The sequence below is a fragment of the Necator americanus genome, chromosome X (genome assembly GCF_031761385.1).
Source record: "Necator americanus strain Aroian chromosome X, whole genome shotgun sequence".
Classification (NCBI taxonomy): Eukaryota; Metazoa; Nematoda; class Chromadorea; order Rhabditida; family Ancylostomatidae; genus Necator; species Necator americanus.
In genome coordinates, this window is record NC_087376.1 from 29774770 (window position 1) to 29845904 (window position 71135).

Here is a 71135-nt window from a genome sequence, read left to right on the forward strand (position 1 = left end):
AAAAACAATCGAAACGAATGGAAAAGAACGTTAGGTAAATGCGAAATTGTATGTTTTTGAGCATAGTGTCAAATATGTTACTTACATTTCAGGATGCTTATGCTGCATGGACTACGATATGGGCAAGCAGTATGATGTTATTGGAAATTCTCTTTAAAATGCTTCGACTACTCCTAATATGCCTGATTAGAGAACAAAACCGCACGAGACCATTGTTCTTTGAAGAGGACACTCGGTCTAAAAGAGATGAGGAAAGACTCAGAGAAGCCACAATATGAGAAAAAAGAAACGTTTGCGACAAGAAATCGAATTAGAGGATAATAGAAGATAAAATGTCTGGCATCGATCAATCCTCTTGAAATGGCCCAAGGCGTTCACTTCAACACAGAATCGTTTAAGGTTTACGAACACGAATCTGCTCTAAGACAATAATTTGCGGAGGTGAGCCGATGTATCAAATCAGTGTTTTTATCCTCTCAAACAGGTCTGGCATCAATTTATCGACCCCGAACGAGCGAAAGGCTTGGTTGGCACCACGGCGTTTTCGAACCGCGCCCTCGCTGCGGAACCTTCCCAGCAACTGCGCTACACTCACCCAAGAAATCAGAAATAAATCTAATTCTGGAGCAAATAAGAAACTTTTCGTCGTCAAAAGCTCCAGAGTTCTGCATTATCTACTTGTCGCCAAATGTGTTCAACTCTTTTAGTGATATTGAACACATCAACATCGACAGTAGGTGTAGTCGGGTCAAAACAACACGTAGCACGGTGCAGTTGCGTAAGCGGTTGCGCTCGAATTGTTGCGGTGGAGATGGTGGTTGGAATCGAGGTGGGACCATCGCGAATTGCAGCAATGAACGGTGGTAGCAGCGGTCTTTACCCGATCCCAACCGTTGCGCTCCACCGCTTCGTGCGCAACCAAATACGCAACTGAACCGTGCTTCATGTCGTTTTGACCCTACTATAAACGGACTGAAATCCTAGGGTGTCCGTTACTTTAGTTCTGGTAACTAATTTGTGCTTTAGTCAACCGCTTTCGAATGACTTGATAGATCGCTTAGGTTTTCTGAGCCCTATTCGGAATACATTACTTCATGTCGTAGTGACTCTACATGCTATAGTTATCAGGAGTTTTGTGAGTTGTAAGTAACGTTCTATGCTAAATACAGTACCCAAACCGCTTTTTACATTCAGACAAGTACAACTCAAAATAAGTTCTTAACTATCACGTCGTCTCGTAAAAACCGTAAATGCTACATCAGGCTTTAAAAAAGTTTGTATTCATCTTAGAGAGTGGTTTTTTTTTATGTTACTACACTTACGTTGCTACGTAATCATCAAATCTCTTTTAAGGTTCAGTCTAATGCTGTTCTTTAGGATTCTTATAGAATGGAGGGAATGTTTCTTGATCGGCTGAGCAATTCTTCTTCTTTCTGAACCAATTTAGTGGTTATCTCAGGAAAGTCATGGAATAATAATAGCTCATACGAAGTGAGGTGAAACTAAGCTAAGTAACACAAAAGAAATTTATAACCTATTAAATGATAACGCTAACGGGAATGAGATTGTTACTCGATCATGAGTTAATATTTATTACCTTACAATTGCAACAAAGTACTACAACGCTATTGTAGTATACAGTCCTCACGAAGAAATATGCTAAAGTAGATCCATGTAGGAAGAATGAGAATATCTCATCTCCGAACCTTCCATACGACGAGAAAAAATCGGTTGAAACTCTTACTGTGTCAAAGTCAGCTGGAAATATTACTCCTGAATGTGACATATTTAAAATAGGCAGTGTCTCGTTATCTGCGAGTTTTTTAAAAACATTTCTATGATTGGCTTTCTTTCACAACCGTTTCGATTTTCCTTAATATTCATGAACGTATACAGACACCGGTACCTACATCTTCAGCTGGAAAAGCAATGAGAAATTTTAAATTGCATTACTTGATGGCGGTTGCTAAATACATGAACTTTTTCATTTATTAAACAAACGAAAATAACTAGCATCAACGAAAGCGTCTGAGATTGAAATACTAAGAGAGAGATCGATAAAAAAAAAACCAAAAAGAATACGGGGATTTTTCATCAGCACACCGAAGAGATATATAAGGAATAGATTTGCATTGGAATGACAAGAATACAAGTAAAGCAAAGCGGTCTCAAAGACAAAAGATTATGCAGTAAATATTTAAAAAGACACTAAAACTAAGGAAAAACTAAGGTAAACCGGTCGGAATCCTAGGCAAATCATGATATTTACAAAAATGAATGGAATATTCAAAAAAAAAGGCTAAACAGTAAACAGAAAATACTACGCCCAACTATGATGTTTAAACGAAAAATATTTGTTGAGAAACATTCAAGAAAACAATGGCGCAATCGAAACAAGGAACATCATAGTGACTCCGACTATGTACAATGACCACCATCCGAACAGCAGCCATGTGGAGGCAGAAAAACTGCAAAAACATGTTATGATTTAGGTATCATGGACCACGCCGATTGGACGCTCGAATATGCGAACTTCAAATCCAGTTAAGGTTTCAATTAGTTTCCGCCAAAAGTGACATGTTTCAGTATTCTCAAAGAAAACATTCGAATTTGAAAGTGTAAATGAATTAGATTCACATAAGCATAGGATAGATAGCTTTGAAGCAAGAATTCACAAGATACGAAAAGAACAGTGGAATCTCGTGCAGGTCCGAGGACGGAAGCGTCGTTCTCGGTTCTTTTGCATAATTACTATGCAAGATATAGGGATTTCTTCCCAGGGTCCGTTACTATAACAAAACCAAACGAATAGCTGACCTCAAAAATTTTGCCTCGAAATCACTTCAATATGTGAGCTGATCGAAATAACAGGTAACATTCCGGTTTGGTTTAGTACACTTGAAAACAATATGTTACTCCGGTCCTGGTTTATTCAGAAACCCACCACATGAATCTACCAAATTTTGGAATTATTTGCTGTAACAACACAATTTCCGATAATAGTTTGTACACGGTGCAAAAACTGGCCCATGTATAAAAGTAAGCCTTTGGAGAACATATCTGTAATCGAAATTCGTTTCGCTCCTGCAATTTGATCGACGTGAACTGTCAAAAAAAAAACCCAGTTATCTTAAGCTTTCAAACAAATAAATAGAAGAGGTAGGGTTAAGCCAACGAGCTACAAGCAGCTTTCTTAATCACTATACTTGTTCCTTTGGAGAATGAATTCTAACAAATCAAGCTTTGACATGAACTGGACTAAAGGATGACCTAACATTTTCTCGTCTCTTTTCTGATCTGAATAAAAGTTAGTCAATTTATATCTGTTGCTCTTTACACAGTGTAGAATTTTAAAAAGTTCAAGAAGGCGCAAATGTGGAACTGCACTACTGCTGTAGTTCTGATTTTCCTGGTCGCTTGCTCATCTAATTTGCTTGAAAGAAAATTTAAGTTCTATTTCTCAGCCGAGAGCATTCGATATTAACAAACCTGACAACACCACCAACAAAAGCGATCCATGCAAGAGTGAAAATGTAAGGGCTAAGAAGACGCCAGCGGGTGATAGAACGATATTTCCAATACATCCACAAGCCACACGAGCAGAAAATAGAAAAGCAGCCAATGGACAACGTCACAAGAGACCTTAAGAAGAAGTATACACGTTTGAAAAAATATCATAAAAGAAGACTGAACCGAATCATGAAAAAATATCATAAAAGAAGACTGAACCGAATCACACCTACCAATCGACTTTTTTGCTAAACCATATGGACATCGGGAGTCGAAAAAACCAAACTGTCAAAGCAAATACGATCGCCCAAAGAATGGTGTCCACCTGAAATGAAAATCCTCATTGTATGCGCGTGTTTTTCGCATGAAAATCAAACGAAAACCATCGCAATAAAAAATAATCTGCAAATAGTATGGTTACAGCACTATAAGCTTTTCAATTGTGGTCTTTCCTGCATATGTTCGTGCTATTCTTACAGTATTAACTAACATTAAACTGTCGGTAAAAATTAGAAACTTAATCTAAAAATTAGAGCACTAACTTCCAAAGTCAGGTAACTAAAGTTTATGTCATAATTTACATAGAAGACTGCCAGCGCATAACAAACCAACAAAAGGACGTCAGGATTTGTGCTGATTGCACAAAATGAAATTGTTCTAAAAAAGCAACTGAACATTATCTCGGAAGCCACGCAAAACGGAACATACCACACAAAACCCTGAAGTGAAAACAGCTCTAACTCAAAGAAGAAACGCCGAGCAAACCGAAGCTACGCGGTTGTAGAGAAGAAAAAGTACTCCTGATCAAGATAAGAACAAACTACATGTTTACTTTGCTTCATGTTGAAATCTTAGCTGAACAAACTTTTTTTGTCATTTTCGAATAATCAGGTCACTGGTCGTCAAAATAAAATATAGTTAAAATGAAAGAAATGAAATGAAAAAACCGATCCCGTATAACAAGATTTTTTTAAAAATCAAATGGGAATTACTGCTGCAGATAGAGTAGTCGGAGTTCTATTGACTACTCATAAATTTTCCTACACCCAATTGAAATGAAGGTTTTCACTTTAACAGTGTAAACAGTATGGAACGAGGTAAAATTAGGATTAGAAGGACCAGCCGACGAGAGGTGAGGATAGTTCCTCGCGGGGAACTTGCAAAAAAAACGCGACCGCAAGAAACAATTTGTATTAAAAGAAAAGATTGTCCAAGCATAAACTGCAGATTTTATGCCGAAAGATGAGAAGATGCAAGCGAATGTGTTGAATATAAACTTCGTCATCGAGAGAAAGACTTCAAAACTTCCGTGCGTAGGCGGTTTTATCTATTATTCGAAGACGAAACTAGTTAAATATATTAATAATATGCTGAACCACTATAATAATAGCATGTTATAGTAGTAACATGTCGCTGAATAATAACATAATATATTGAACCTAACCAACAAAAATAACTGACAAAGGCAAGAATGAGAGCTAGGCCGTCAGCTAGACTCTGACTTACTGCTCACAGATTATCAGACTTCAAAACTAACAGAACGGGATTCATCGGAAAAAAAGTGCTATGTAATACTCAGAATTTCAAACAAACAAAAACAGTTATCCATCATAAAACATGCAAAATTCTGACGTCCATGAACAGCAACTTACATCCCACTTTGGGTCCTCTCCATCTTCCATGACTGGCTTGAGAGACTCACGACAAAGTGCCCGCTTTGGAAAATTGTGAGAACGTGAACGCACGTCTATCCCGGAGTCCTTAAAGCAATATTGATTCTGTGCGTTTTGCACTAAGTTGATGAGTCAATTTTTGAAGAGCGCGGAGATTTTGAGTCATCTACTTCAAGCATCGTGAAGGAAGAATATAACCAATAAAAGCTTTTTATCGACAACCTTGCTGTCCACAGTACAGCCAGTATTCACACGCATACGGAATTGGTCGTCCAACATTACTGAATTAACCTGAAAATCTGCATTATATAAAAGTTAAACTTAAGAAGAAGTGAAAGTTAGGAGACATAAGGGATTCGACTACTTTAGAAGCAGTAACTCCAGAAAGTTTTCATCTCTTTCAGATGGTAGCCCAAACACTTACATATAATACACATGTAGGTGAATATAGATAGAACTGTCTTTGGAAAAAATCAAACCAAAACTAAACCGCAAAATAAGAATTCTTGAGTTGGCCATGATCTTAACCAAGAAATAAAATCCCAATGACATTATAAGGCAATCAACCGGTGGATATATTCAAATGATTATAAGAAATTCGACTTAAGACCAAGAGATCTTCGATCCACCACATTTAAAGTCCTCAAGAGACTTACATTTGCAAAAAGTCACCTCCCTCCTTCCGATTCGAAAACGCCGGTGGGTGCGCAGTGTGCCAAGAGGCAGAATGTGCCGAGTTGCAAAACACAAGTTCTATAGGATCGGGGATGCCGTTCCGGCAGCCACTGTATCGACGCGTGACGACCGAGCTCGCGTCGCGGTCGAACCTTTAATAGACTTGGCTGGTTGCCAACGTTGAGGGCGAGTGTGACTTGTGATAGAATAATCTGCTATTGGAAGTAAAATCAGAGAAGTTATGTGTTGTGTATGTTTTGGACCACTAGATAACTACACCAGTGTTTGTCTAATTATCCAAGCGTTGGGGAGCTATCGATCGGTCCGTCCGCCGCATAACAACGAAAACACCACATAGAAAGTTCATTAACTCTGAGAAACTAAAGGCGAGCACGGTATGTAAATACTGCGGTAAGTACGAGGTACACAAGCAGAAGCACAGCAAGTATACTGTACTGGTGTTTTGTGAGCGCGTAGCACTCTAATTCCGGAATGACTTTATGGTGTACTGTCGACGTATCTCCTTGTATTTATTTCAGATGAACGTTGGAAGCAGCTGACTGTAATTTCAGTGTTGAATTTGTTCTCGAAAGGTCACAGGGTCCCACAATTTGAAAAAACATCTTAGACTTCATGCGGGAGAGGAGCTGCTCACATTCAACGTGTGCGGTCTGGAATTCGCCGGCAGGGGCGCAGTTAAACAACTTACTACGGTAGATAGTATTGTAATAGTCCGCAACTTCTTCCCCCCTTTTAGCTTCTCTTCTGATATTATCTAAATTCAAGCGAAATCAAAATCACGTCGACCTGGTTCTATATGAACTCCTCGGAATGCACAACTTTGAAAAAGGGCAAAATTTGCAAAAGCACGTGAATGATGGGGTAAAATGTAGTTGGGGGGGGGGGCACTCAGTGGCGCCCTTATTTCTCGAAGTAAATAATCAAATCAATCGGGGCCGTAAGGCCTAAGCATTAGTCTTAGAGGATCTATGAGATGTGAACTAAAGTTACCAAGAGAAAAAGGAAGTTAGAGAGTCGGGAAATAAGGGCGCCAATGAGTGTCCCCCCAACAACATTTTACCTTGAAAGATGTTCATAATTTCTTTGATGAAGGAATGAAGGATAATCAGCACTCATCGAAAAACTATTTGATGAAAATAACGATCGAGAAAAGCAGGCACAAACTGCACTCTAAATGGACCATCAACTCCAGCAGAGATGTTTCGTCGGTGGAAGAAACCCGAAGGGAAATGGTGGGACGACGTGTTTTAGGTAAGCTGCAGGAACAATGTACAGTGCAAAGCTTTGACACATACTTCCTACTCATTTGTGGTACATTTCTTATGTCACATTTAAAATGTGGACAACGACGACATGTCGGCCAAGTCTACACTCTGGACGTTCTTAACATAGGTCCACTTACTCTTAGCGTGTTATCAATGTTTAGAATATCCACAATTCCTTTGAGAATCAAAGAATCACATATTCCACTAGGCGTCGAATATATGGTGGATCGTGCAGGCAACACACATCACCCACGAGCTTACGGCGTATAAAATAATGTTTTGTGATTTCGGTTACTACGTGTTCTCAGTCTTCCGGAATCAGCCAGGTCTGTTTTCTTTTTTTATTATTTCTTTCGTTTATGGGTTCATGCTGACTGCTTTGTATACATTGGTGCTGTACGATTGCGTACTCACTCTTATTGCAAGCTTTTTTTCCCCACATGGACAATATGTCCGTCAATGCATGCCACCATGCTAAGGTATTCCATCTTCAATGTTTTTCCTCTTTTTCATGTTACTTTTGGCATCGTATGCTGTACCTATTGCCATCATTCGCTCAACTGTGCTCTTATTTCTGGAAGCTCTATCTTCCTTTTTTCTCTTAGTAACTTTAGCTTACATGTTATAGATCCTCAAAGACTAATGCTTAGGTCTTAGGGCTCCGATTGATCTAGTCATTCACTTCCAGAAAGAGCGACTAAGAGTGCGACTATGATGCCCCCTGCTCCCAACTATATTTTACCCCGCCTGATGTACACTTATAACATTCCTACCTGATATCTCCCAAACAGGACATGTAAGAAGCAAGAAAATAGAACATAACAACATGTAACATATTTGACGTCTAATCTTAATGGAACTTTCGCAAAGTGCGTGTTTTATATGCTTGTCAATGCCTTGTCCTAGCTTCCTCTTTGTTGTTGTTGTGAAGAACATTTATCATTTTCCATGAATATGTACATATCTCCATTGCTTCGTTTCATTTCTGTTCCATATTACTGGTAGAACAATTGCTCTCCTTCAAAAGTTCCTCCAGTTGTTGACCTTTGAAGTAATGCTGCATTGCCGTGTAAGCTGCAATCGAAAGTCATTTGGATATGCGTCAATTCTATTTCGTTTCTATGACTTTATATTAACACCGCTTAAAGTGACGTGGGTTGAGCTCTTATCCATATATAGAGCAATTACGCGCTCCAGCAATGGTACTGCTTAGTCAGGCGCCGTGCCGCGAACGCGCCGCCTTTTGAGGTATCGTCAGGTACGGATACTGGCACCCGATGGGGTCGATCTCAGCTCATTTGTGCTGTGTTTTTCTACAGGGTTACCAATGATATATTGAAGTATATATGTGCAGTTTAATGCCATTCAGGATGTAGGCAGGTTGTAGTGTTTATTTTATCGGATTACCCATAGATTTTCTGAACGTTTCCTAGGAATTCCCAAGAAACGCTGGTTTTAACAATTACTTTGTGTCAGTGTCACAGAAAATAGATATGAACGAGTGGCAGATAAAAGTACATTCTTTACAACAATCGTTCTGACCGAACGAACTCGACGTGAACGGTGAAGTATGAAAGAAGTATTCTTTAGACTTTAGCGATCTGTGATGATCGACACAAATCCCACCTATATGTGCAGTCTGTTCTTTTTGAAGGAATTTTTGTTCATTTAATTATTTCCGGTTTTCTTAGTTATACTTACTTTCATTTCCCAAATAAAATTCCCTGAGCTTAGTTAAAGGCATCACCGCACGAATCTGAGATGGTACGGATTTCAAGTGGAGCATTCGTATACGGGATCGGAGATTATGGGGAGCAGGGTGATTCCATCCACTTCTTCTTAATTGCCGTAAAAAACGGCCCGGAAGATACGGCTTCGAGCGTTCCGTTCTATTCAATTTCGCTTATTATCATTTTATTATTATTTTTAAGATATAAAAATGTAAAATTTTATTATATTTTTTAAATTTTTATTCGCTTCTTTTTATTATTTGGCGTTCTATTTTCTACAAAGAGTTCGATTGGAGCGCGCCAGCCGTGTGCACACACCACATCTTCCGGGCCGTTTTTTACGCCAATTAGCAAGAAATAGACAGAATCACCCACTTCTCCATAATATACGATGCCGTATACGAGTGCTCCACCTAAAATCCGTACCACCTCAGATTCGTTGGGTGATGCCTTCAGTTGCACATCTCATTAACACAGATTCCGATTAGAATAGCTTTTTTTCATCATTTGCTTAGGAACTACTTGCTCTTCGTTCTTGCTTTGGTCTCTTTTTAATTGAAACATCCTCGTGAATCGATTGATATCAATCCTCTTTGCATGTGTACGAGTTGGTCTTGCTTTCGCTGGCAATTTGTAACCCTCTCTGTTATCCTGCTGTCGGTTAGCATAGTTCATTTTCACGACGAGATTTACACTTTCGGTAAAAATTCTGGGATTTTCCTGTGTGAGTTATAATTCTTTGGGATAATGTCTGACTAGAAGTTACCGAATGGTTTACGACACCTATGCATCTTGAACTGGACTCGCACTACGATGAGAAGTCCATATTCCTTGCTGTTGTGCTGTTGGTATGCGTCATTTTACCACTTTCCTCCATTGTTCTACAGAGAACCCGTACAGAGAAAACGAGTATTAAGTGCTCTTCAGTCATAATATTGTCCATCATTGTCGTTTTTCGTCCCCTTTCAGCTTATTCCATGTGTAAAATTACTGTTCGTTTGAGGAAATTAAGGAAGTCAGCTGGAATTCTGTTACTGGTGAGGTTTTCCCGCTTTTAGATAGTGTCACAATTAGATATCCACATTTGTGTGCAGTGGTTAAGAGGGCGGCATAGCAATTGATTTTCTACGCGCATATTTCTTTTGCATCTCCTCATATTGTGCGCTCCCTTTCTATTCTTATTCGACTAGTATTACCTTACGGGTAAAACATCTCCAGGTCAAACACAGTGATCTACGTTTTTTATGCGAAAAAAAAACCGTACAAATGCATATCACCAGATAATAGGATCGACTCGCGCGATTATAAGACTTGACAAGATGGGCGGAAAACGCCTGCGTATTTGTGGATGTGGGATCATCGAACCTTCCCGAACTCTTTTACTTAGTAAGACTAGTAGTGTGTTTTGAGTTTGACCCTATTCATGTCTGTGTTCGGGTTTTTGCTTTCCATTCAGCCTGGTTTGGAAAAAAAACTTTGCCCTCAGATACCTTGGGCTAGAATGCTGGTTATAGTATACTTTTCCAATGGAACTATTGACCCTATTATTGACTACATCGATTTCGCCTTCTTCTGTCGCCCTTTACGCAAGAGGGACTTCTCAACTGGAGTTTTAGCCTCCGCTGATTGCAAGTATGGTGACTTCCTCAAATATCGATTTTTGAACATTTTCTTTCTAGGTTCAAACAAGGCTTGGGAACTGAGGTTTTAACATCAGTTTGGTCATTTGACAGAATTATAACAGATAGTTGCTCTATATCTTATACTTTTTGGGGATGCAGACTAGCAGTGAAATAGTCTTTTCTCTAGCTGAACTGCTTACTCTTACTTCGATCCAGTTTCCTAATCAACCAACAAGGCGCAAGTACGTTACATGAAAACTGCGGGTTGTGTGTTGTGATTGGAATGGGCAGTGAGTTTCCTTTGAAATCTTCCGTGGTTATGTAGGTACCTGAGAAATAACGAGTGCTTATCTATTACTTCTTCACTTTGTTCATTTTTTAACGAGATCTCTTTGTCCTAAAATCGTGAATTCGACTGAGATTTTACTAAGCTGCTTTTCCGTGTTCCTAAGAAATGTTGGATGACGTGAAGGAAAATATCGAAGTTCAGACTATTTCTAGTCTAAGTGGACCGGAGTGGATGTAAAAGTATGTAAGACTTGATGTTATAGATATATAAATGGAGATGCGAACATTTTGAGTTTTTTTTACTCCCGTGTACACTTTTTTCTTCTTCTTGTATGAATCACGCTTTGGTATTGTTCCATTTCTTGTTTTCCTCAATAGAAGAGCCTTCGTTTCTCGGTAGAGTTTTTCAGTTCTGTGTTCCTATGCAACATGAAATTGTTTTCTAACTAAAAAATCATTTCGAAAACAAATATTTTGAGTTACCATAAGCAACATAAACAACTTCTGGATGATTTTTTTTGACAGTTGTTGTTAGTACTATCCCACTTATTACTAAATAACGGTTACTTCACTAATTGCGTGTGCAAAGCTGTTGTAATTTAAGGAAAAATAACATCTTCAGTGTGAAGTGGGAATTCTTAAATTTTTTGGATTGAAATTAATTTTTTGAACATGTTTGACTCATTGATAATTCCGTTGGTTTTTCTAATATTCTCTTTTTGTTGCAATTTTCTGATATGGCGGAATATACCTTTATTGCTTTGCAACTACTCTAGGTAATCTTCGTCATGCCAACTGGTAATGTTATGCGCAGTTTAAGCCTTTCTTTTTTTCTCATTCAAGTCTTTGGTTGGGATTGTATAACGCCTGTTGGGCTCTTTATTTGGGTAATGGAAGTTCGTGGTTTGATGAAGGTATACGCGATGGAATTTTAACTCAACATCTTATTGTACTTAACTGTTTACTAGATTTTATTGTACGTCTTAGCTGAGACACCATGAAGTATCTTACGCTTCTCCAGGGAGGCAAGATTTTCCGTGTGTATCTTTCACTGTTCTTCAGAGATTGCTTGGCCGTAAATTTGAATGCGCGAGGAGATGATGTAGTTGATTCTTTCGAAGAGATTTTGAATAAACTGTGTTCTTTTCACTTGTTCCACTTCAACGAATTGTGGCTCCATCAGCATCCATCAGTCATCGCATGTTTATAAAGTTATATGCCGCTCGAAACCTTATTTGATGTTTCTTCGCTTCTCTTTATTGTACCAAAAATGTATGCGCGTGCACAATTTCAAACTTGTAATTTGTGATGCTATCCAGTGACCATGTTCGTGTACTGAGCTTCACAGGTTCAAATTTGACCGCAAAGCACCGAAGTTCACAAAAAAAAATCATCGTTTTATTGTAAAGTACACTGGTTTGGTCTCTGAAGTAAGTAGTTGTAATGCACGGAAAACCCTCTACTACGCAGTATATTTCGAAACAACCAAATTCCTCGAGCAAAGTCCTCAAAAAAAAAACTCACGTTCGTGCTAAACGGCTTCATTCCTACTGTTTCGCTAACGCCAGCGGTTGCACAATGTCGACAAGAAGCAGCATGAGTTGTCGGGAAAACGCTATGTCCTAAATCGGAGGTCTTGTCCTGGCAGCTGCCGTATCGATGCGTAGCGGTCGAGCGCGCGCTGCTGCCGTACCTTTAATAGATCTGGCCGATAGCCAACGTTGAGATCGAGCTCGACTCATTTGTGTCGTGGATCTCTGCCTCTTGCCAAATGGTGGTCTCCTTAAGTGCGTGTACTCGTTACGTACTATCAAAAAAGATGTGGATAAATTGTAGTGTTCTTGTCTTTTTTTGTGGAATTTTCTCTGCAATTTTCTCAAATTTTCGCTTCAAAATGCGGTCAACAGCTACTTTTAACTATTTTGGTGTGCTAACTTCACATGAAATAGATCTGACTAAGTGGCAAATGAAAGTAAATTCTTTACAACAATCGATTCGACCGGACGCTCCCGCCGTGAACGGCGCCAGTTTAAGTGAAGTATTCTTTGAACTGTTGCAATGTGTGTTGTTCGGTACAGACCCAGCTTAAATGTCCAGTCTGTTCTGTTTGTGGGAATTCTCCTTCGATCATTTCAAGTTCCCCTGCTTTCTTGTTTCTCTTTCATTCATTTCATAGTTACTTCGATGTCCGAAATGGAATCCATTGAGTATACTAAATTCAACACCTCGTTTGCCACATGTTCCGACTAAACTTGCATACTTCAATCAAATGCTGAGAAACATTTCGCTCTTCATTCTGCACGTGTGCAAGTTGGTCTTGCACTCGCTGACAGAAAAAAAAGTTTGCAACCCTCGCTGATGATTTGATGTTGGTTACTGTATCACATTCTTACTGCGGTATCCACAATTTCGATTGAGATTCCTGATATTGATATTTTCTTGTGTTGTGCAATATTCTTTGAGATAATGCTAGAAGGTACCGAATGATTAACGACACATATGCATCCAGGACTGGACTCGCACCGCGATGTGAAGTCCATATTCCTTATTGTTGTGCTGTTGATATGCCTCATTTTACCACTTTCCTCCATTGTTCTACAGAAAACCGTACAGAGAGAAAGAGTCTAACTGCTCATCAGTCACAATATTGTCCACCATTGACGTTTTTCGTCCCCTTTCTGCTTATTCCATGTGTAAAATTACTGTTCGTTTGAGCAAATTAAAGAAGTCAGCTGGAATTCAGTTACTGGTGAGGTTTTCCCGCTTTTGGATAGTGTCACAACTAGATATCCACATTTGTGTGCAGTGGTTAAGAGGGCGGCATAGCAATTGATTTTCTACGCGCATATTTCTTTTGCATCTCCTCATATTGTGCGCTCGCTTTCTATTGTCATTCCATTAGTATTACCTTACTGGTAGAACATCTATGAGGTAAACACACTGATCAACGGTTTTCATGGGAAAAACCCTCGTACATATGCATATCACCGGACGGACGTCAGCGCGCTGATGATAGGATCGACTGGTGCGATTACGAGGCTAGACGAGGTGGAGAGTAGGCGGGGAGCGTCTGCGTACATGTGAACATAGAGTCCTCAAACTCTCTAGGACTCAAACACTTTCCCGCTTAATAATCTCGATTACTAGGTGGTGAAGTTCGTATATTTCTTTCTGATGAGTAATTTAGATTTCCGTGCGTGTCGAAGAGTTCCTTTTGATCTTTCATCGGTGCTTCCTAGTTCTTTTAGATCGGAGATCAGTCACTATTCCTATACAATGCGGATTTTTGGTGTTATATAGGGTGATGGACCTGCACCACCTGCTCAGATGTCCTCCTTGTTTTGGAGTATAGCTGATTGGCAAGAAAGCTCTCGGCCACATTTCTTTTTCCAAAAGTAATTTCCGAAAAGATGAATGTTAACCGTTAGTTGTCTGAAATGTGTTAAGCCATCACGTTTCGGATGTTGGGTGTTGCTAAAAAACAGAGAGGGCTAGGCTTTGCGCACTGATGTGATCTGCGAGACTTTTGGTCTTATACTTATTAACGTCGCTTGCAAATTCTTAGAATTTGAACTCATTTTCTACTGTGTTTTGATAACAATCGCTGCTTTCCAGCTGTTGCTGTTCAGTAATTTTTAAAACACTTGATTTTTTTTTCACTCAAGTTTGTGAATGTTTCCTCAAAACCGAGTGCAAAGTTGCGCTTTTTTGAGTGTCCTTGACTTTCTTCTAGTGATCCTATCTTTCTCATCTCATTATTTAAAAGAAATGTGATGACTGTCTGCTCATCTGTTATTCCAGAGAAACGGTTCCTATTCATTTTTTCGTTTATAACTGAATATTATCGCCAAAAGATTGTGAGAATTTGTACAGTAGTTGTTTAGTTTTGATCTAGACCGTTAAACTTCATCATAGTCTAGATCAAAATTGGCGCCTGATACTTTCCTTGTACACATTTCTCAAAATCCAGTGGTTTCCCCTCAAAGAGTATCATCACAAGTTCATCCCGTTATTACATGTACATTTGTACAGTAGTTGTTTAGTTTTGATCTAGACCGTTAAACTTCATCATCATCATCCTTTGTTGTTTTTCCGTAATTTTCCTTCTCTTGGTGAGATTCGAAGGGCAATACTTCTTTGTTTTAATCGGTGTTTGCCATTGCAATTTTGTCTAATTGCAGTTACTGGGATATTTTTTTCGTATTTTTAGGCCATAATTTTTGAGTTCTGACCTCTCGGAGGCTTTTGTTTTTCCGTCTTTTTTTCTTGTTCTTTTATACTACTTCTCCATTTTGGGAGTTGTAAAGGATCGCGACCTTCCTTCTTTTAAAATTTGTGGACTGTAGCGCAGTTTATTAGATGTTTCGCTGCGACTGCGCGGTCAGTCGATGTCTTAAAGGCATCACCCCACGAATCTGAGGTGGTGCAGATTTCAGGTGGAGCATTCGTATACGGGATGGGAGACTATGGAGAGGGGGGTGATTGCGTCCATTTCTTTCTAATTGCCGTAAAAAACGGCCCGGAAGATACGGCTTCAGGCGTTCTGGCGCACTATTTTCCACAAGGAGTTCGACTAGAGCGTGCCAGCCTTGTGCGGCGCCGCATCATCCGGGCCGTTTTTTACGGCAATTGGGGAGAAATGGACGGAATCACCCCCCTCTTCATAGTCTCCCATCGCGTATACGAATATTCCACCTGAAATCCGTACCACCTCAGATTCGTGGTGTGCTGCCTTTAAATCACCTAGAGCCAACTGATCCTTCCATCTTTCCGAGATCGATAAGTTGGTACCAGACTTGTCCCGGAGGACAAAAACCGTGATTTGACGCATCGGGTCACCTCCGCAAGTCATTATATAAGCTAGATACGCTCTCGTAAGCTCTAACGATTCTAAATTGAAGTAAACGCGTTGGCGCATCTCAAGCGGATTGATTGCCGCCGGACACTGTCGTTTTTATCTTTTATCTGCGGACTGTGAAGTTTGTGTTTTGCGGAACTTGTGTATCAACAGCCGTATAGAAAGTCCATATCGAAACTCCGTTACTCCGAAGTCTAGCGCCGCAACCCGCAAACATTAGGTGAGAGATACATCGTTGTATATATATATATATATATATATATATCTATATATATATATATACATATATATATATATATATATATATATATATATATATATATATATATCGGCGCACAACAAGCAGCACTTTTGACTAATTTGGTTAGGAATAACCGCAGTTAATGACTTGGTTGTGTACTTATATGCTGGTTACTACTTGCTCCTGCAGGTACGTCGAGGTACACAGGGGGCTCCTTATGCCACCATCTGGCATGTGATGTATACCCTCGAATTCCGAGAGGAATAGGCGTCTACGCGTTCGACTTCAACTCACTTCGTTCATTCGTTTGAGGTTTGTGAACGCTTGTGCAACCTTACAATGACTTGCGGAGGTGACTCGATGTGTCAAGTCAGTGTTTTTATCCTCCGGGACAGGTGTGGTACCAATTTATCGATCTTGGAAAGATGAAAGACATGGTTGGTTTTAGGCGGTTTCGAACCACCGATTGTGCGGTCACAGTCGGACCTCTTAGCGATTGCGCCACATCCGTCCTATGTCAATGTAAACTTCGGGGAAAGGAAAAAAAAGTTGAAGTTACGATCTCGCACGTAATCCTATGCAAAAGAAAGCAAAGCGCAAGCAAAACAACTACTCTGGGTCATTGTTGAAAGTAAAAGAAATACTAAAAATAAAGTCGGAAACTATTATTTTTGATGTCTTTCCCTTGTGCTGTGCCCAGATGCACGCATTTAGCAGTATATCTTACGCCGAAGACTCAATGGCGACCGTAATATGCATCGGAGTTTTGGATTTCTACAGTTCTTTTGTGAGTCATCTTGAAGTGCGTAACACCTTACGTCTATTGGTGTCGTAAAACAAAAAAAGCTGCAGTTACTGTCAAACAAACTCTTCACTAAGCATATGAACTATTTTTTTAGGAGGATTGGTCATATTTGCTGCGCACATATGGTAGTCACCTTAAATGTTCTTCGCGTTTTCCGTTAATCACTGGGCCATCCTTTTATGTTCCAGGAATTTTTACTTTCCTAGATTTAGCGAGTCGCATTAGGATCGGAACTCTCATTCTTAGTCCCCATCATTGTGTTGCTCCCTCTTATAATATATATGCTTTGCACAAGGAAGTGAGAATATGACGTGCGTTAGTTTAGCTCAAGAATTGAGGTGTATACGGGGGCTGGAACATAGAGACAAAACCCATCGGTGCCACACATCACGCACAACTACTGCTTTGTCGTGAAAGCCCCATAGTATCAGTGTATCGTTTGTGATGACGCCGATAACGGTAACGGCGAAGTTCGCCGAGCTCAATGAGTGACCTGTCTTTCTAATCGGACCACATTTTATCAGCAGTGATACTGCAATCTTGAGAATTCATCAAGTTAGAGCGAACAAATGTTGCTTTCCAATTAAAAATTCTCTGATTCTTTCGTTGCACATTGGCAGCAAAATTTCGATACTCCTTTTTCCTGGCAAACTCAGCTGGTTTGACTGCTTTTTATCGGTTTGTTTGATTGTTTGTTCAACCAAGCTTATGAATGTGGATTGCTTACTTAGTAGGGGACGCGAAATTATGCCAAGTGTCTAAAATTTCTGATTGGTTCTGTAGAATATGTGAAACAGGCCTGCTAGGCCAATTAAATCTGCAAAGTTTTTTTTTTTACTTCTAGAGACTGATAGTATCAACAACATTCGTGTCGGACGATTTTTTTTTCTCAAACTCCAAAATACTTTTGAACATGCTTCTCGAGCCCAGTAACTTTAAAGTTTCGGGTAAAAACTCTCCACAGTTAGCTTAGGTCGAATTGCTCAACCAGCTATGTCTGTACATCCGTCCACCGACTGAATTATGGTTTAAGCGTACGGTTGTTCTTTTATGAACATGTGGTTTTTAGAATATTTTTTTAACCTCTAGAGTCCTTCCAAATCAATTTGGTCGTTCAACTTTTGTACATTTTTAGTATTGGAATCAGCAGTTCGTGATCATGTTACTTTCGTACACATCTAAACCTCCTGGAATGTTTCTTTTAAAGCATTTTTTCTCCATGATTTTGTTCACTATCTTACTTATTAGTGAGTCAACAATCAACACACTACCACAGGTGGTCTGGAACTGTTATAATTTTGAGAAAAATACGTTTCACCCTTTTTTCATGCAAATTTTTTGTGTTGAAATTGAAGTCTTGAATAAATTATTTCACTCAATTTTGTTACCACTTCCTAACATATGGCGATATAAACAATTATTGTTTCGTTATTATTCCAGATAATCTTCATCGTAGTCTCCTGTAAGGCTGCCTCAATTTTCCCAGTTTCTTCTTTACCTCTCATCCAACTCCTTAGCTGGATTTATGTATTATGGCGGTTCTCTGAGTGATGAAGGCTGAAGGAAATATATGTGATCTAATTTTGACTCCACGTATTGTAATTGATCTTGCTTGAGACTGTTATCTTAGGATTTAATTGAGTGGTAAAGTGTTTGTTGTAAGGTCATACCCGGGGCGTGCTGCAGCAGGTTATACTAGTTTCCATCGTATTTTTCACAATATTACTACTGCTCTAAGGGATTACATGGGGGATATGAGTACACTAGGAACATGATTTGGATACTCCCAGAGAGATGTGCTAAGCAGTTCCGTGGCAGATAGATATTCGGATTATGACTCAATTTATCGGGATATCAGGTCATTCACTAGGACTTCAAGTGACCAAGAATAACCAAAAGGTATTTGCGTTGCCTTCTTAATAATCTCAAGCAGTGAAAAGTGTATAGTAAAAGGCAGTAAAGCACGCAGACCCTTATCTATGTAACAATCTGAGGTAGAAACTTCGTCATCACTTCTGGAACCTGTAATTGAGAAAAATTTGGCCTTTCTGCTGAGAAATGAAGAAGAATAAATTCATTCTTTAAAAATTTGTAAATGCAGCTGAAGTAATAATAATCGAAGAAGTAAATATCATTGTCAATAATTGTGCTTGTTTTTGTAGTTATGCACTCTGAATTGATCGAATCCAGTACTTGAAGCAGTAGACTTGCACTTCTACTCTTCAAGATGACTTTGTTCTTCGCATTGCGTGAAGAAAAGTGCTGAAAAGTGGAGTAATATTGTAGACAAAGCACTCCAGCAAAGGGAACGTTAATTTCTGCAACCAGAATGTAATAAAATCATACAATAGCAGCTTGGGAAAGGATTGAAAAATCCTTTCCCAAGCTGCTATTGTATGATTATCGGATTTCTACAAGGTACTTTCTTGTCACGAACAGGAATGCGTTATTTTCAGATCGAAACTGCCCTTTTTTGGGTGTTTATGCAATGTGACGTGGTAATGAATGCAGGTGTAGCTCGTTGCCCACAAACTTTAGCTGACAACCCGAAAAAAAAAAACAAAACTTATTCTGGGTGTCTCACGTGGTTAGAGATGGTTGACGTCGATAGGGAGAGGGATGTGCAGTGCGTGAGTTTCTGAGACGATTCGTTTGTGAGGCAGTTATTCGATGACTGTGCTTTGAAGCTGCATCATCAGTCACTTCTCAGTTGGCTTGCTTCACAAATCAGTTGTCGGAAGTCATATTTTCCTTCATTTATTATTTCAAATTTGAATAGTATGAAGCAAAGCATCTGTCCAACTTTCTGACTGCAGTTTCAGGAATAGCTAAAGAATCCGAAAAAAGAAAAGGTCCTTATGTAAATTCTAGATCGAAGATCCTGCTTCAGTGCTCTTAGAACTATTCGGTCCTTCGTTTTGATCGTCATGTAAATGATTGGTTTTCCGTTCTCTTCCTCTTTACTTTATCACTGTTGAACAATTAAATACTGTAATACTTTGCAGGTGTATATGACAACTATCACATGGTCATCACAATGTCTGGAAGTGAGTTTCTTTTAAATTTGTTTGGGTCGATACTGTAAAACTACTCATTTACTTGAGTACCAGTAAATGAAAGAAAGGGGGATTACACTTTATTCTACGTTTTTCCAGCGTTAGTTTAAGACTAGTGCAGGTAAATATGTATTTGCACACCACAACAAATATATTGGAAGTATTTTATACGAACTATTTGTTAATGATCTGTTTTGTTTTCTATTTGTTTTCTTTGTTTTGTTTTGTTGACACTGATCGTTCCTATAGAAATTGATCTGAGAGTTTTTGGATATAACATCTTAAGGAGTAGGATTATATCAGCATACAAAAAAGGAATAGTCCCAATCACAATGAATCTTGGTGATTTCTGTTGAATTCGAGGACAGAATAAGTCCCCCTCCTGTGTGGAAGCCTTACGACTTTGGAAAATATCACAGCGCGTACACCACAAAATTCAAATAAATTGTCTTCAGGCTCCTATAAAGGCTATGTGAGTAATACTTCAATGCCTAGGTGTCACATGCTGCTGACGCTCTATATAACATCACCCATCTGAAGGATCACAGACGGTCCGCACCACTTTTTATTACCGCCATGAGTCATGAGTCATCCAGTGGCTTCGTTTTCTATTTGACATGGAACTGATATTTTCGACATGAGATAGCAGTACCATAAAATATTTTTGAAGTAGTTGATTACGAACTAAGTAAACGTGTTTATGACGACATTTGCTGTTTCTTCGTAATCTGTCCACCAGGAAATTTGTTGGAAAAAATCCATATCTGGTCCTGTCAACTCGATGACGCAACATCCAGGCATCCATTTGAATGGAAGAAGTTCAATTTTACGTCTGCATTTCGGTTCACAGTCACTTGATTTACTCACAAAAGTTGTGCGGTGGAGCGTAGAAGCTAGGATCGAGAGGGTATCCTTGCTAGCACCACTCATCGCCGCACTTCGCGATGGTGCTACCTCGATCTCACCCGCTAGCTGTACTGTGTCGCTTCGAGCGCAGCTGTTTAGGCAACTGCACAGAGCTTCACGTCGTTCTGACCCGGCTGTAACAACAATTATTGTGGTTCTACTGATTGCAGAAGCCTCGAATAATCACCTTTCCAGAACCTCCAGTAAAGGGACGATTCAAAATTGAAATGCCAAAGCCGCAAGAAACACCGAATCTGAATTTGGACGACAAATGCAAGATCAAGTAAGGTTTTAACCTGCTTTCGGTGGGTCACCGATGTCTACTGGTTGTTTTCGACTCACTGGTGAGTACACTTCTGAGAATGTATGATTGTGAGAGGAAGAATAGAATGCGAAAGAGGATTTTGTGACGATTCACAATGGTAGAAATAATTATTCAATCTAGTAAAGTTATTCACTGAGCGTGGCTTATTGGATGTAACGGGAAAATTTGTGTTCCTCTTGTAGCGGATCACCTCCGCGAATTCCGTGATTTTCTTGGACCCTCATATGGGGCATGCAACTACGAGAAAGTACATAAAGAATATTTCCTTTTTGTTTAAAGAAGAAAGGAGAAATAAAGAATATTTCCTTGTAGTTTCTCAGCTAGTTGGTTTTAAATCTCGACGAATTGCATCTCCACTATGCGTGCAACGATTGATGATGCTGTATCCTAGATTCCTGTTCGCTTTTGGCTCTTTTGAAAATAAAAAGAGGGCGTATTTGTAATTTTCTTCTCTTCAGGTTGACAAATGATTCGGAAGAGATAGAGATCGCGGCTAAGGATTTGGAGGTATTATTTTCTTTCATTTTTTGACTATTCCTCCGATTTCTTTATTGTAAAAGTATGAGGATGTAGTCATGAAATTATCATCGGTTCGTACCTTTGAAAAGGTCATGGATACTGTTGAGGTCCTCGAGGAGTTGGGTAAAGGCGGCTACGGAGTAGTGGAAAAGATGAGACATCGACAATCCGGTATCATCATGGCGGTTAAGGTGGGACTTGTATTTTCTCCATGTTCTTAATGATCATTCTTTGAATTGTGGGTATTTTGAACTGGAACAACGGAATAAGAGGTTTCCGTTTTTGAATGTTGTAAACAAGTGCCAGTGTGCAAAGCGGTGGTGTTTCTTTCTAGCGGATCTCATCTTCTATCAACGACGAATCTCAGAAGCGTATGCTAACTGAACTAGATGCGTGTAAAAGGAGTGACTGTTGTCCACAGGTATTACGGGCTTTCTGCGTTTAAGTCGATGTTCAAGTAAATCAGCTAAATTAATTCTTGCGGTTGGATCTTTGGCTCCAGTATATGTTCTTATTCGTTTTCGAGGAATTCGGGGATATTTCTGCACTTTAGTTCTTAAAAGGGGGATTTTTTTTCATCTCAACTGACTGCATACAACAAAAACCAACAGTGAGAAAGGATAGAGTCGAACCTTATTTGTCTTCACTTCTGCTTTCCTATGATTGTAGATGGTGCGATTCTACGGTGCAATGTTCCGAGAAGGCGATGTGTGGATCTGCATGGAAGTGATGGATACATCGCTGGACAAGTTCTACAAGAAATGCAATGCGCTTGGCCGGAAACTTCCAGAGCCTTTTATTGCAAAAGTTACACTATCCGTAAGTACATACTTAATCACTCTTGTTAATGAGCAGTAATGTGGATCTCGTTTTGCGTCGTACCAGGTTGTAGAAGGGTTGAACTTCATGAAGGAGTACATGAATCTCATTCATCGCGACGTAAAACCCTCGAATATACTGTTAAATCGGCACGGGCAAGTGAAGATTTGTGACTTTGGGATTTCTGGACACCTCACTAACAGTCTTGCCAAGGTGAAGGGAATTTAGTTAGTCGTTCCAAGATGTTTGTATGTGTTTGACTGATTTAGACAGTTGCGGTTGGCTGCAAATTTTACATGTCACCGGAACGAATAGACGGAGTCATGAAAGGTTCTTACGATGTTAGAGCGGATGTGTGGAGCTTGGGCATCACATTGGTAAGCGGCATCTACTTGTATCTTATTAACAGTACTGTAAAGAATTGTATAGAGGCAACTTGTTCGACATACTTGTCAGATCCATGGTTTTCCAGGTTGAGATTGCTACTGGTAACTATCCTTATGACATTTGGGTGACTCCTTTCCAGCAGCTTAATCAGGTGCGGTGATTTTTCCATTTCTGTTTTTTTTTGGTCTTTTTGGGTTTTCCGTTTTTGAATTTCTAGAACTCTTTTTCTAGAATGCTGTGATATTAGAATATTACAATGTTTTCCTGGCGATTCTAGACTATTCAAGGGTAAAATCTGTAACAATCGCATTTTCTGAATTGTTTCGAATTGCTGAATTGTGATCACAATATTTCTCTTCTAAATTCGCTGAGTTCAATAATTGCTGTAAAATACCGACGAAACATAACAAACAAACAACTTGTGGATCTACCAAGAACAAGTTGTGTTGTTTGTGTTCCCGTTGTTCTTTGCTCGAATAGTTCGCAAAAAAAGGTTCTCTAAAAAATGTCTGAAAGTAACTTCGCTACCAAGAAGAATTTGTGGTTGATTCAAACATCAAAAGAATGTCGTTTTGCCGATTTTTTTTTCTTGGCGTATTCCTCTTTCATGATGAACTTCTCAGGTGTTCGAGGAGCCAGCTCCCCGATTGCCATCAGATGGTTCCTTCTCGGCTGACTGCCAATATTTCGTCCAACGCTGGTTCGGTTTTACTTTTTCTTACGACATTCCTACCTAAAAGAAGTAACTAACGTTTTTTAACAGCTAATTCATTTTGGATGTTACCTACTTACGGATTTGCATGGTAATTGTATACTTAAGTCTGGAGAAGGACCCTCTCGAGCGTCCTAAATACCCCGAACTTTTGGCCATGCCATTCCTCAATAGCGCTAGGAACGAGAAGCAATTCAGTATGGCCAAATTTGTTGTCGAGGTGAGTTGATGTGCATGTGCCGGTGATGTCGTCCTCAAACAAGTTTATGGAAATGAAGTCATCCAAACTGCTAGGTTAGATCTCAGACATGTTATTAGAGAAAACAAGTAAAACAAAGAGAGCTTTTTTTTCGCAAGATTTCATGTTATAATCACGACAATCTTGCGTGGAAATGAACACTCGATCTCGTTGTGTAGAGATGACAATATGGAAAGGAATTGATACTAATACCAATACTAAGAACTATTTTCTCCTGATGTAAAGGAATAAGTTCACTTATTTTGTTTTCTCAGCTTGTGTGCATACCTTAGTGTACAGTGCAATAAATTATGTTTAAAATTGTAAACATGTAACTAATCTCGATCCCGTTGTATTTATTTCCGAAAGGTTTAAGTATAATGTGGTATCAAAGCTTTTGCAAACAAAGCGTAAAGCAGTGCAACTGACCGAGGCATGTTCAGTAGTTTACTATGCTATGCGGTCTATCAACTGAAGAAATCCGATCAATGGGTTGGACAGCGGTGAATGAAGCAATGAAGAATTCGAATTGTTGGGGCTTAATACTTAGATTTAGGATTATTAAATATGTTGCATGTTAAGTGAAATGAGCGGTGACATTTGCGAAATCCTAATGCGTGCTGGAAAAGGTTTATCGGAGCTGGTTTGCTTTATTGAAGAATGTGTACAAATATGTTCTTGCGGATATCCACAAAAGAGTTCATAAGCTTTTTATTTGAAGCGCTCTTTCGATTTCTTTTATATTAGGAATGAGAATGATAAAGACATTCTTGTTGTTTTTTTTTTTTGAAAAATGTAAATTTGTAAACATGTGTGCTGTTTTTAAATAGCATATAGTACAAAGTATTCACAATACCAGTGATCAGAAGAGACGATATTTGAATTTTCTCAGATTCTTAGATCTAGACTAGGTGGAAATTGGATGAAGCACAAGAATATTAGAAATATGAATTAGATTCTTCCTCTAGAAACCTAAGGTGGTTAATTTAGAAATCATTTATTGTAATGAACTAGCAGAGATTCGTTCGATGATTTACAAGATTCTACGGAACTCGGGGCATCAGTCCGGAAAACGCAGTCAGAAATCGCTTCTTTTTTTTTGAAAAAAAAATAGTAACGTTACATGATGTTTGACGAAGTCTGATGAGGAATAAACAAATTAGCGGTTTTTTCTTTTTGCTTTTGGTTATTTTTTATCGTATATTTGACTTAGCAAATAGATCCATACATGTATGTTTTCTATGCTCTTATCGCTATTGGTAAATTGGTTTTGTACGTTTGAGGTGGGTGTAGTGTAGCGGTTAGAGGTTCCGCTTCCTTCCCGATCGATCGGAGGTTGTAATCCCCCCCAGTGCTCACCAAGCCTTTCATCACTCCGGGGTCTCACCAAGCCTTTCTTCTGGGAGGATAAAAACACTGACTAGACACATCGGCTGGCCACCACAAGTCATTGTTTAAGCCAGTTACACGTTCGTGAACCTCACACGATTCTGAATTGAAGTGAACGTGGGGGCGCATCCTAAGCGGATTGATTAACGCCAGAAACTTTATCCTTTATCCACATTCGTCCGTTTATCTGGATTGAAATCAGGACTTACCATTCAATAGACATTCAGCGCACCCATTCCAGATCCTAGATGCTCCGCAACCTCCTCAACCCCCGACGAAGAAACGCGTGTGAACTGGAGCTTTCAAGATTATCTCATCGTTTATGGCATTAATACTAAACTGTAACGTTGCAATTGTCAGCTTAGGATTAGAAAATCAATCAGTATTTTTTTTCAATTGATATCGTTTGTTATGTGCACAAACTCGATTGTAACAAAGCTATTTCCGCTTACATTTCTTTTAATTTGTTTTCCACTAACGTTGTCTTGTGTTTTATTTCGAAGTGTCTATTTCTTGTATCTGTAGCATGTTCGTAGTAGAGTTTCGAGTGTTTAACAGAAGATGAACGCGGCGAATAGACGCGATGTTCATTATACCGTTGCTCATTAGGAGTTCATCTTATGGATGACATCACTACTGTGTCACCTGAAAGCGAATCTTTTTCATATACACAGCCCATTGCTTCCTTTTCTGTGATCAACGCAAAACACCGAGCATCAGATCGGTGTCCGCATATATACGCTTTCACCTTAGGCTACAGATGATGTGTTAATTCTTGGATATCCCATTATTTATATACATATAGATTTTCTTCCCGACCTTGCATTTCATACGCGTCAGCTGTTCAGCATAAGTTATACTAGACAGAGGTAGACGACAGATAGTTTACCATCGAATTCTATGAGAATAGGCTTTGACAGTTTGTTTGAGGCGTTTGCTATCATTCATCTTTTATACTTCTTGTTTCTTTTCTTGTTATACGTACTATGCCATCTATCTATGTGTCATGCATCTCAGCGATCCACATTGGTATCCAGGTTGTGGATTCGCTCCCCTATTGACATAAAACCTATACAGTATATAAGTCGTATTCTATCGTTTTCCTTTAGTGCCTAGTTGCCAACGACGTTGATTCGATTGACGTTACATGCATCCACGCTATCATATCTTTCTCACTATTGTTTCGTCATCAGATTTCTACGAAATGATTTTTATTTCGAAAAAAGAAAACTATACGGAATACTTTTTTGTGTCATCGGATCATCTTGTAAAGCTACTAATACATCTTGCGATTAATAAATTTTTTGTTTTCTTATGTTCTTGTGCTTAAAAAAAACTCGATATTCAATACTATGGCAATGTTATGGTGAGTGAAAAGTGAAGGATAGCAATATAAGGGCAACACATTTGAGCTAAGATCTATTCGTGTGACTTCTCCCTCAGTATTTTTGCACAATGTTGAAGAATTCATTACTTACGAGGTTTGCTTTAATTGATGAAACAATTGTCTATAATAATGTCCTATTAGCAACATGAAATTTGGCAGCAGTTGTCAACATTGTAGATCTAGTCACAATGTCGAAAATGGAATGCAAAGGCGAAGACAGCTACTGCATTTGTCATTCAAAACACGCATCCGAACATAAAAAAACGTTGCTGGTCTACGTAGTATTCCCACTTAAAATCATCGAAAAAAACTTTTAAAAGAACCCGCTCCCCCCACCCCAATGGTTCCGTTAAGGAATCTTGTCTTTCACGTATACTATTCTTGTGTTTAAAAATTTCAAAGACTTCTACGGTAATTTAAAATGGAAGATCCCCATGGACACAACACGATTCTTTTTGTATCTGTATTTCTATAATTTAATACCACTAACTTTACCATATCTCGTAAAATTACGGACGAAAATTAAATTGTAGGACAATATCGAAGTAATATTCGTAATCAACATCAAACAACTTCATTAGGTAAAATTTAATGTGGTCCCAAAAGTTTGGAAAATTGCAGCATACCTGTTGAATGATGACGGTGCCGTCGAAAACAGGTCTTACGGTATATCCATAACAAAATCATCGTACATCTGATTTCGACGCCCTCATTCCGTTCTGGGAGTGGTATGCACTTGTCGCATTGACCGCCACTACTTATCGACTCTAGGTCAATTTTATGATAGTGTAGTAAGAATAGATTGGAGGCACATGAATTCAATTCAATTTCTTCTGGATTTGATTGTCCTGTTTGTTTGGAAGGTTCGGTAGAGCATAACATCAGAGAATGTCTTGAACTTTTTCATCCCTTTTAATGTTGATCTAGATACAGCCGGTAGATCAAAAACAAGTCAGTTATTGGTTCTGAGCCGGGCTCGATGGTCTGACAAGCGCATTACCACTCGCAATTCCAGAAGACCTGTGAACTCTGCATCATCGTCAATGGAAGGTTTCGCCTAATGTCGCTCTCGTACCAAAATTCTGCACAGAATCGGACCACCGTCTCGTACGGGGATAATTTATCTTCACACAGAAAGGAGGAACCATCGAGCAACTATCGCCACCGATCGGTATCAGCAATCCTTTCATACCTACGAGGTTGAGAACATTTTACCTGACTTCTATGGGTGAATAACCTGGCTGGCACTTACAAGTAATTTTTTTGGATGAAACACGCGTGCACAAGCTTCACACGAATCTGAGTTGAGCGCGTTGGCGCATCTCAAAAAGGCTAGTGAATGCCACGCACTTCATTCTTTACTCTATATTTGCGAGAGGCATATAAAACAGTTCTGCAAGTCAGGGTAAAGGGACCATATTGAACCCAGTTATCCTAGAAAGAGGGTGAATGCTCTATTTTTGTCTGCAATTGTTACTACTGCTAGAGATTAATGGAACTGACATACGTTTCCTTCTTCTATTATCGAAATTCTTCCAAAAAAAACCTTACAACGGTTTTGGTCTGGACGGAACCTCATGAATAGTTTGTGTTGTGATGTCGTTTGAACATTTTTCGTTCAAAAATGTTGAAGTTTACAAATAAATAGAGTAAGCTTCTATTTACCTTATTGCATTGCAGCCTCTGCACTTAATTTTACATTGGTTCGAATTAGGTGTATCTTGAATACTTAATTATCAAAGAAAACTAGTCTGTTTTGGATGTCATTTCATCTTTTTGAGTCTGAACAATATCTACAGTATTAATAGCAGCTCTATCTCTCAAATGGTATGAACCACATACAAATTGTTATAAGTAGTATTTCATAAACAAACGGTGCATGGAGAAAGTGTGCAAGATCATAACCAGAATATCAGAACCTGTTAAACAGAATATTCAAGGTTGGTAAAAAGTTTTATGGTGATTTTACCACTCACCCTCTACTAATCTGATTTGCTTACTTGGCGTGTACAAAACGACCTCAACGCGTACTTTTCAGTAGGAAGTATGTACTTCATTCTACTTCTTATTGAAAAGTTTGCACTGGAGTAGTTTTGGACAGAGTCTACGTTAATACACTTAGTCCTCCCGTAATTAAGGCGAGAGCCAGTAAAATTAGGGCAGTGAAATTACTTCTTTTAATGACTAAGAGATCTTTTTCAGGATGTCACGCACCTCTATTTTAACTAATCTTTTATTTGTATTAATACAGTGTTTGTCCGACAAGTATAGAAAAAGATCTGATTTTTATATTTTTCTAACTTTTGTTCAGCACGTTAATGAGGTTGTAGATTTGGATGAAACAAGACGAATTCAACTTAACAGATGGAAAGCCACAAGCTTTCAGTTCAAGCGAATGAAGTCATAGTATCTATTGATTGCGGGAGGAAATATCTCTTCAGCAAATCTTAGAAGTTTGATTTATAGAAAACTTGCTTAGTCATTAAATAATCAGCAGATAAGGAAGGTAAATATGTTCTGCTAACTCACAGAAATTTTGTTCTTAGATGTGGTGCCTTGAATTCCTGCCGAGTACCTTTCACCAACATTGAAAATCATGGAACATGGGACATCCTAAAACTTTGAAAATCATGAAAAAATAGCTACTTTATTACTTACACGTTAGCAAAACTGCCCCTTTTCTACGATATCACTTTATTAAGTTGTATTTCAATCTTCAAAGCAAACCTCTCTATCACTAAACTAAATTGGCTCTGGTGGAAATCGAGTGGTGAAGGATTTCAAGGGCTTACAGACGCTACCGGATGAGAAGCCGCCATCGAGAATGAGTCGATTCGTAAGAAAGTGATTGTTATAAGAATGCAATGACGGGAATTCAAACAGGAGAAGGAGAAAGACGCAGAGAATATCGCATCATCTCCTCGTATCTATAAAAACATTCATGACTAGTTGTGTTAGTCATTGACAACGCTACGAAACATTACATTAGATTCCTTAATGTTATTCTTTGCGTTACTATTAAGAGGTACAATATCTTAATAACCAGAACTAAGATAGATTTTTAGAAGAATCAAATCATTGGGATTTTATGTTGATTCAGAATCCTTGTTGGTTTCCACTTAATCTTCCCGACCAGTATTTGACTCGAAAATAGTAAAATTCTGAGTAATGTTGTCAATGAAACTATTTTATTTCAAACAATTAAGGCGAGGGTGAAAACAAATCACTTTGAAAAACATCATTTACGTAACTCATAGACATGTACAAAACTAATAGGTTTCTGAATGCTCGCATATCAACCGAATGAAAGTGTGAAAAACAAAAAACTTCTGAAGTAGAACAAAAGTCGTGGGTTTGATCGTAAAAAAAATCTTGTAAAATCTAAATTTAAGACAGAAACAACGGTTTATCACCAAGCGCCTAGTTGAGGTTCGGGAAACGGTAGTTGCAGCATGTGAGCCACCATTAAGCTACTAGAAGAACTTTTTTTTTCTGTAACACTTTTCTATAACCTATACTGTTATTGAGCAAAGAATTGAAGGGCGGTAAGAAGTCAGAACAAAATCATAATGCAGAGCAATTATTCTTTTAAGTAATTGACCAAATATTCATAAGCAATGTGCTTAACTGTATTGTTCTCTGCATTTGACCACCTCAGCTCAATTTCCTTACGAAATTTTGGGAGGAGATTGAAGCAAGTTCTTGAATATGTATGTTAGCATGTAAGAAACGGAAAGAGCCGCGTTGTTCACTATTAGAATCCGCCGGATATCTATGCATCTGCGGTCAACAATAGTAATACCAAGAACAAACTCATTTATAACGTCGCTTTTTTCGTGGTACTTAGCACAGACCTTCTTGCTTGTTAAATTTACCTAGATTCTCCTTCTCTTGTTTCTACTGCCGTTCTTACCGCCTATTGTGAGTTTCAATCACATCAGTGGATCTTTGTGGAAGTGTAAAGTTGTCCAGGAATTACTGTAATGTAACATAAGCTTCAACTTATGAGCGCTTATTTGTACAGAACATCCAAGAACTCATCCACATATCTCAGCTGTGAAAACAGGCCGGCGATTTTAGCAAATGTAGGCAGTGGGCACATCATTACGATCACACGTCTAAAAATTTGTAGCACTGAACATTAATTTTCCACGAGATTATTTTGGAGTGCGGTAAAGCGACACTTCCACTATTTTTGTAGCTCTACGTACGCAACTTAAGAAAATGGTGCGATGTGAAATTTTATTGTATAAATCGCTATGCTCCTTAAGGGCATCACCCCACGAATCTGACGTGATATGGATTTCCGATGGCCAAAACCATACGGGATCGTAGATTGCAGAAAAGGGTGAGATCTCGGTCATTTCTTCCTAATCGCCGTAAAAAAACGGCCTGTTAGATGCGGCTTTGAGCGTACCGGGGCGCTATTTTCTACAACGAGTCCTATTAGAGCGCGCCAGCTTTGTGCATGCACCGCATCTTCCGGATCGTTTTTTATGGCAATTATGAAGAAATGGACGGAATCACCCTCTATACCACAATCTGCGACCCAGATTCATGGGGTGACGTCTTCAAAGACTAAATATCTGGCATAAAGAACGTCAGTGGCAGTAATCACTGAGCAGAACTACATATGCAGTCTTTTTTTTTTGTTTTTTTTTTTGTTGTTGAACCTCATTTGAGAATTGATTGTCGCCCTTATCTTGTCTTATTGACCTAACCCATCAAACTTTAAAAAAACATCAAGAATGTCTTTACCTCCTATACCTTTATTTATTTAACAACATTTAATTTCTTCTGTGATCTAAATTCCAGGTTTCCCGTTCTCGGATAATACAAAAAAACTAAAAAAAAACGGCTTTCCGTCCGAGAAAGCGATTGGTGATATTTTTCATGCATTTGTAAATGAAGATGTAGGGGAACATTAAAGTAGGCATTTTTGAAGAAACCTCAATAGTGCAAAATTTCGACGCTGCTGTGGCTGGTTAGATTTCTTAAATGCAAACTCTCACTTCAATCACAGCATCTTAAATTAACTCATTTACTCGTTATTTCTCACCTCTTGTATTTTTTTCAGTTTAGCACTTCACTATCAAAGAAGTTGTCAGTGCTCTTGTCTCCTTGTTTATCGTTTTGTGTACAGTTTCATCTACCTGATTTTAAACAACCGTTCACTTTATCTACGCAGCCTGTTTGCTCTATGACTGCAGTTGTTTGAGAATCAAATAGAATCTCTCACAACTAACTTTCTTGCGAAAATTCTAGATGACTCATCCTTCCAAGTGTGCTACAGGTAGAAGAAAGAGTTTATCTGACAGATACATCAGCTCACCCATCTAATGTAAGACAAAACGAGCGTTCTGATAACTTATTTACAATCAGCTGATCCTTCCTTTAAGCATCCCTTCGTTTCATGACGCTTGTATCCCTCCTTGCATTGACACACATCGACGATACAATTCATAGTACATATATCTGGCATCGGTTGATTGCATTTTGGTTCACATGGAGTGCCACATTCCATCCATTCCTCATTTGCTGGACAATCTCTCTTCGCTGTAATATAAAGTATGGAGCATTTTCGCCATGAAAAAAGCATGAAACATTTAACGCTTTTTCGGCAAGAGTTAGTTTATGATTGCAGTGAAACGTGAGCTCCGAAGAGTCGCGTAGCGGCATAACTGGAGTAGAAGCGCGGCATTGTTGCGGTCACGTCTCAACGGCTAACTGGAGTTGCTGTGATGTTGCGCGCAGATCCCAACATGGAACCGAGTTGCTGTTGCGTTCTAAACGGCTAACTGGAGTTGCTGTGATGTTGCGCGCAGATCCCAACATAGAACTGAGTTGCTGTTGCGTTCTAAACGGCTAACTGGAGTTGCTGTGATGTTGCGCGCAGATCCCAACATGGAACCGAGTTGCTGTTGCGTTCTAAACGGCTAACTGGAGTTGTTGTGATGTTGCGCGCAGATCCCAACATGGAACCGAGTTGCTGTTGCGTTCTAAACGGCTAACTGGAGTTGTTGTGATGTTGCGCGCAGATCTCAACATAGAACCGAGTTGCTGTTGCGTTCTAAACGGCTAACTGGAGTTGCTGCTGTGTTGCTGCGGTAACGTATCAGCAACTAACTGAAGTTGCTGTGCCGTTGCGTGCACAGGTTTCTACAACCACAGTAGGGTCAGAACTGCATGAAGCACGGCGCAGTTGTGTAAGCGGCTACCTGTCGTTTTCACGTAGCGACAAACCGACTAGTTTCGCTTTGTACCATAACAGCAGCAGGATACCTTTGTCGTAACAGCACAACCAGACAAAACCAACCGATAACCAATCAGAGAAAGAGAGGAATCATGTCTACATTCAGTATAATATCTATTAAAATAACAAGCTATTAGGTTACCTGCAAAAGTGACACAAAACAGGAGAGAAAGAAGAACGAGGCCTCGGATCTGAAAAATGGCTACTTCGGGAAATCATTGTGCCCGATTGTTCAATGAACTTCCATATAAATTGGTATGCGTTTTCTCCGGCGGTTTTTTCGCACCTATATAGATAATTCGAAACTACGCCTAAAAGTTTGGACGACTCATATTCGATCTCAGCCTCGCATTCGCCTCAACGCGAAGAGGGAATAACGAGATTACGAGGGAAAACTTGTCTTGAAAACTGAGAGATATACTCCAAGGCAGCACTAGAAAATTTGCGCACACTTTTGTCTTTACAAGAGTAGCGTCTTAGTGATTTATCAATTCTAACGTCAGTACTGGGTGGACTATAGAGAATAGCTACGTCACATCTCCTCCTTGTTGTTATTTCGTCTATCAGCAGTTGAATTTATTGTTGACTCTGAATTTGTGCACGGTGTGCGTTTTATTCTACTTTTAAAAGTAAAATAGAACATATGCTATTAATTAAATATCGGGTAGTCTCTTAGATGGAGATCTGCCAGCGTGAAAGAGTCGGAAAGCTATTCTCAATGTCAGTGTTTAATTTCCTACTTATGTATTGATGTTCAAAGTCAGCTTTTAGAATTCTTTCTGCACTTCTTTGACATTCTTGAGGATGAAAAAAGCTGCTGTGATAGTTCGTGTGATTTATGGGTTTCTGAATATCTCCTGAGTTAGATGAACAACAATGTAATAGAATCTTGGAATAATGGTGTAGTTATTTTCTGTGAAGAACAGCTCACCATGTTCGAAGAGTTGGCAGTGAAGACCAGTTGGTTGCTTCGCGTTCTCACTGGGCGCCTTTTATACGACTTTTTGGATGTGATTTATTGTCGAAACAGGGAATATGAAACGTTCACAATACACCGACGTTCAAACACTGACTCATTCAATGGTGCTGTTTCGTGAAAATCACGCATGTTGAGTCTACTTACATACAGTTACATACGCGCTCTTTAACTGCTAGGGGTTTCTATTTGTTTAAATTTTAAATGCGCGCAGAAAGATTTTTCCAAACAAAACCGAACAACCAACTTTTTCAAAATCTTCTTGGAGTAAACATGCACAATAAGCGTGTTTTGGTGTACATAACTTTCTTTTTATAGAAATTTCAAATATTGCGGCTGGTAAGCTACATAGTAGTTCTAGGATGTGAATCAACACAGATCAATCAAAAGATCTCAGATGAATCAATCACCCGAAAACCTGCTAAAATAAACTAACACATGGTGGAAGTGGCACTTTTCCGGATAGGGACCGACTAAAACCACTCTGGACTTGAAGATAACCAATTTAAGAAAAAAGAAGACACGAAGAAAAATATATGCTATGATAATTTGATATGTTTTCCTTATATATTTAATATAATATTTTGCTTTGCGACCTTCTACTCCTAGAAAATTAATGGAGAAACTGTTGCTACCTGCAAAAAAATCACACTTAAATACGTGAAATTGACCTCTGTTGTCAGTGTTCGTTCAACATAATTCGTTTACCAAAGAACAGAAAGTAATATAATCTATCAAGCAAAGAATTGTTGCAAACACCTTGACTGAACACGAAACTGCGCGAACTAAATAAAACTCGGTTCCGCATAGGGGAATGTTCACCTGAGAAATAGAAAAAAGATATGATTTATGTACAGCGCAGTCGCAGCGAATGTACGCAAAAATGATCTTATTTATTCCAAAGTACATGTGCTAAAATTTCATTCGCGCTCAATGAATTAGTCGCGAATGAACTCATAGCATAGTGTTTACAGTATCCCCATGCTCAAATTGGTCGATATTTTTCCCCAAAGCACTAGGATCTCCTAATAAACATTTCCTCAACAATTTTGTGCGAAATCACCCCCGATTCATACTCTTCAAGAAAGTAGCGCCCATATGAACAAACAGTAGTATTTTTGATTTATTTTCAGCACTGAAGAAACAGGGAGGATCATCGTGTTGCAGATGCAGATTGCAATGTTTCTTGAGAATTGCAGTAATGCTCACAGAAGCCATTGAATATCAAAGATTTCAAGACTTCCAAGAAATCTACAGCTGGAAATCTTTTTAGTGCTTTTTTCCATAACTAGACTTAGCTTATGGCAGTTTCTTTACTCAGAGCATCCGAAGAAGTCTTTCCAACCTTGTTTCAAAACTATCTTGGAAACGGCTTAATGCTTTCGAGATTACGAGAACATTAGTAGGATGATCCGGGAATGGTTTGTATTTTAAAGAATTGAGCACGGAAATCCTCTTATAATTTTGTTACGATTTTGATATTCCGCATCTTGGTGCATTTTTAGCGTATCCAAATAGATAAATAGATGAACAAGTAAATATCTACATACGCAGAGCTGTGCAGTTCTCTAGAAGTCAGTTTATTCTTCAATTTGTCGTCGGTTCAGTATTGAGAAATATGTTAGATAATGCTCTCTCTAACTCAAGACTTACAACAGATAGGACAAGAACGCTTAATGAGCCTTTTTGATGCCTGCACACCCTTTCGCGCACGAATCGACCTCAGAATCGCTCTTTTCTTCTGCATTACCGCTGGTATAATTCTTTGTTGTTGTTGTTTCACTTAATTTAACTTTGGGCCTAGGTAGGTTATAAGATGATCATGATTGAAGTAATGAGCGTTTTTTGTTCTAGAAAGTGTGGCAAAAGATAAGGAGTTAAAAGTTAAAACTACGAACTCTGTAAGACTACATCTCAATCAATTACGGTTTTTGGGTAAGTTTTCTTAGGCTAAGTTTTTTTTTTTTGATCTCTGTTTTTGCTTCCACACAAAATCTGCTCATAATGAATCACGCAAAAATCAGTATGGGCTTATTAGTGATCCACATAAATCTCATAGAAAAGATGATACTATTATTGAAATAAATGAGTACCGCGTCTTAATTTGTGGTGTGTGTATGTGTGTGGGAAGACTGCCTTTTTTTAGAGACTTTGTCAGCTGGAAAAAACTTTTTTGTGTATTTTCATTTTCATGTAAGAAGTTGGAGTGAAAAGAAGTTTTGAATTCTTTTCTCTTTAAATATTGGTCAAAATACCAGACTTTCGATTGGAATTTGGAATTGGATTTTCGATTCTGTAATGGTAAAATTCATATGCATTGACATTTATTGAGCAAATTTGCAGGTATAAGAACGTTATTTCTACAACTGCAAACAGCGGACAGTGGTGAACTCGACTTTGCGACCATTCGCGTCGTCAGCCTTCCATCTTAATTTAATTCGATTAGTGAACTCATTTCTTATGGGTTGATGGAAACAAAGATAGATAGTTAATTTGCATTTTTGAATGGAAATAATGCTTACTTTGTATCTCGTCTGTTTCCTTTGCAAGTTGCAACCTTTCTGGTCCCTAATCCAGAGGCAAGAACTGTTCCGTTTTCGGTGGTCATTGTAACGTTTTTGTTGGGCAGCGAACAGTCAATCGTAGCTTTCTTGCAGTTCTTCTCATGGTAATACCTCAGAAAATGTTATATTTTCCTTTGCTAAAATCGGACTACACGATCGGAAAACTCATTACGATATTTTCGCTTGGAAGCAGTTCTGGTTATTCGGCACATCCTTGCAGTCCGTTTTCAAATTTCTGCAACTCGGTCTTCGTTCTGAAATAAACAACCCTATAGATTATTTTGGAACTTTAGTTGACAAATGTCCATACCACGACTATCCGATGAACTCGACGATGAACTCCTCCACCAGTGAGGCCACCAATACGGTTCATAGACAGGATACTGTAATTTTTAAAAAATGAACCTCAAAGTGCATTTTCTCTGAATGTCTACCTAACATTCTACAGTACTAACGATTGGGGGAGAATACTGCGGTCGAGGATAGTAGTGATGACGTGGAGGTGAAGCGGCTTTAGGTACTCCGTAGCTATACACGGAAACAAGTAGGACAGCGAGAGTCAGAAGACAGAACATTCTGTAATTAAAAACTTTTTCAATGGTGAATGAAATATTTTTGTAAGGTTGTTGATTTGGCACTATAAGTTTGGTGAGAGATATTCTTCACTTTTGTTGCTTAGTTGCTCCAAATAAACTCTTCTCTGGAACTCGAACCTGCAAGATCCTTACTGATTTTTCGTTGGTTTTACCTATTTGAAATAATCCTCATTCACTAACAAGTAGATTCTCTATTAATCATTACTATTTTTTGCTGTTTCTATTTGTTTGCATTAATGCTCACTTGAACCACGTTGTAAGTGAGATGCCTTGTAATTATCTCCAGGCATTTTTTTGTTTTGAACATGCTGATTAGAAGTGGCCAGACTAGCCATGAACAAAATCACATCAAATTTTATTGTAAGTAAGGACCTCTAGAAAGATTTTTCGACCTGTAATGCAGAAAAATTGCAATAATCTTGAAGATTTTTTTCTTTTAAGACAAGCGAGTCTATCATTATTAGAGATCTCAGAAAAGAAGATGAAATACAAGAAAAGTGTGAGGAGTGTGATGAGTGTATCTGTTCAGACACTTATATACGGGTTAAATTCCCTTCGAATATAAAATATGAAAGGAATTTTTGTCATATTAACCTTGTCACTCAGATATTAAAACTTGAAATTACGACTTTGTTTTCGTTTCTTTTGCTCTTGCAGTATGACAAATGGAGAAAAATTTGTGGAATTATCCAATATCTTTTCAATAAATGGCAAGACACTCATGCAGAAATATTCCTTTTAAAATAAAAGTCTTCACGTCCAAAGACTAAACGTTTTCCAGAGACTTCTATTCGAATATTTTCTTTCAAAATAAATCACAGCAACAGTACAACCTTAGTAGGATACCAGTCGTAGATGCTGCTAAATAGTAAGCTAAATAGTAAGTAATATACTCTGTCCTGTACGACATTGTTCATGTTTCTTTTCAGAAGTATTTGTCTTTGGTATTGTTGAAGTAAGCGTCACTTGCTAAGTAGAAAGTGCTTTTTTCAACATAATGTAGTTTCTCAGGATAAAAATCGTTCCACGAGCATACGGCTAGAATACAGGAAAGAATACACTACAAGTTATGCAATAGCAAATTATCCTGTTGTCCTGTTCGGATAATATTTTCTTCTCATTAGTGTCTTGAGTACAAATATGATAAATCTACTCTGAACAAAAATTCTACACCGGACCAACCAATGCACGAGCTGTTCTGATAGAGGAAATTATGTACAATTTAGGTCTAATCGTTCATATTTTTGCCCATCTAAGAGGATAAACTGTAAAAAGAACAAGAAGAAAGATTTCAATGCTTTGTTGTATATTTTAGAACAGAATTCCTTAGAAGATGCTGAAAAAATAGAAAGAAACAAAAAAGCTTTAAAAACTGAAACCCAAAAGATATTTTATGAACTCTAATTACTAATTCATCTGGTATATTACAACAAGTTGAACATCATGCGAATTACCGTATATACAAGGCTTTTACCTTGACTTATAGGCAGCATACCACAAAGCTGACGTGACATGCATTTCCCATGGAAATCTGCCATACAGGGTCTTAGGTTGCGGAAAACCAGGTGGTTCCGCTCATCTCTCCATGGTAGCTGCAAAAAAGGGCCCTGAAATTTTTTTTTCACGACGGGTTGCGTTGCAACGCCCTTGGGGACACGCCGCTTCATTGAGCGAGGCTTTGAGGATCAATAAGGTCTCCTCACCAGCGTATTCATGTTAAAGGCATCACCCCACGAATCTGAGGTGGTGCAGATTTCAGGTGGAGTATTCGTATACAGGATGGGAGACTACGGAGAGGGGGGTGATTCCGTCCATTTCTTTCTAATTGCCGTAAAAAACGGCCCGGAAGATACGGCTTCATTCGTTTTGGCGCACCATTTTGTACAAGAGGTTCGATTGGAGCGCGCCAGCTCTGTGCGGCGCCGCATCTTCCGGGCCGTTTTTTACGGCAATTAGCAAGAAATGGACGGAAACACCTCCCTCTCCGTAGTCTCCCATCCCGTATAGGAGTACTCCACCTGAAATCTGCACCACCTCAAATTCGTGGGGTGATGCCTTTAAACAAATGAATGGACAGCTGAGGGGCACGCAACGTGTTCCTACGATACGCGTTCTAACGCACAACGTAGGAACTGAAGCGACTCCCTTGCCTTTTCCTACGGCGATCACGAAGAGATGAGCGGAACCACGTGGTTTTCCGCAATCTACGAATACGTATAGAAGTCTTTCATGAGAAATTCACACCACGTCAGATTCATGATATGCTGCCTTTAATTCCCTCTTGAACTCGCTTTCTTACGGAGATTTTTATGTCGTACATTTTAGTGAACATTTTAGGTAAACGAAAACAATCATTTCTGGTCATATTCCTCGCGGATCCCTCATATTCCTCAGCAGGCACGTAAAATAGGATGTTTCAGCACAGAATTCGGAGTGTTTTTCAAGCAGTGTTGTAAATTCTGATGGATTGATGGTTATGATGAGTGATAACGAGCAGCTTCTGTGACTATCATGTCAACTTTGTTGTTCAGCTATAGTTTGCGGTGTAACTGAAATTTAGTACTGCACTTGCTGCATATATGATGTTTGCTGTCACACCATACTTTCATACTTATGTTTTAATTCGTTTTCTATCATATCTCACATCTTTATTTGTGAAACTAAGCAATGCTTAAGCTTTTACTTCGAATTCGTTGTTTGCTAGTTGAACGTGGATATGTTGCCTGGAAATTTCACGTCATTGAGAAATATATTAAAGATATAAGGGGATATTTCCACAAAAAAAACTAACCATGTTCGTAACTCGTCTGGGATGAAGGGTTGAGCGCAGATAGAAATTGTCAAACCGATTCGAATGCAGAGGTTGGAGGGGAGTCCGCTGCACGGGTATTTTAACCGTTGGTGGAGGTCGAGTTATTATTAAGGGTCCTAGATTAGAATATGGAGAAAGCACTAGTCCTGCTTCCCTCTGCGTCGATGAAGAGGGAACGGTTGGACCAGAACTACGTAGACTTGATTTTGGAAGATTAGTTGCTCTAACACCAACTTTGATTGTTTCTTGAGCAATCGTTGGGCGTAGTCCCATCTCGGGATGGTATGCTCCAAAAATCACAGGATCTTGTTGCTCAGGAAGAGGAATAAATGAATTTCCTTTGTGCGGGTGTGGGAAAATAACTGGACCTGATTGCCTTCGATCTGTCGAAGTCACTGGAAGAGGATCTGTCTCTTTTCTTTGCTTCCGCAAAATTACTGGACCTGGTCCCATTTCATCTTGTCGTTCGGGCGGAATCACTGGACTTAGACCCATTTCATCTCTTCGATCTGGCACAATTACCGGACCAGGTCCCATTTCCTGCCTTCTACCTGGAAAGATCACTGGACCAGGTCCCATTTCATCTCGTCGTTCGGGCGGAATCACTGGAAGGGGTCCCATTTCTTCTCTTCGATTGGAAGGAATGACAGGACCAGATCTCATCTCTTGCCTTCGATCTGGAAAGATCACTGGACCAGGTCCCATTTCATCTCGTCGATCTGGAAAGACCACTGGACCAGGACCCATTCCGTTTTTTCCATCTGGCAGGATTACTGGACCAGGTCCCATTTCATCTCTTCGATCTGGCACAATTACCGGACCAGGTCCCATTTCCTGCCTTCTACCTGGAAAGATCACTGGACCAGGTCCCATTTCATCTCGTCGTTCGGGCGGAATCACTGGAAGGGGTCCCATTTCTTCTCTTCGATTGGACGGAATGACAGGACCAGATCTCATCTCTTGCCTTCGATCTGGAAAGATCACTGGACCAGGTCCCATTTCATCTCGTCGTTCGGGCGGAATCACTGGAAGGGGTCCCATTTCTTCTCTTCGATTGGAAGGAATGACAGGACCAGATCTCATCTCTTGCCTTCGATCTGGAAAGATCACTGGACCAGGTCCCATTTCATCTCGTCGATCTGGAAAGACCACTGGACCAGGACCCATTCCGTTTTTTCCATCTGGCAGGATTACTGGACCAGGTCCCATTTCATCTCTTCGATCTGGCACAATTACCGGACCAGGTCCCATTTCCTGCCTTCTACCTGGAAAGATCACTGGACCAGGTCCCATTTCATCTCGTCGTTCGGGCGGAATCACTGGAAGGGGTCCCATTTCTTCTCTTCGATTGGACGGAATGACAGGACCAGATCTCATCTCTTGCCTTCGATCTGGAAAGATCACTGGACCAGGTTCCCTTTCATCTCTTCGATCTGGCAGAATTACCGGACCAGGACCCATTTCATCTCGTCGATCTGGAATGATCACTGGACCGGGACCCATCTCTTGCCTTCTACCTCGAAGGATCACTGGACCAGGTCCCATTTCATCTCGTCGATCTGGAAAGACCACTGGACCAGGACCCATTTCATTTTTTCCATCTGGCAGGATTATTGGACCAGGTCCCATTTCATCTCGTCGATTTGGCAGAATTACCGGACCAGGACCCATTTCATCTCTTCGATCTGGAAAGATCACTGGACCAGGTCCCATTTCATCTCGTCGATCTGGAAAGACCACTGGACCAGGACCCATTCCGTTTTTTCCATCTGGCAGGATTACTGGACCAGGTCCCATTTCATCTCTTCGATCTGGCAGAATTACCGGACCAGGACCCATTTCATCTCTTCGATCTGGAATGATCACTGGACCGGGACCCATCTCTTGCCTTCTACCTCGAAGGATCACTGGACCAGGACCCGTTTCATCTTTTCGATCTGCAAATATCACTGGACCAGGACCCATTTCATCTCTTCGATCTGGCAGAATTACCCGACCAGGTCCCATCTCTTGCCTTCTACCTGGAAATATCACTGGACTAAGACCCACTTCATTTTTTCCATCTGGCAGAATTACCGGACCAGGGCCCATCTCTCGCCTTCTACCTCGAAAGATCACTGGACCAGGACCCATCTCTTGCTTTCGATCTGGAAAGATCACTGGACCAAAACCCACTTCATCTCTTCGATCTGGCAGAATTACCGGACCAGGTCCCCTTTCATTTCCTGGATCGGGCGGGATCACTGGACCAGGTCCCATTTCTTCTCTTCGATTGGGCAGAATGGCAGGACCGGGACCCATTACCTGTCTTCGGTCTGAAAAAATCACTGGACTTGGAACCGTTCTCCGTATCCGACTAGCCGAGGTTTCCTGGCAAGCTGCGTTTGAAAGAAGAGAAAAGGTTGGTCCTCTGCCTTTATTCTTAATTACACTATTCTCTGAAATCTCTGGATCGGTATCCAATACTGAGTTTGTACCAAAAGTCGAAGGAAATGGATCCATCCCTAAAATTTCGTGGAAGTTAACTTCTTCTCTTTTTGAAAATGCGGGACTGTGAAAGAACAAAAAATAACTTGGCATTGTGGTCGTGGACTGCACGGTATCCTTGTCCTTTCCAAAATCAAAGTGAGGAATTGCAGCTTCTGCTAGATTGGAACCATCGTATGGATGGAATCCTGGTTTTTGAACGATATTTGAACATAATGATGATGATACCTCTATGAGAATGAGTATAACCCACATTCTAAAATATTGAAATCCATACGCTTTAAAGAAAAGTAAAATACAAGAATACTAAGGTGCATTTCTTGACTGTTTTGAAAGGAGGAATTAAAAGAGCGTTTACACCTCTCTACTGTTCAATATGCTTTCGTTATATATGGAAGTTTTGTTTTATGTTTTGTCTCCAAGAAATGACTGGTTTAGGCTACAAATTAACGAAACCTTTCATCGATGCGTCAAGTTTGAAGTCGGCGAAAAAAGAAGGACGCCAAAATGTTCCAACCATTTCTTATAAACTTCCTCTCTTTTCCATTTTTCGATAGTTTGGAGTATTCCAGAACACTACTTTATGCCTTTAGCACAGATTCAGAAAGAAAAAAAATTCTGGTGTGGAAAAGTTATCCTTTGTGTTTGCCTAAAATTACTAATCGGTTAAGATTTTGAACTTTATATGCATGCACTTTAGTTCGACGTAAATTGCCATGGGCCTTCCCAGCGGAGACTAAAACCATCAAAAGCACCTGGCAGAATTAATCATTTTTGTCTGGTCTTATCGGACTAAAACGAATCCACGAAACTAGTCCTATCCGCTAATGATTTCACAAATGAGATTGTTTGAGGTATATGTATAAGGTCGCAGCGAATTTAAAATATACGAAATGGTCGCTCGGGTTGTTAGAATTTTCAAGTCTATAAATCCATTTTGCAAATAATATTTCAGGTAGCAAGTTGAATTGCTTCCAGAAAATAGGTGGTCATTCTCTGCCTTGTTTATTACTCTTCATTCCAGGAAATACTTCTATCTGAGAAATTATCCTTGAAATGTCTTTCCGACTCCTCCAAAACTGAAGAACTCAAAAGGATTAAGTGATCGAAGTTGTAAAAAAAAAACACTGCCGCTTTACTCTTGAAAAATTATTGACAAAAAAATTAACATTTTATCTTTTACGTACAAAGAACCTGCTTCTCACCTCCAATTTTTTCTATTTCAATTCCTCGTAGTTACTTGCTGTTAGAACACGAATCCAAAGGCACCAAATTTATCTGGTGGAAAATAATGTAGAGGTTTGGCTTTCACGATCTCCTCACTCTATTTAAAAATAATTTTTGAACAGCTCTATCAAGGACAGTCTCCCCAATGGAAGATATTCCTCGTTATTTCTTCGCTCCATGCCAACAAGCCTAATATTGATGACATGTTATACGAGCCTGGAGCCATAATGTAGAGCGTAAAATATTTATTTTCTCTACTCCTCCAGCTGAGGTCAGCAATGAACAACCTGTCTGAGTTATGGAACGATGAGTTGTGGAAGTTCATGGAGCTTGTGCATCCGAGGATGCGCAAGTTGTGGTTCATTGAAGTTCAACGTATTTTAAAAAATGTGGATGTCACATGCGGACAGCGTCGAGGTTACTGCGACTTGGCCATCTATTATTTATTATTTTTTCACTTATAAATATATTTCCATGTTTTTCAGCATTAGTTTCTTCAAAAAGAATTTTGCTGTTATTTCATCCTTGATAGAACCATGATATCTTCCCAATTCTAAACGCTATCAAAGCATCAGCATTTGAGAAATTACGCAGGAAGTTTCTGAGATAAAATCACTGCCGTGCCGTTATTTTGGTTTAGTGATTGATATTCATTCAAAGATGAATCTCCTCATTTTGTTACAGAGAGATTCATTTAGAGGAGGATAGAGTGGAATGTGATCTCGAAATTTCTGCGGATTTCTTCCATTTTGTGTGTTTCTAAAGCATATTCTTTGCCAAAACTTTATTTGCAACACAGCGAAATTACTTCTGAGTGTAACAAGCAACACTGCGAACATCCACATCGTTACCGTACATGTCCCTTGTTGTCCATCTAAAAGAGCAAGTTCGTATTACTTGAGAATTGAGTACTTCCCCTCTTAAAGACATAAGCTGTACCAACCTTCCCCTCTTGTTACATTTTAACACAACTTCGATTCCTTTACCGTAACTGAGCGTATGCTGGTCATCAGCCACAAGGTACACGTTATTATTTTGGACACCACAAGTCACAATAGCACGTTCGCAGTCTCTGTCACGGTCGTATCTAAAATATCAAAATTTTTAGTACGGCTAGTTAGCCAGAGAAGTACTGGAGAGTACGCACTCAATGAAGGGTCTGTAACAATTCTGATTGCCTCCGAAACCACAGTACGAGCTCAGTTTTCGGCAACGATTACATCTTCTCTCACGAGAATTCGATCGTGAATGAGAGCGTGAACGCGAATGACGGTGTCGTCGTCGAGGAACAAGCTGAACTCGTAAATTTTCGTCTTAGCTTAGGTTTACATTGACAAAAACATCCTCACAATTTCATGTGATGCTGGAACTTCTGGAAGATAAACTGGCTGAAGAATGACTGGTACTGGTGGTTGTTGTGCAGGTGCACCGTACTGTACTGGTGCTGGATCACTTTGTGTCTCTGGTGCACCGTACTGTGCAGAAGCACAATAAAATGCAGCCGTCAGAACTGCGAAGCGGAGCATTTCCCTTTAAATGATCTAAAATATTATTAATAACAATACCTCAAAAATATATTAGTACAGGACAGTTTAAATGATTTTAGTACAGAATTCCTTGAGCTGATCTCTACAAAATTTTTTAAACTCTAAAAAACATCCAAAGGAGCTTCGCAATACTCAATTTATTTGTCATACTACCAACTACTCATGGATTTTTATTTTGCCGTTTGTAGCAGACAGTTGGCGGTTGACAGACATTATAATTGTTGCAAAAGTTATTCTGCTGTAATCCTTTCAGTCACCCTAAAGCAACAAAAATCCTTCAAACTGAGTTTCATCTGAAAAGAAGGTTTAAGGTGTTTAATTTAAAACATCTGAAAAAACTAATCTAATCTGTTTATTTAGCAAGTTACTAGGAACTTTTACAGTTAGTACTTCAGAAGAGTTTGAAATGTCATTTTATCAACTGTTGGTTCGGCTACTCTCAAAAAAAAAAAATTCGCCAGCAAAAAAAGATTTATCCAAAAACTTGAAACTCATACATGTTCCAAAAATCTGTAGCTTAAAACCCCTAACTTCTAGGTTTCTGAACAAGGACATTCCCAGATAGCAGAATGTCTGCTCGCCTTTGAATCCTAGAGAAAAAATTTAGCTTTTCAGCAGAGCTATAAGTAATGGAACAACTGGAAACGAGAAATATAAATTTTCTTCTATTTTTTATCCAATCACAACAAAAGTTATGAATGATTTTTCCGCACTTGTGCAGGATTAAGCACGCTATACACAAACTTTCTCATACAAAAGACATATTAAACAGTGCTTTATTGTTTCCATCAGTTTTGTTTGAAAGGAGGCTTAAACCCTATAGAACACTTGTGACTCCTCATAGAAAATCCTCATATAAATCCATTAAAACGTTCTAGTGGACAATTTTGCTTTGATTAATTTCTTTTTAAAGATAAATAGTAAAAATTTGGAGGAAATTATTAAATTTGAAGGATTAGAGAAGAAATTGGAAAATTGTGAAGACTGCTGAATTTGTTTCAAGACCAGTTTTTATAGAAGAATGAGGCGATGCCTCATTCCAGGACTCTATCATTAATGTTTTGTCTGCCTTAAATGTTAAGCAACATTTAAACGATCTTAATGACCCTTTCATAAATGGCATTCCAATAGGTTTTTACATATCAGAAGAACGGCCGTTGTTTAAAACTTTCTTTCCAGATTTTGCACCTGTTTCACAGCTACGCAGCATTACTCAGGACACCTTTTCGCTCACTGAGCATAACAGCGTAATGTTAATAGAATATTCTTACACGAGTTCATTGAGAACAATGACAAGGCAACAGTAATAACTAGTTTCATGCTGTGCATACAGGTTCACGAGGATGTGCAACATCGACAAATTTCCTCATTCACGCGTCCTAAAGCTCCTCGCAAACTGGACAAAAGCCGCGCTCGTGCGCTAAATCCTAATTGGGCCTGTTTCAGTGCACAGTCGTTCCACGTCCCCACTTAGTTCGGCTACGGATTTCATCTCAATGAAAGTACTGCCGTATACTAACAAACAACAAGGAACGCATCCTCCGAAGCCAAATGCAAGCAGTAATGAGTGATTACTGGGCTTGATTTATTTCTGTTGTTATTGTTTATATCAAATCCTGATGTGTATGTCAGGCTGGCTGAACGATCTATAGCAAATCGCCAACTCGTGCTTAACTGCTCGTGCTCGTTGTTTTCACATGTGCCGACCATCGTCGGGAACACAACACAAAGCGTGCGGTCGCCGTTTGACTGACTATACACGATCGGAGGACAAGTGTGAGGCGTTGAGGAAACCTTGACCGACACATAGACAATTCGTTCCGTCTTTGTTGCAACGCGTAACATGCGCTACTTTTATGTCGAACGATTTGCGATGACGTTTCTCATGGGAACTTTAGATTTCAGCAAAAAAAAAGAAAAATAAAATAAAATAACCCATACTCAGTGGTTGATTAACGTCAAGTCATTTGGAAGATGTCATTCAAACACAATCAACAGATGCTTTCTGGATAATAAGAGCATAGAAATGTCAAATAGGTGTTTTTTTTTTGATAACCCAGTGGTGTATGGGTGATTATGTATTTGTAGAACAGAAAGTTATCTTCATGAAAATTTTTAAAAAATTAACTAAGGAGAAATGGCTGGGTTCATTTCCAGCGGAAACTTATTCGTAGACAAACAATCTAGGTTCACAACAGTTCAATCTATAGGTTATGTGAGGAATTAATTCCACAGAGACATAAATTTGTAAGAGACTAATTCATGAAAAAACCTATCTGGATTTTTTTCTTCAAAGAGCGAACGACAAGCAATTTCAGAATGAAAGAATGGAGCAAAAGTTAACATTGAGGATAAATTACAAGAGAAAACATACGATTGTCAAAATTTACTTACATAATTATGTCAGTAATTACGTAGCTGCTAAATTTGCAACTGTTGTAAATTCGTAACAAAAAAAGTAAGTAAAAATTCCAGGTGTTCTATGAAGAAAACACAAAAAAAAACCCAAAGAACAGAGGCATTTCCTCGTGATTATACGAAATTCTCAGGATAGTTGAACATTCTAATCCTCTTGGTGCTTATAATTTCTAACACCTTTAAACAAATTAGGAGACGATATTTAAAATACGTGGATATGCATGAAGATAACAAAAATACACTTGCACAGTAAAAAATAAATAAGGGTAAAAAAAAACAATTCGAATAGAAGAAGAATTCCACTTCTGGAAACATGTTGATGCGTTATATATTTATGTCCAAAAAAAAGGTGTTCAGGCATTTTTATAGTTATGGTCTATTTTGGTTGTAAAAAATAAAACGGAATATATCTAATCCTCACTTCAATTTATCCACGTTTCATTGGATACATTGCATCATGGTGGTTACATAAATTTTCTAACCTTGAGATGGATTTTTTCCGATAACTCATCCCATAATCCATAGATGTGTAGATAATTGAATTTTTTTAAAATTATTACTCAATCATAGTTCTTAACTTTACGGATATGAACACCTCTAATCCTTATTGAACAGTTTTTAAAGCATTTTTTTGATCTACCTACTTTTTTTATTCTCACGGATTTTTCTTGCATTAGGATAATGAGTCATGATCTTTGATCTATCGATAATCGATGTTAGAATCCACTCCTCCGCCTGTGCTCTCAACTTCAGTCATCGATCTTCCATCATTCACTACAATCCATATCTTTTCTGGTATCTTGTAATTTCCTTTATTCTTTTAGTCGTTTTGATTCTTCGCACTTTTGTTTTTTCTTATCATTTCCATTTATAATACCGTATTTAAATAGATGATTTCCATGTTTATTTAATTCGCAATACGTATGCATACATGTAACATTTCGGTGGAATTTTCTGCAGGATGTCACATTAATTTAATTTGAAACTGTCATGTAATTAAATACCGTCCATGTGTTGTGCTATCAATCTTATGACTAACCCCTAAAAAATCTGTCTAGCCATCTTCTGAACTTGGAATTTAGAAAAAGCATCGATGTAAACCTTACAGGATTTTTTATGGTGCTAAAAATAAAATGATTCATTTTAAAAAATATTACGAATTTAGCTCCACAATCAATTGTATTTTGGAGTTTATACCAGAAAATTGGTGGTCATATATAAAATTGCCGTTTATAAAAATTAACAATTCTTTAAAATCGTTCAAAAAACTATGGTCAAAATGATACGGAATGTATTTGTCATTTATTTTTAGTATTTATCGCTTTACTAGATTTTTTTTTTTGTTACTGTGGTACGTATGGAAGATGGTGACTTGAAAAGTGGATTGCGTGTTGGTACTCGATCATGAGTAGCTCTATCACTCCTGTGTATTTCAGTATTTTCTGGATGAAAATTATATACGCGAATGAATAGTTATATTTCGTAGCAGATATGTGGTTGCTAGTTCACAATTACTTAAAAAATATCGAATGTCATGTGATGAGTTCCCAGAATAAATCATCTGGTGATAAATGAAGTTCAAATCGACAAGGAGTGAGAAAAGTCCCTTGCCTTGCATTTCCCTTCTTTCCTCGTGATTTTCCGATGTGTTTTAAACTCAACATCTTAGGAAAAGATAAAGTAAAGCAGTAAAGTAAAGTAAAGCAGTCAGCTGATCCTCTTTATCTATTCGCTCCAATAAGAAATATCACATCAGTGAGAAAACTGAAACGAACGTTTTCATGCGATAACCATTCAGTAAATACTTAAAACATATCGAATGTCATGTGATGGAACTCATCCTCATGCTCATATTGAGCACGATCTTTTTTGTTTTCTCTCGGACATGGTCATGTTATAGGTCAGCTGTGTATCCTGCAGTTGTTTATGCTATTTCCATTCATTGTGTAACAGACGTCAACAGTACGAGGTCCTATAGTGCCAGGCGATTGAAAACGACACTTCATATGGTACCGCTAGAAACAACATATGTTATCCATCTTCACATGGGATTACTAATAATTATGTCCGCATACGACTGCAAATCACGTCTCATTGCTAATCATCTCATCATAAATTAATGAGGTACAACGACCAACCGGTGAGCTAACTTATGCATGAGGGATAAAGCTTAGCTTAGGTAAGAAGTTCAATTTAGAAAATGAATTAAAAAATTGACAAGCACGAAATTCCCATTTCCCTTATGAAAATTGACTAACATCGTGATATTTGTAAATTTTCATCACTTTCTTTTTACATTATCTCCATGGATACTATCATTACTTTTTATTTGTTGCTTAGGTAACATTTGAAAGAAAAGATGTTCGTGTTTCATATACGTCAAAAGTAAAGGCTTATATTCACAACACAATTCACGTGAAAGTGATGAGTGACAAAAAGAAATTCACAGACGACTAATATGTCGATGTCCGTGCTGTTTCCCTCCATATTCCTTCTCCGAACTCCTTTTTTCAATCATTCCCTGAATTTCATAGAAGTACAGTAGAGAAAGAACATTGCTGTGTACCGACTAATTCGTTTTTGACAAGGAGTTGATTCAACAACTGGTTGATGAGAACAATTTTGAAAGATTGAAAACACTTTCTCCGGACTCCCTACAGAAAATTTACACCACCTCTTTAGAATTTTCCTGGAATTTAGAACTGAAAAAAGCACCGTGAATCTCAGCGGTCTTTACAATCTGCTTCGAATAAACCCGCTTAACGACGTGATTACGATAGCATGAATGAGAAAAAAAAGTTTCAAAAAGTTTGAAGGGCTGTATCCGGAAATGGATTAAAAATTGTAATGGTCATCCATACTTTTTCTGGTATCTTGTCGCACATTTCAGTGCGTATATCAACGAAATGTCCTTCTGGAACAAAATTTGAAGCAAATCGCAGAAGTATTCGATGGCTGCCGTCTCATCTTCTGAACTATTTCGTGTATAAAAAGTGTTCAGCAGAGCACTTACCTCATTCTATGTGGATCAGTTTGACATTTTTGCAGTGAAGTCAACGAAACATCACACAAATGTAGCGATCGTTCTCTGGATTTCAGCTGAGGAGTGCATTAGCGGAGGTTTTCTAATGGCAATTGTGCATTTTATGTTTGTTACCGTCATTATGTCGCAAGTATGCATGGATTGAGCCGCAGGAACTTGGATGAGCACATATCCTCTCAGTGCTTTCTTCTATAGATTTTTTGATTTATTAATCATCTTTTTTCTCATAAAAAAGGAAATTCATTTGCATAGCTGCTACTGCAGGAATACATCGAGGATATTAATGAGTCAAATGGATTAACTCAAAGAAAATAGGGAATCATGGTTTTTTTGTTTGACAGATATAGATGACCAGTTCGTCCCTCAAACCTCATGTTACTCTTTCCAAGCACTTTGCAAGGTTTTACTTGAACAATTCCCACCTCAATTCTATATGCATATTGTTTTTATCAATTTTCAATTACGTGAACATCAAGCGCAACGGAAACCGTAACAGCCTAAGCCTGTTCAAAAAGAAGTTCCCGCAAAGAACTTTTCATTCTATGAGGATACGGTAGTTTACAAAAACATACGACTTTGAGTGGTGACTACAACGTGAGTTGTTTTTTTTTTGTTTTATTTGACCACATACATAAAACTCTTTAAAAAAGCTCTTTCCTGAAATATCTTCCCTCTTCTGTAACTCCTGTGCGGAGTTGCAGATTTACCTAAGAAAGTGCACTGACGGATCTGTTTAGCTCAAAAAAGAATCCCCCTATGTTAATGTTTCCTGTTTCTGATCGATTCCTTTCAGTTCTGAGGTGTAATTTTTCGTCAATAATCCATGAATCCTGAGATTATGCCACAAAATAAGCATAAAGAAGTTGCTACAAACCATTTTTAAATAACAAAAAAAAAAAGACTGATGAAAGCATCAAGTAGACGATTCCCCTAGTAAAAATACACATTCCCAGTGATCCGATATGCTGTATATCTCTGGATGTCAGCGTGGATTTCTCTCATATGTGCACCTCACAGAAAACAAAACGAGGTTTAACACCTGGCATCATTCGTATTGATGCTGCATTAACAACAAGTATATAGCCAATATAACAATATTTAATGAGTATTTTTCATAGGGCATAAACTTGTGGAGACGTTTTCACATGAAGGCGGAGTCCTAATGATTTAGATGTGAGGTACAAACGAGAACCAGATTCGACGATGATTTGAGACATTAACTCATTGTACGCGATTTATGCAAATCGTCCAACACGTCGAATTTCCACTCTGTTTATCGCGTTGAATCGTTCAGGCGAGAATTGATGTTGATGGTGCCGTTTTTGTTTATTATCATAAGCAAAGTGTAAATGACGTAGATAACGGTTAAAAAATAGTTTTTAAATATAGATACTTTCCTCGGAAAGAATGTGAATTGCCGTCAGTTGTAAAGTATTAGTTGTTGAAAAGAACTAGTTGATGTACTGCTTTCAATCATAAACCTCAGCACAGGAGATAAATCATAACGATAAATGTTTATAACTCACCTTAATGCTTTTCGTTGTCCTTTTTCATTTCTATTCACGAAAGTATGCGTCAGGTGTGTTTTGAAACGCAGCACATGCTTGACACATAGATCAATCATTTCTCGGATATCCTTCCTGTCTCGGATCATGATCAGATTGTTATTCTACTTACGTTACTTGGATCGGTGGAATGGCCATTCGTTTTGCGGTCTTTCTTCTATCTCAATATTTTACTGCAATTTGTTGTTTATGTGTAAAGTGACCGCGACACGTCGTTGTACTCGGCTATTCTGAAGCTGATCCTCGTTAATCGGAGGTCGAAGTTCGCGGTTTTTTCTTTTTTTACCTGTTTTGGTATTGATAATAGGTAGTCTTCATTAAAACGCCTAAGTTAAATTTTGACGGCATCCCTATAACGAAGCGCAAGAAGCGCATGCCTTCACAAATGACCTCAGCTCTGGCTCAATCCTAGCTTGGCGTTTCGTTGTTGTCGCTTCCGGCCCTTTGTGCGAAATGCGCATCAATCGTGTTTGAAGGATATGACAGCGCCTACGCCGGAATAAATTAGCGTTCGAGATTTCAGTTGGCTCCTCCTCTTGAATCGTTGAAGACCTCATCGTCAGCTTTGAGCTAAAGCGGTGAAATGAGGTCACATTGTTACTGAGGAATTCGTCCTCAATTTTAATTAATTGCTAATTCGTTTTTGCCAGGTGCAGCGCTCCTATCTTATTCCCCCCCTATGTGTCGTGAAGGGCAGAATTTTGCCCACGTTTCTTATCGATATTTCTCCTCTTTGCTCTCTTTCGTTCAGAAAAATACCGCCTACGTTGACTTTTAATGTAAAGACGCTTTCATTCGTCTCCATAATAATAGCGAGAAGTGTTCTCACATAAAAGGGCGAAAATGAGGATAATCAGCTGGCATGGCAGTTTTCTCGTGAGGAACAATAATTGCAATTCGATCTAGGCGGAGAGGTCCACATATTTTTTTTTGTCACCGCATACGTCCTCTACCTGTTTTCTCATAATCAATTTTCAAATTATGTCGGTCCTCTACTTTTGCAGATGTTCGTTTCATTTTGTTGAAATGCAACAAAATGAAAACACATCAGTTCCGATATGAGTGACATTGGCACTCATTCCCGGCCTTGTTTCTCGGTGATCCTCAAGAAGGTTGCTGAGAATCAAGAGAGCGTGGATGAGAAGTAGAATTAATAACATAATATGCCATATCGTCAGGGCTAGAAGGCTTTCGCACACGCATATTCAAATATTCGCCAGTTTCTTGCGCTCGCAGGCATTTTCTGGGGCGTGATTGAGTTAGTCCAGCACAGACTACCCGGCAAGATTTGCCTCACTCCGATTTTACGCATCATCAAGATCTCATCGTTGACCTTAAATCTGCCCTTGCCAAACATATCCTTCGAAATATAGTCTTTTTAGTGTAAATAAAATATTTCTAATATGCTCATGAACATTTTCAAATCCAAACGGACTCAAGTGATATTTTTTTAAACAAATTCTTTTAATATTTCCCATATAACTATTTCGTGTGAATATTGTCATTACTTGCAATATTAGTTTTGAGCTTCTCTGAAGCAAATGAGGATTCTTACATCATTTTAGTATTATATTATAGTTCTTCTAAGAAATGGCCTCATCTTCGCTTAAATTTCCCCATTGATGATTAATCCGCCGTCTACACTGATCCACAAAGCGTATTCCTACTTGTTTCTTTTTCCTTGTCATCAAATGCTCGGTCAAATATATAAATATAAAAATAAGTAAATAAATGAACAAATATATAGCCAATCCAGCAATAAGTTATGCATGTATTTGTGTTTTAATTCTCTAAATATGATTATTTGACTCTGAACTTCCATAAAGTGCAATAATAAGATATTGCTGACTCTTCGGGACCACAAAAAGTCTCGCTTGCAGAACTATATGCACTAAGAAATACGTCTTGGATTTTGTTCAGTAAAAAAGAATTCTCCAACCAACTCTAAATTCAATAATTTTTTAATATTCATTATATAAATTCTGAAAGAAGACAATAACCACCTCATAGATTTTTTTCGTAAAAATTTTAATAGACTTCATTGAAATTCAATAGCGCTGAAACAGCTGGAAAAAGATTTTCGATTAAACATCAACCAGATCCAGCAGAAACATGATATGATCATTTTCTCGTGAAAACATATGACACAAGGATTTCTTGGCTATGCATGCATTCTTTCTCCAGTTTTTCTCCATTCTCTTACCTTCCCCCTTGCACAAATTGTCTCTGGAACTGACAAATGCACTCGTCGTCAATGCTCGAATGTCTTTAAGACTTGCACAAGGATCCTTCTGTTTTTGACGATTAAAAATCTTAATCTCACTACTTTTTCGATTACTTTTAAAACCCTTAGCTCTGATATAATCTTAAATTTTCAGGGACTTTTATTATAAGCATCAACTATTCCAGCAATTTTCCCGAGAACTCAGCTAAGTCAATTTAATTATTTATTTTCCCTATTTGTTGGGATTCCATCCATAACTTTCTAACCAACATTTGTTGACTGGCGAAACATCGTGGAGAAACTCACTTGCGAATACCCAATAATTATGTGAGGCCGAATACGGTTAATTGGAACTGTACGTGCCACACTCATCAAGGTTAATGTCTTTCTTACGACGAAGACTTATAGAATGAACGTCAGCGATGTTCTTCCCAGCAGCACAACACTGAACGTTCTCTGATATATCCAGAAAAATCTCATTCTTGATTCATCTTTTAGCTGTGACAGAAAATGACACATTGTTTATAAATTGCTCTCTCCGCTGTGTCAAATGTTTTTATGTTTCTTTTGAACTAGAAATGCCCAGTAGCGCTGGAACATCGCTCTTTGTATTGCATGCACAGTATACGATAGTAATGAGATTATACTGTAGGTGAAATAGGTTTTGGGAATGATGGATGCAGCTTATCCGATTGTGGACTTCTTGAATTAAGGAGAAACGGAGGACGGAATTGGATAGCAAAAACAATTAATGTAATTAAAAGTGCTGGAAATAAGTGAGAGAAAGTTTCCATAATCTCCCAAAGAGAAAATGCGGTTGTATCTGGTTTAAAGTTTAGTAAATATCCTTATATTCGGATTCGGATTCTTTAAATTTTAGCAATACACTTCAATAAAACTGAAACATTTGTAATTTTAGGAACACTTAGTTATAGTAATTAGTAATTCAGGAATTCATAATTTCTTTAAGGATTACATAACGATATCGACGTTTATGAAAGAAAAGTTTTACATTACACAAACTTGATACGATATAATCATGTTTCATCTGGAACACATAGAAATCGAGCAGCGGTCATCCGTAACATGAGAATGCCGGATGACGGGATGTGTGTCGATGTGAGTGGGATTTTCATTGCAATCACGAATTGCTTGCAACACATGATTTTATTGTCATGTATTTGTCACTTCGTTTCTTTGTTGAATAGAATTTTATTTCTTTAACTTTATAATTTTGTTAACAGATAACTTTTATCGATATTATCCAGATTATGAGGTGGTATCTATGAGAACTGGTTCCTCTGCACATAATGACGAGTTCCAGGATGTTTCGTTTTGCATGCTTCAATGAATTTGCCGAGCAGCAAATAATATGTACCTGGCTGGGCATATGTTCACCAACTCGCTACACTAGAATTTCCTTGCGAATTTTTTCGTCCCGGTCTTCTCTTCTCATCTATTTAATATCGGGAGATTTTCGGATCGAAACATGAGTTACAATGAGTGCATGTCGTGCGTGCGATTCACATAAACTTACCCGCTGGAGTATAATATGCGATAACAATCTTTGTTAGACGATGGCAATATCTGATGCTCGTTAACACATATATGCACGTTTTGACGTCGCGTCCTTGGACAGATAGATCCACAACGCGTGTATCACTAGTAATTTATACATGAAAATTACTTTTATACGGGGAAGAAAAAAAAAGACGAGGTCGATCATTCGTCATCGTTTCGCGGATAGAGGAAATTGATTGAAGTGATGGATGGATGGATGGATGAGATGTACGGGCTAGCATAATGGTGATGAAAATTCAAAGTTTTTTTTTGTGTATTCAGCCCTTATATGATTATGTTGACATCACTTTTTCAAAAATTAGTTTTTTCTACGGCTAAAATTCCCGAAACGAACAAAATTTTATGAGCGTATTGATATAATACGCGTTCGAAACGCTATTCGCTAATAAATAACCTTCTGTTCCATTTGTAGGCACAATGTAAGTTAGCAGTGTTGTGATTTTTCAAAATGATTTTTTCAAAAGTGGTCACCTAAAAAATAAATTTTGTCCTGAACTTATCTTTTTTTTCATAATTCCCGTCCGTTGGCGTCTTCTCTGTGGATGATTAGCGAAAGTAAACATCCTTGACTGCAGTAATAATTCCAAGGTTGTATTACTTACCTTGCAGCTTCGGTCATATGGATTGCGTTTCTTCCATCCCATCATTTCCGGACAATTTCCAATTCGTGTGTATTTGGGAAGATTTTAAAGCAAAAATTGTTTTATTCGGCAAAAATACAATAAAAGTCACAGCCATGTATTTTGTTTTATATCCGTAAAGCACAAAATATCGACACTAAAAATTTAACCACTCCAACTCCACTCTATTGCAAGGAAAGTACTATTACTCTATAAATTTGTGGAATTACTAATACTATCGTATGATTAGTTAAGGAATATACATATATAGAGCATCTGATCCTAAAACCAGAAAATATCTAATGACAATACTCAGAAGATGCAAACATAAATATATAATAAATATGAATTTGAGACATCATTAACTCCACAATCGCTTTCTCTGCTGCGCTCAAAATATCGAAAGATGTTCTCTTGGTTTCCATTTTACAGTTTAGGACGAATTTTTGGAATAAACTTTTGATTCCAGTAAAAGGCGATATGCTTTTTACCTTTTTCGAAATAAACAAATAAGTTTGCTCATCTTAGCGGCGAGCTTTGATTCTTCACCTTTCCAATCATAGCACTATGTTTTAACTAATCCTGCGAGTGTTTTGCATCCTATGTTTGTTTGTTTTTATATCTACTTGTCGTTTCGAGAAATATAATTTTGAAATTTTGATTTTTGATATTCCAAAAAGTGTCGTTTCTTCGCAACATCACTGTACACATACAGTTACGCACAGTTTTCGAAATAGGTATATGAATTCCTTATAGCAGACAGCAGTATCCACAATAATACTGTTTTATTCGTTTTAACAGCAGATTCTTAAAAATCTCTATCCCATCCCGAAATATACCCCTTAGTCTCCTTATCTCATTAATAGAACACTTTTGTATAGATGGCTACTTTCTAATTCTTCACCAATCTCATTCATTCATTTCCTAAAAGAAAATACACGACTGACAAGGTTTGAATGCAATCACGCGCAAAGGACGTCGAAAAAGTTCGCACGAATTGAGCTGTGTAGAAAAATGTGAAAGTCGACGTTTGTCATGGATTCACCTCATTACGAATTGCACCAACATGCATCGCTGTCTTAGCTCCCTCACGCGCCTTTTTACCTCTTCAGTCTTCCTTTCTTTGCAGCTTAACTAAAATGCTGCGAAATGCACGCTTTCGACGTTTTTACTCGCACAGCTGTCTATTTACTTCTTAACAAAATCCTCATTTCTTCCGAGAGCATATTGTTTAGTGTTTGATGATCCAGGTTCTCGTTTCGAGCGCTGTCTTCTCGTTCATCGTTCCCGTAATCGTTTCCATTATTGCTATGTGTTTCTATTCGGACTGCGCATTAATTTGATTATGGTTGGCGGGCGAGTGGCCACTACGCTCAGATTAAAAGCCCTTTTGTGCACGAAGACGATTCCCACACGTTCTGGATTCGCAACGCAAGTGACGTGAATTCAATTTTATGCATTTCTCGCACGGCCTCAACGTTGATGTCATTGCATTTACGTAATCTTGCACCCGAAGAAGTCGTCGATCCACCCTTGGGAAGTGTTGAACTCCTTCATATCAGACCATTTCCACGGTTGACATCCTTTAGGATGCTCAGGATGCACAACTATGTTATCGGATTAAGTAAGAGATCCTTTTACACCGCGAATTTCTCGACAACTTTCGTCTTTTCTTTCCAAGGATTGAATGTCAATCAGATGTGTTTTTCCATGACAGTGATCCATCGTTAATGCAGGTTTGCAAATCTTTGGGACCATAAATCCGGAGAGTGGAAGTTGAAGAACAACCTAAAGTCGGCTTTGTGGTCATCAAAACAATTACAGTTTTTCTGGAGAAGGAAAATTCTAGAGGACAGGCGCAGTCGGCAGCCTGGAAGGACAAAACAAGAGGATTACGGAGGCCGGGGAATTGCTTCTCAACCGAGTTCCTCAGGCAGCCGGCAAGGAGCCGAAGTGACACGTTGGCGTGCAGCAGGTGGATTCCAGGCTGTCGCTGCTCCTCGTTTCTCGAGGCTCCGATTCGCTGAGCTGCGCCGTGTAGACGTTGCAGTTCACCGCGTTACTCCCGGTAATAGCTCCCAAACAGCGTGAAATTCGAGTTCCAGAAACAGCACTGGAAGTTCCGTTGCAGTTGAGACAGTGACATTTTTCAGCTGTTCACAGTAATGTGGATGGGTGTCGCCGTTTTTAATGGACATCGTCTGTCAAGCCAAATATTCCCATCTTCATTTGTAAAATAGATTCATAAAGGAAAATGGCCTGAAAATACAGCTTTTTCATTTTGGAACGCAGTTTGCCTCCGATGGAGTGCGGCGCACTTTTATAGTGTGAGCTAGGAAGCTTCCAAAAGAAACTAGCACTTTCTCGAAAACATGGGATGATTGAGTTTTCCAGGCTGAGAAACATGAAAATCCTTGACTGTGGAAAGAGCATTTTTGTTTACCTTGATAAATTCTTTTGGTTTGTAGAACTGGGAACTAATAGGCACAGATAAAAAAATTTCTAAAATACACCTTAAAAAAGAATTTGAAAGTGGTTAATACTCTTTTAGAGATTTTATTCCATCACTTCTCCCAATTTTAGGCTTTATGAAAGCCTGTCGTGCTTTTTTTTCCACATTCCTGAGAATTTCACGAGTTTTCCTCAACTTTAATCAATGTTACCTCCAATTTCCTTTTATCCGAAGTATCGGCAGAGGCAAAGCAATATTTAAGAAAAACTTATCTTCGATTATTTGTTGCACGTTGAAATCATTTTAAAAAACACTGAAACAATATCTGGTGAGTTGTAGTTCTCATATTTCTTTTAAATCTTCAGAAATTCTGAACAAATGGGAATGAGTTTCGCCTTCAGAAAAAGAAGAGTCATTCACAATCACCTTAACATTGCACTAATTAGTTATTTATCCTTGTTAAAGTACTGTATGATAGCGTTCTGATCCTCATCCGAAGTCCTCTTAGACAACGTTAATAGCGTATTACGATTGTATTTAATAGCGTATTACGATTTGATGGTACGTACATTTCTAAATATCTTTCTATCACATTTATCAGTGCTCGTTTAAATGGGGAATTTCTTTTTTATCACTGAGATGTACTCTAGATTTCGGTGAAGGAATGGAATAATTATTAGATCCTTTGGGAAGCCTGGATGAAATACATTTGATGATGACCTACTATAAATTAACTCACTTTTTTTTGTTCGCCCTTAAATTTGAGATTAAGTTTTCCTAACGAAGTCAAAGATAACGGATCTAGTTTACCTTGGCGATGAGCGCGATGGACCCAGATCTTGTTTTTAATAAATACAAATGATATAAGTAGTAAATAAATAATATAGTTAAACAGCAAATAAAAAATATTGTGATTAACATTAAAATTAACACAGTAGGAAGATCCAGTGTTTCTAGGAACCTGCCAGTTTGTAATTAATGATGGTGTTGAGGAAAGAGGAAATCTCCGCAGCATTTAGAAGAACATCCCTCCAGGAGACTCCCGTTTGAGAACAGAGAAACGGGGCATCGGTGTTTGAGGAGAGTAAAAATGCAATTTTCTGAACTACTTCCATAATTATGAGGTAGTCAGTGATTTAGAGCAACACTTAAAAAAATATTATGCATTTTCACCATTTCCATACCAGGTAAGGGAGAAATTGCCAATCAAATTTCCTGAAAACTCTCTAGCGGAATTGAATGAACAGAGCGTGGTAAATTGATGTCGAGGCTTTTTTTCGTTTAATTATATTATTGCTTTTATACTTATGATTTTCTCAAATCCATTAAATCCTTGAAGGTCAGGAATTAATTGTATTTGATTCAAACATTCCACGTTGTACTTCTCAACATATCTCCGTTTCGCTCGTGAATCTATTCGGAATTTTTCTGTTTTTTTTTTTTCCTTTGCGTGTTAGAGAGAATATTTTTACGTTTATTAGTGTTTGATTGAATTCTCAACGCTCGTTGCATCAGCGAATTTTCATTCTCAGTAACGTCTTTTTTTTGGGACCTCGTTGCGTTGCGGTAATCACTAATGAATGCGCTGCCCATATGGGGAGGATCAGCCCGTGGTTGGAGAGGATTGTCGACTAACTGGCCGATCAGCAAGTCACCAGAGGGTCATCAGTAACGAACTGTCAACAGGCGGCTTTGCGGTGAGCCGTATAATAAGCATGGCTAATGAGTAACGAGGAGGGAGAAGTCCCGTCGTCGTGATACGGTGGTTACACGAGTCGCCGGCAGCCGTCGTTAGCCTCACCTATACGCCAATTAACCTCATCCGAAAAAGAGTGCCGACATCAATGCGCGACCGACGTTACCAACATTCGTGTGCGCATCCTAATATGAGTGAGGGTACGATATGAGAGATATGTGCCGAACTCAATCATACCTCAACACTGTCATTACGATCATGTTTCAGCATGAATACACGCCGCGCATTAGGGTCGCTAGCTGAGTAGGGGGAAATTTATAATGTGCGAAAGCATTGCTACCTCCATGTATTGGTGGTGTGGAATTATAGTTTCGTATCCATTTCTTTGCTGCAACTCAGTGGATACCTCAGATGCGTCAGTTATACCACCGCAAGCCAAGAAAAGAATTCCTTATTTATTTATAAAAAAAAAAAAAAAAAAAAAACTTCTATGTAAAGACTCCGATTTGATGACATTTCAGAATGATATTTTTAATAATTTTCTCTTTTAACTTTTTTTTTAAAAACTTTCTTTCATTTTTCTTTATTCCGCTACTGCTGTGGATCAAGTAAGCAATCCGTTCTGATGATTATTTTGGCAGAACAGCGTTTTAGTCCTGAAATGATTTTAAGCGCACCTGTTTCTTCAAAAGCTTTCTTATCCTTCTTACAGGAATCTGCAATAGACGAATTTCACGAATATTGAGGGAAATTTTTGAAAAGAAAAAACCCTCAGAATTCAGAATACATTAAACACGTGATCATTAGGCAACTTATGTACTAATCAGTACTTTGACAACGTTGCATGAAGATTAGGTTTTTAGGTTTACTTCACTAGTCTCATGAGTTAATTCAAATTTTTACAAGAATATTTGCATGTGTGTTCAAGTAAAATATGAATATTTATTAAGTGTTGTTTTTGTTAGAGGTGAACGGAAGGATATTTTTAGAGGATCTCTAAGTTTTCGTTATTAAACCTTTTTTTAAAACTAATTATTTACGAATTTCTGTTCCAAATTCTGTCTCTGAATATGGATACCTTAGTTTTTATGTTTAGGAGGTAAAATATTCGAGTGATGCTGTAATGGATGTTAGTATTGTGAATACAAGTTAGAAAACGGCCAATCATGCAATTCTCTTATATTATCCATAACACCAAAAATCAACGTTTTGTTTGATCCATATTCTGCTCCCAAATCTTACTGTTTATGATATAATCTGCACACAGATTCATTCGGTGACAGCTGTCATTTTACTTTTACTTACTTGTTAACTGGTTTTTCCAGAAACCGGGAGCAACAACGGAATATTTGTTGAGCAGATGTCGTAGTGTAAAAATATGTTTTAAAGTACGAAAACTCAAAACTTCCCATGGTTTCCTCGATTTGCTCATTTAGAACGGGCATGCGAAACTTCTCTGAATGTGCGTTTATCGAGCTTTTTCTCATTTCCGCTAAATGCACTCGAATACTATACATGCGATATTGCAGCCAACATATTCGATCCAGAAACAGAATAAAAACTTTCGCATTTTCTACCTCAACAGCCTCTGATATCTAGCAGAAAAAAAAACCGGCAACAGTCGTTTTCGAGGAAAATTTAAAACGTCTGATGTGTCCGTCTGATGTGGCCGGTGGTCTCGTTCTCCACACTCCTCCGGTCATTGTTTTGATTTTATTGCTATGGCGGCTTAACTTTCATCACCTTACTATGGCTATAGCTGAATTCTATTGCATAACTAGGTGTTATTCAATCAACAAAAAAAATCGGATTGTTGGAGACTTTTTTTTTGTTTTCGATTTTCTTCTTTGTTAGTTAGAATTTTCTATGTAATGCACTTTCGTCCGTTTCGTGAACCTCATTAGACACGCTGTTCTTACGTTGACATATAGGCGACATTCAAATTTCGTCCCAAGACTAAGTGCCGCCTCTCATTTGAAATGCGGAAGAGGTGCGTAGAGATTTTGCGGATCATTAGCGACAGTTCGTTTATGGATGACGCAACAATGATGCGTGCATGTGTCCACGTTTCGAGTACACCTGTTACGATGATACGGAGAACGACCGAATCCATGACCTTTTTCGTGTTGTTAGCATCGGCGTAGCCATTTCATCTCAACGCTATCAGATCCACATATCTGATGAGACATACGGTTGGAATTTTTTAGTTATTTATATGTTACGTTAGTGATTATTGTGACATTTCATATGAGTCAATGAGTCATATTGTGACTAACGTGATACTTTTTTTCTGTTGCTTGTCACTGAGAGCGTCGAAGTACTCAGAAGACTGATTCCACAGATTTTTGCCCTAAGCGTCCCACGCTCTGAGGTCATTTGTCAGTGCCGTTTGTGTGTGTGTGTGGGTCGCGGAAGCAAGCTGCTCATGCCTATCGTGATTTATTACGTTGATCGTGTCAATGTTATGGAGTGTTTGTGTGTGTGTGTCCATGTGAGTATGTTTCCGATTCATTTTTTTCAACATACGATGTTCCACAACTTTTCTCACCTACAGCGCTTTCTCGAAGTCTGTGCCAGGAACGCCACAATGTCTGCCGCTTAATCCACCAATGCTTATGTTGGAAGAGCGTTCTGCGACTCATTCTCCAGCCCATACAAAACAACGTGACGATTTCTCTGAAGCAGATCTACGATTTCTAGCAATTTCTTCGAATAACATTCCTGAAAAGAAGAATGTTTGCACATTCAACAACGGAATCACCCTTTTGGCAATGAATCACAACGGCAAACGTATCAATGTTCCATAGTCTCCATCATAACTTTCATCAGTAAACGTCGGTACACTACAATATTCCAGTTAAAGGATGGATAAGCTATCATCTAAAACCGTTATCCATTCAGCTACTCGACTGGCTATCTTCTCGAATTCTGGATTTCGTACAAAGTCTCTTTTCTCCGTAAAGTAACACAGAGCGTTAAATTCTAATAACACCTCCGAATATTTGATTCAAAGCGTGCGAGTTCGCATGCTTCACACCTTTGCTGCCATTTTCCTCAAATAGTCGTCACAGCACTTGCACTCTTCCGTAAACAGATTTTCTTCAGGCAAAATCCAAGTACGCGTGAAGACGACTAGAAAAAGGTGAAAGTACCAGGCACACTTATCAGAACGACACATCCTTTTTCCTATTCATATTACCGATTGTGTCACTCAAAGGCACCGTTCGGAAAGTTTTTTTTGATGTTGAGTTTTCCAGACTGAACACTATTTTTAGAGTACAGTGAATGTGGAGAAAACTTTGCATAAACCCAGGAATCTCATGACAAGAAAGTCTCAAATGCATTAGTCTGTCCGACGATGCAACTCTTTACATGGTTTGATGAAATGAAAGGACGAAATGACAGCAAAGAAATAATATCATAACTACTGTTTTTACGGCATATGTTGCTTCATTACTAATTCCTACTGTTTTGCACGACTTTCATTTCATCATCCCACTTGCGTAGGGTTTGCTCGTCCGGAAAATGATGTATTTCTTCCCTTTTGTTTTTCTGACTCTTTCTTTGCTTTGATTCATGGATTTGTGCAGTTTTCTTCTGTTGTCGCAGCGCTCACTGCAAAGTGGACCATAGACTTCTTCTGAAACTCCGTAAAAACTAGGGAAGATTTCCCGATGGTGCCCCGCCTTTCAGGATTTTCTCACTCCCACATATTGATCTATCCTGAGAGTAGAAGGGGACTTCTGTTAAATTTCACCACTCATCTGATTTTCTCACAACCATGAGGGTTGCTCAGATTGCCAGGTGAACGGCTAATTTGTCTCCTCGCCTCTCCTCCCACTGCCACGCCCACCTCGATCCCTGACGTTGTCCTCTAGGAACGGGGCAGTCCGTAGCTGCTAACACCAGCACTAGCACTGACTGACTGATATTCATTAGGATTTTTCTAAATTCTTTTAGTATTCTTTACCGATTTAACAATTTTGTTCCCTTCATATAGAAATACTGAATTTTTATTCACACTTCCGTAGTCTCACCTTGCTGGAAGTGCATATTGTAAGCTCTATTTCTGACTCTATAAAATATTGTGTAATTCTTCCAGATGAATTCTAAACGAGTGCTTACAGCATAATAAAATTTTCTTTTATCCTGAACATATTTTTGTTTCATGCTTCTCCAAAACTTTCTTTATTCGAGTAGCGCATAATGTAGCAGCACCAGATGTATTCGTACTAAAATCACTGTTCTTTAATATTTTTTCTTTTGTAATCTTTTTTTCTTTTCTAAGCGTAGAAAGTTAAATTTCGTGTCTTTTCCTTCTAAATTCTTTTTAAAATTATTTTGTGAATTCTTAAGAATTCTGAAACTTATTTGTAAAAGATTTAATCTCGTGACTTTGTTCTTCATCGCTTTGTTGAAATCCCATCAAACTTGGGATATTAAAAGAATTAAAATTCTCTAATAAACTTAAATCTGCTCTAATGAACCGAAACCCAACTGAAAATGGAGCATGGATTTTGCTTCACGTCCTGCGAATTCGCGCTAGGATTCAATGTCTTTCTGTTCAATTTATCCAGCTAAAAGCCTCATTCAGTTCATTTCGTCATATGGAAATCTTGGATTTTTCCTCAAAGACATCTTAAGTGGTTTCTCAGAATAGAGCATGTACTTTTATATTTTTTCAGCACTATACTATGAAATTATGGGCTAGGTAAGCGCGATTATCCAGTAAAAGTCGAGGAGAAAGATTTCTAGTTTCCATTTTTCTTTTTTTTTTTCTTTTTTTCCTTTTCTATAGTTTCCATGGGAACCGCTGTTATATGGGTTTTCATGACTTGTATGCTTAAATTGTGGCGCTCTCAACCCCATATAAACTGCCTTTTTGGAGATTTATTTGTTCTTTTCCTGACGTTTAAGAGCCTATGTCTCTCTGAGCAGCACATCTAACAAGTCAAAATAAAATTTAGTCAATTCTTTGATTATTATAAAATCCAAGGTATTTCCTTTGAAAATCAGTTTATTCTTAAAAAATCAATTATAGTAGTGAGTGAAGAATGGCGGAGACAGTAGTGTTGAGTGGTAAACGGGAGATCGTAAACGGGACGTTCTCATGTTGACCACGGTGACCAAATAGCAGAACGATGTATGAATACGATTTGTGTGGATTCGCACTCCTCAACCACCATGCACTCACTCTTGTCGCGTCATGAGCGCCGTAGCGAAGAGAGGCGTTTTATTTGCGTTTTCGGCATGCGATTTCGAGGTCGTCGCAACATCATTTTGACATCTGCGACTGTATGTCGGTGGTGAATTATTGCAATATGGACATATTTCGGTAATATATGGCGGTAAATTAATCAAATAACTAAAATTTATGCAATCCTAGAACGAAGAGAGCGTGCAAATCCACTGCACTTGAGGATTCGTGGACTCCATACCTCGTTAGTATTGAGAAGTTCACTTCCAAACTCTATAGTTCGACACATTCAACGAGTTTTTTCTTTTTAGTCTATACATCCAACTTTTTTTATCGTTCAGGATTTTGAGGTCGTGCTCGTATCGCCGCATTGTGATTTATGCGCTACAATTAACCATCCACCTCCTCTATGTAGTACTCATATGTCCACCTTAACGTAAAGTATCTCATTCAACATTCTTAGCATTCAAATAAATCTTTCATTATCTTAACGCTCATGCTCACGCTTCCAAACGATCCGGTGATGCTCGTCCAGCTCCAGCGGCCAATTACCACACTCGCTTGGGTCATGCTCCTATATCCGCTTGTTTTCGCAATCAGCGTTCAAGGATTGCTGATTCTATTCACTTACAATGTTCAGGAAATTCTATTCTTCGGAATCACGATTCGATTCAGTTAGTACCTTAGTGCTTAATTACTACTTTACTAATTTTAAGAGAATTTTTGTCTGTTTCCAGTTCCTGAAAAAAATGCCAGTTATTCTCCTCGGCACCCTTCCGTGGCGATCAAAACCAATTTGCTCGTGTGTTTATTTGAGTATCGCACTCAATCAAGGTGTATTTCCCTTTTCTGGATGAAATAGCACTTGTGTGCTATCGCTCCAAGTTTGGTTTTGATGATGAAGTCCTCGGCCATGTCCAGAAAACTAACGAGGTAATAAAAATCATGGGAAATCCCAATTATCTCATCTGTTCTGAGTTCTTTATTGTGCACAACTTTCGAATACGAGCCTCTTAGATTAACTGCACATCAATAATCTCAATACCTCAAAGAATTGGATGAAATCTGCTCTGGAATTTCGAAAATTGGAAACATCTCATGGGTCCGCGAATTTTTCTCGTGAGTATGTGAAGCTGCAAATGTCTCAGGTCGTTAAATTACTTTACAAAATAAACTTCACGCTTTTTTCCGCTGTATTTCACCTAGTAAACAATAACTCATAAAGAATCATATAAAAGAATACATGTCCTTGAATGTCAAAACAAATTCCCCGATGGTGTACGGTTTAATTCGAATAATCTCAGCATATACGAAATTTACAGCGTTCGCTAAGTGCTCCCTAATTGCTTTCTATATCTAATGCATCGGAAGTAACTTAAAAAGTATCATTTACTTCCACTATACTTGCCAGAATAGAAAATTTCCGGAAATTTCGGTTTTCCCTTGAAGTACGTTCGGTGCTGCTTGTAGCATACTTTTTAACTTCCTTTCCCGAAGTACAACGGTATAACGGCAGTATAAGAACATTTCTGACTATTACGCAAATGCAAAACATTTTCTATATTCGTTTCGTACATTAGAGACGTTTTAAAAACTAAAACAGCCGTGGATATGGTAATCCTATTAAAAATCAAGAAATGAAAACCATATCGGCATATGAAATTCGAGAATATTCAATGAGATAATTATGTATTTATGATGCAACAATAGGTTTTATGCTATTAAAAACGTTCTGAATACGTTCATAACCAGACGATTACTGTAAACTGAAAGAGCATTGAGCGATTAACTTCTTTTTGTACTTCAACAGTCATCGACAAGTTTTCTCGAATATTCGTTGTTTAGTCAGTTTTTCTGATTTCCGTTTGTTCTCTTGAATTTGAATACATTTTCGAATATTCTCTCTAGCAACATCATCGGACAAACACATACTCACACATGCACAACTTCGAAACACTTTCAAAATAAAAACCTTGGCACGAGGAATTTGTGGAATTTTTATTATGGAACGAACTTTTGTGGTTATTTCCTGGATGAATTAGTTGTAAAAATTCGTCTCTTTGTGTCGTCGTTTCTGAAGAGGCATCGTTCACTTGTTAGCTGTCCATCCAACCTGTCATGTTTTTCTGGACGGATTTACGACAATCTCGCCATGATATTACTCAAACTCGCACGCCTCGCACTCATCGAAAACCACGGTTTTGCCAGAACACACACTCACACACACACACACATACGTACGTACTCATTCGCCCTCATAGGCTGTCGAGAATAGCTGTGATTCATTCTGCACCGACAATCGCCGAACCCAACGATCAACATAACCCAGTCCCTATTGTTGAATCGTGTCAGCCCTAATCAAAATAGACATGCACATCTGGTGCATTTTTGCATGCTCGAAAATGTCGAGTTTCCGATCGGCCAAAACGCAACGCGTCGACCGCAGAATATATCCGGGGGCACATGCCTTCGGAACGCTATGTAAAGATGTGAAAAAAGCGCACACAATGCCAGCACCTCCAGCCGGCATTTGTTATCGTTCATCATTCCGGCAACTGGTGTAGACTGGAGAATGTTCCAGTCTGTCCGTACAGCAGCGTATTACAGCTGACATTCCATGCAATACGCTGCTGAAAATCATCTACAACCGTGCATAAACCACCACGATGATCTTTGGTGGAAAAAAACTGTTGTTTTTATTTTTCTACGATAATCGTTCGTTTTCACGAAATTTGAGACAATCGTATAAACGAGCACCATCAGTCCAGCGTTTGGGTGCTGATTATGATCCTGGATCAAGCAGCAAGCGGCCATCAACAGCAGCATATGCTTGACCGTTACGGTCCATAAAGCACGCCGCATACCGCATCGTATTCAGTTCCGATGTCCAGAAGCTGTCGTAACGACCACACGACTGCAGATAAGCGCACGCTATCCGCTGGTCGCATTGTTTGTTCATCATGTAATCGGTAGCGTCAACTGAGATAATTATAACTCTGCTTCCTTTCACTTTCCATTTCCCATTCCGAGTCTGATCTTCACCGTTTTTTGGGGAGCATTATTTCTGGATTTCCCCCCCCCCCCCTCAGCAGTTCCAGCACTAAAAAATAAACAAAGGCGTTAATTTTGAATTGGAATGAATTTTATTAGCTTTAAAATCCACTCCTACTCGTTAACAGCCCTTATATGAAGTGCAGAAAACTTTCAAAAAAATTGTTTATAACCTTCCGTAATACAAATTATCAACAAATGATCTTTTTATAATCCTTTTGAATTCACATGATACAGTATCTAACATAATTATCACTTTTTCTATGTTCAAACTCATAAGTACGTATTGTACTTTCATTTTCCCTTTGAAAGGGGAAAAAAGAAATCACATGCCTTTTTTTATTTTCTTATAGAATTATCTCACCGTTCCAGGAACGGCTCTACATGTCATGTCATTGCATTTTTTCCACATCGCTCGAGAAATTTCGACGAAAAAGTCACAAAAAAAAATCACTGACTTCTTCCTGTGTCCTTCTATATACTAGTAGCTATGCACTATTGTATAACGGGTAAACAACGAGTCAAAAGTGGTAATCACCAGGAAGAGGAATGAGAAGTTGGCGTTTATTTTGATTTTTACATAATCATAATCTATGGGAACCAGTGCTTATCCTAGAACGCTTGTCAGACAGACCCCTACCTAAGGTAACCATAATTTTTTCGTTCACTTCGAAATATGCTTATTTTTTTTCTAAAATCATACCTGTTGAAGCATGAAAACTTCTTCTACTACTTATCCTGTCAAGGAAGCAGACAAAAACGTGAATGTGTATTATAGATCCAATAAAACATTGCCCTTCCGCCAGGACTTATATTTCTGGAATGTTGGGTCCTATTATTAAGTGCTATTGTTTTTTTTCATAGGTTCTTTTAGCACGAATAAGCCTAGATTGCTACTTTAGCCTCTGAACAAGATTCTAAAAGCGGCTAACATCATTTTTTTTCTTCCAGTCCTTGCACTATTTTTGATTGGGACATGCTCCACTAAAGCAGACCAGCAAACACTTACCTTCGTTGCTAGGAACTAAATGGGAACTTTTAGGATTACGTCCGGCAGATTGAAAAAAAAGACAGCATTGTTCCATATTCGACGTCTTTCATTCAGCAAGACTTTTTTCGGCGCTCATGCTTTGTGATCAATTCAGTACTCGAATCACTTCTTATATTAGGATTTTTCCTTGGTAATTTGCAAAAATCAATACTGTTCAAGCACTTACTAGGTTCACACTACACACGCTTCAATCATTCTGAGCACCCCCAGGGGTCATCAGTCTTATCCCGGTTGCACTTTTTCCACACGACAAAAACAACCTATCGCAAAAGTTGCATTTCTTCGCGTAGAGGAAAAAACCGACAGCTCTGATCATCAATGTTTGGCAGTATTGTCCTCATTTCGTCGAGGTTAAATCCTAGTTCATCTTCTACATATATTCTTATTGTTTATTGACCCGTATGCTCTCCATAGCGTATGCGTCAAACAGCAGGATTACTGCGCGACAATTCTGAAAATCCTCACCAACACACCGCCTACGCACTTTGCTATGTGGTTATTGATCACGGTTTCCTTGTCCGTATCCTCGTTTTTTTTCATAGTGACGAGCTTTAAAAAAACCCTATGCGTTTCTTGCAGAATGAGGTGGTTGCTGGCTACAATCGGCCTCATACATCTGGCATGGGGCCAAAAAATTGTCAGCAAGGGAAGAACGATCACGGTATGTGGTGAACGTTCAACATTCGTTCCTTATTGCAATAATGAGGTGATGATTTCCCTCTCTCGTTCAGGTGAATGAAGGTGCACAATTAGAGCTTCCATGCTACGTTCAAGACCTAGGATCCGAGTCAATAATTTGGCGAAGAAAGGAGAACGCCTTGTTTATCGATGAGGAGAACCTGGCTGAGGATGAGCGTATGCAGGTCATCAAAGACGGATCGGTGAGTGACAGTTTTTGCAATAATGAGACTCAGAATGGTGAATGAATAGTGAAGAAGCCATTCTAGAATTCCACATTGACAATTCTGGATGTGGAACCTATGGATATGACCGATTATGTATGTGCTGTATCCGATCCGGAACAGGAAATTGTTTACAAAATTATCGTACATTGTGAGTACTTTTACCTTTGTTCTAGAAAATTTCTACATATTCTTCTGAACATGAGGTCTCGAGGTTAAACGGTTAGATGTACACAAGCGCATCCTGTGTACTGATATCCTTGTGAGACTTGGATCGCATGATTTACTTATCTAAGACAATCATCAATGTGACCGCTTATAACTCATTAATCATTACGCAATCTGCACACAGCGGCGGTCAATGCATCGTTCGTTCGGGGGGTCCAAGCGGAGGAAGATGAGGGTCCATCCTTAATCGTTTTCTTCATCGAGAGCACTAGAATTAAA

At 38.6% G+C, this 71135-nt stretch overlaps 8 protein-coding genes across 17 annotated transcripts in view; 3 read left to right on the plus strand and 5 right to left on the minus strand.

The window, feature by feature from the left end:
* Positions 1-2368: 2368 nt before the first annotated feature.
* On the minus strand, positions 2369-5462 carry RB195_025888 (uncharacterized protein; the record flags this gene model as incomplete). 2 transcript variants are annotated; one of them, XM_013454071.2, is made up of 5 exons in its annotated part: positions 2369-2468; positions 3490-3642; positions 3744-3835; positions 5163-5270; positions 5406-5462. In XM_013454071.2, 5 exons carry the CDS (start codon positions 5460-5462, stop codon positions 2369-2371), a joined length of 510 nt encoding a protein of 169 aa, XP_013309525.2. The 2 variants fall into 2 exon arrangements, with proteins under 2 accessions (XP_013309525.2, XP_064070096.1); XM_064214215.1 differs by having other exon boundaries at positions 5406-5441.
* RB195_025889 (uncharacterized protein) lies at positions 5462-6995 on the minus strand (the record flags this gene model as incomplete). Its single annotated transcript, XM_064214216.1, has 3 exons — positions 5462-5474; positions 5840-6010; positions 6940-6995. 3 exons carry the CDS (start codon positions 6993-6995, stop codon positions 5462-5464), a joined length of 240 nt encoding a protein of 79 aa, XP_064070097.1.
* A 12704-nt stretch (positions 6996-19699) lies between these two features.
* RB195_025890 (uncharacterized protein) lies at positions 19700-25331 on the plus strand (the record flags this gene model as incomplete). 2 transcript variants are annotated; one of them, XM_064214217.1, is made up of 12 exons in its annotated part: positions 19700-19735; positions 20821-20933; positions 21434-21482; positions 21602-21685; positions 21829-21915; positions 22164-22313; positions 22380-22526; positions 22583-22690; positions 22786-22851; positions 23324-23400; positions 23521-23632; positions 25281-25331. In XM_064214217.1, 12 exons carry the CDS (start codon positions 19700-19702, stop codon positions 25329-25331), a joined length of 1080 nt encoding a protein of 359 aa, XP_064070098.1. The 2 variants fall into 2 exon arrangements, with proteins under 2 accessions (XP_064070098.1, XP_064070099.1); XM_064214218.1 differs by having other exon boundaries at positions 19714-19735; positions 20846-20933.
* A 1853-nt stretch (positions 25332-27184) lies between these two features.
* Positions 27185-35973, minus strand: RB195_025891 (uncharacterized protein; the record flags this gene model as incomplete). 3 transcript variants are annotated; one of them, XM_064214221.1, is made up of 6 exons in its annotated part: positions 27185-27193; positions 28956-29039; positions 29154-29168; positions 31873-31982; positions 32822-32870; positions 33611-33613. In XM_064214221.1, 6 exons carry the CDS (start codon positions 33611-33613, stop codon positions 27185-27187), a joined length of 270 nt encoding a protein of 89 aa, XP_064070100.1. The 3 variants fall into 3 exon arrangements, with proteins under 3 accessions (XP_064070100.1, XP_064070101.1, XP_064070102.1); XM_064214219.1 differs by lacking the exons at positions 27185-27193; positions 28956-29039; positions 29154-29168; positions 33611-33613 and adding an exon at positions 35911-35973 and having other exon boundaries at positions 31795-31982; XM_064214220.1 differs by lacking the exons at positions 27185-27193; positions 28956-29039; positions 29154-29168 and having other exon boundaries at positions 31795-31982.
* A 42-nt stretch (positions 35974-36015) lies between these two features.
* RB195_025892 (uncharacterized protein) lies at positions 36016-38353 on the minus strand (the record flags this gene model as incomplete). Of its 2 annotated transcripts, XM_064214223.1 has the most annotated exons (7): positions 36016-36082; positions 36178-36330; positions 36392-36473; positions 36530-36602; positions 36675-36795; positions 36886-36932; positions 38270-38353. In XM_064214223.1, 7 exons carry the CDS (start codon positions 38351-38353, stop codon positions 36016-36018), a joined length of 627 nt encoding a protein of 208 aa, XP_064070103.1. The 2 variants fall into 2 exon arrangements, with proteins under 2 accessions (XP_064070103.1, XP_064070104.1); XM_064214222.1 differs by lacking the exons at positions 36886-36932; positions 38270-38353 and having other exon boundaries at positions 36675-36794.
* Positions 38354-39475: 1122 nt separating this feature from the next.
* On the minus strand, positions 39476-44867 carry RB195_025893 (uncharacterized protein; the record flags this gene model as incomplete). 3 transcript variants are annotated; one of them, XM_064214226.1, is made up of 9 exons in its annotated part: positions 39476-39538; positions 39607-41774; positions 41835-41942; positions 42060-42131; positions 42201-42370; positions 44150-44215; positions 44285-44428; positions 44489-44634; positions 44691-44867. In XM_064214226.1, the coding sequence occupies 9 exons, from the start codon at positions 44865-44867 to the stop codon at positions 39476-39478; spliced, it is 3114 nt and encodes a 1037-aa protein (XP_064070105.1). The 3 variants fall into 3 exon arrangements, with proteins under 3 accessions (XP_064070105.1, XP_064070106.1, XP_064070107.1); XM_064214225.1 differs by lacking the exons at positions 39476-39538; positions 39607-41774; positions 41835-41942; positions 42060-42131; positions 42201-42370 and having other exon boundaries at positions 44146-44215; XM_064214224.1 differs by lacking the exons at positions 44150-44215; positions 44285-44428; positions 44489-44634; positions 44691-44867 and having other exon boundaries at positions 39607-42131; positions 42201-42369.
* Positions 44868-66180: 21313 nt separating this feature from the next.
* Positions 66181-66746, plus strand: RB195_025894 (uncharacterized protein; the record flags this gene model as incomplete). 2 transcript variants are annotated; one of them, XM_064214228.1, is made up of 4 exons in its annotated part: positions 66208-66358; positions 66422-66486; positions 66519-66617; positions 66702-66746. In XM_064214228.1, 4 exons carry the CDS (start codon positions 66208-66210, stop codon positions 66744-66746), a joined length of 360 nt encoding a protein of 119 aa, XP_064070109.1. The 2 variants fall into 2 exon arrangements, with proteins under 2 accessions (XP_064070108.1, XP_064070109.1); XM_064214227.1 differs by lacking the exon at positions 66702-66746 and having other exon boundaries at positions 66181-66358; positions 66422-66546.
* A 3620-nt stretch (positions 66747-70366) lies between these two features.
* RB195_025895 (uncharacterized protein) overlaps positions 70367-71135 on the plus strand; it is a gene marked incomplete at both ends in the record, with an annotated part of 8611 nt that continues 7842 nt past the window's right edge. For both annotated transcript variants that reach the window (XM_064214229.1, XM_064214230.1), the window contains 3 exons: positions 70367-70447; positions 70518-70667; positions 70734-70839. In XM_064214229.1, the coding sequence (XP_064070110.1) occupies positions 70367-70447; positions 70518-70667; positions 70734-70839 (337 nt within the window). The remainder of the gene's footprint in view (positions 70448-70517; positions 70668-70733; positions 70840-71135) is intronic.